General features: G+C 44.7%; 1 protein-coding gene across 1 annotated transcript; it reads right to left on the bottom strand.

The window, feature by feature from the left end:
* Positions 1-29,609: 29,609 nt before the first annotated feature.
* E2F7 (E2F transcription factor 7) lies at positions 29,610-59,626 on the bottom strand. Its single transcript, XM_074984016.1, has 13 exons — positions 59,459-59,626; positions 58,710-58,802; positions 51,691-51,969; positions 49,384-49,552; positions 45,741-46,028; positions 44,740-44,898; positions 41,481-41,618; positions 39,144-39,338; positions 38,545-38,629; positions 36,137-36,677; positions 34,141-34,426; positions 32,008-32,426; positions 29,610-29,786 (listed from the first exon to the last, which is right to left on the bottom strand). The coding sequence occupies exons 2-13, from the start codon at positions 58,800-58,802 to the stop codon at positions 29,610-29,612; spliced, it is 2,829 nt and encodes a 942-aa protein (XP_074840117.1). The 5' UTR covers positions 59,459-59,626.
* Positions 59,627-72,089: the final 12,463 nt, after the last annotated feature.

Genomic DNA, 72,089 nt, shown 5'->3' with positions numbered 1-72,089 from the left:
TCAATGGGCAGAATAAATGTTGTTATCTGCCCCCAGGCACGTGCGGATGTACACCGCAAACAGAAGCACAGGCTGCCCACTCTGGGTGGCTGTGGATGCTCTACTAATCAGCTGGGCAGCCCCTGAATCTCTTCTGGGCAGCTGCCCAAGTGCTCCGCTTACAGGGGAGCCCTGGTGGGAGGAAATAATATCACTGTGACTGCACTGGGGTGAGGCACAATCACTGTCTTTGACCTCCCAAGACCGAAGGCCGTGGTAGGCTAGCAGCTATTCATGTTTCTAAAGGCCAGGAGAGTTGAGAGCTGTGTACCTCACTCACCAGCCAGTGGAAATGGCTAAGCTCAGTGCCCAGTTCAGATCGTATTCTTGCCACACAGATAGTCATCACAGGCCTCTCATGGCATGTCTTGCAGGCCTTGAAACAGATGCTGAGCCTTGGGCGTAGCTGGGTTAGCACACGTCCACACCACCCTCTGTGCCTTAAGTGCACAAGGCACCTTAGCCTGCAACCTGTAAGACAATCATTTTGGTTATAGAAGAGATTTGGTAGCAGACATTTTTTTGGTTTGGGATCCAGCGCACCTCAGCACAGATTTTTGATGTGGACAGCTGGTCATAGTGAGATCTTGAACCAGGATAGTTTGTAGCATGTGCTGTTTTGCCACTGCTGTGTGCTTGTGGACAGTCAGACTATTAGTGAGGGAAACTGTGTGCCTGGTCTTGCTGCTAGTTTAACCTTTTGAGATAACAAGCAGCACTTCTGGGCAAAGCCTAAAGCTAGGCCTTCTATTAACACCTCTAGTGAATTATGCTTCACTACAGTTCTTTGAGCGTTATCAGTCCAGCTCCCCACTCTTGGGATTCAGTCTTTCCCTGCTGCAAGGCCCAGAACCGGCTGGAAAACTTGGACCATCAGTCTGACATAGACCTTTTTAATGGTGGTGTTCAAAACCTGTGATAATGGACACAGCACAGGAACCAGAATGCAATCAAACATACAGGCGTTCCTGGACAATGGTGAAAAGTAGTAAGAGTGTTGCTGGGAGTTGGTTAAAATGAGCCAGTACTGACTCTGCCGTAGTCAGAATACAAAATATCAGGTCCCTGCAGTTTTGTGAACTGGTTTATATAATAAAGGAGTTAATCTTTGTCTTCACTGATGAAATAAACTAATTAGCACTTTTTTAGAATAATGTTTAAACATCATCCATAGAGAGCCATTAATATGATTTCCCCGGCCAGCGTACACATGGGGTTAACACAGAAGTGATGTCGTCACAGCAGCTCATATTGCTAAATGGATGTGCTACTGTGTTTTGTATCTGCTGGAGCTATTTCAGCTCATATGTCTTCCTCCCTAGATATTCATTTCAATAATCAGGACCTGTGGTTAAGAATATTTGGATCACCTGGGTCAGAGCTATCTCCAGAATGAAAAGAAAAGACATCACTGAGGGTACGTCTATATTTATGGGAAGATCGGCCGTGCCAATGGTCAATCTTCCCAGATTCAATTTAGCGTGCCTAGCGGGAAGGTGGTAAATCAAACTGTCATGGTATCGCCATTGCCTCTGGCAGTCAGGAGGAGTGAGGGAAGTCGATGGGAGAGTTTCTCCCATTAAGCTCCTGCTGCGTGGATGGCCGCAAAAATTGATTTTAGATACATTGGCTCTAGCTACACTATTCTTGCAGCTGAATTTGTGTATCTAAAATCGATTTTTCCTCCTAGTGTAGACAAGGCCTGAGACAAATTTAGTAAGGAAAAATGTCACATGGTTGCAGCCAGTGGCAAACTAAATATCATGCAATAAAGGTCCAAGGCTGAGTTGCAGGCTTCTGATATATTTACATGGTTTAGTCCACAGAAGTTCTCTCCTTAACATAGCCACGTAGCCTCCTCCTAAAATCCACTTACAGGTTTCAGTCCTTATCACCCCCTTTCCCTCCATTTGAGTGTTTACCTTATCTCCTTTACTCTGTCAAACTAAGTTAATTGTTGGTAACTCCACAGACTTCATGGTAGTCCCATCAAGGATGAATTGAACCCATTTTTCGCATCATTCCCTTTAAAAACAAACGAGTATGCTTATTCAGACTTATGAAAAAAACTCTACAGGCACTCTGGATCATAGTCACATGTACACAGAGGCATCTTTGCACTGGCCTGTCAGTATAACAATGTCATAATTCACAGAAATTCATAGAAATTTAGGACTGCAAGGGATCTCAGTAGATCATCTAATCCAGTCACTTGCACTGAGTCAAGACTATTGTCTAGGTCCGCCCTGACAGGTGTTTGTCTTTCTCGCATGCTTGTAAAAACCTCTAGTGATAGAGATTCCATAGCCTCCTAAGGCAATATTCCAGTGCATCACTGCCTTACGGTTAGGAAGCTTTTTTTCCCCAATGTCTAATGCAGGCGTGTCCAACCCGCAGCCCGCGGGCCGTATGCGGCCCTGGAGAGCTAGTAATGCAGCCCCACAAGATCGTAAACTTTTAACATTATTATGTGATTTATGTACATTAACTATATTATATGTTTTATATGCGGCCCAAGACAATTCCTCGTCACTCAGTGTGGCCCAGGCAAGCGAAAAGGTTGGATACCCATGGTCTAAAGTAAATCTCCCTTGCTGCAATTAAATCCCATTACCTCTTTTTCTGTTCTCATCAACTAAGAAGAACAAGTAATCAGCCCTTTCTTTATGTACTTGAAAACTGATAATGTCCCCTTTCAGTTTTCCCTTCTCCCAACCAAACAAACAGGCTTTTTCAATCTTCCCTCAGAGGTTTGGTTTTCCAGACCATTAATCATTTTTCTTGCTCTTCTCTGGGCTTTCGCCAATTTGGCCACATCATTCCTGAATTGTGGTGCCCAGAATTGGACACACTGTTTCAGTTAAAGCCTTAGCAGCATAGGATCCAATGGAAGAATTACTTCTTGTGCCTAGTTTATAGCACTCCTGCCAATACGCCATAGAATAATGTTTGGGGTTTTTTATTTTTACAATAGTATTCCATTGCTGACTCACGTTTAATTTGCCATACCCTGCATGCCTTTTCAGCTGGGCTCCTTCCTAGGCAGTCATTTCCCACTTTGTATATGTGCACTTGATTATTCTTTCCCAAGCAAAGTATTTTGCAGTCATCTATATTGAATTTCATCCTGTTTATTTCAGACCATCTCTCCAGTTCATCAGCATCATTTTGAATTCTAAACCTGCCCTGCAAAGCACTTGCAACCCTTCTCAGCTTGGTATTATCCTCAAACTTTATAAATCAACTCTTTATGCCATTATCCAAAACATTTATGAAGTTATTGAATAGAAATAGACCCAGGACAGGTCCTTGTAGAACTGTACTCAATATCCCCCGCACCCCACAAGCTTGACTGTGAACCATTCGTAAGTATTGCGTGAGTATGATTTTTCCAATAAGTTGCCTACCCACTTTATAGCAGGTTCATGTAGCTTTCAGTTTCTAGTTTCTGTTTGACATGAAACGTTCTTGTCAAATGCATACTTATTGTTATTTATCACCTGAGGTGCTTCTAAGTGTTCACAGATTTATATTTGGATTATTTGCTCCATTATCTTCTCAGATACCAAAGTTAAATTAAGTTAATCATTTCCTGGGTTGTCCTCAATCTCCTTTTCATAGATGAGGACTATATTTTCTCTTTTCTAGTCCTCTGGGTTCTCTCCTGTCCTTCACAAGTTCTCCAAGGTAATCACTAATGTCTCAGATATCTCCTCAGTCAGCTCCTGAAGTAGTCTAGGATCTATAATCAGGCCCTGCTGACTTAAATACATCTAACTTGTCTAAGTAATTTCAGACTTGTATATGTTATATTCCAGTGATTGCATATGTCATTTACACCACTTTGAGGCCCCTTCACATTGTCAGGATGGTGTAAAGAGGTCTTGATATAAATAAGAATTTGTCTCTCAATTGTTATATAGCATAAATCTTATAACTTAATTTTTCCCCGAGTTTGGTAACACAGTCACTCCTGGCCTAAGACCATTTCATTCAACCTCACGCTAATCAAAGCTAGCAGCCTTGATGCTCTTTATATTTCATGCTCAGGGGACCAGCTCATTATAATCTGCGATGTCTTTGCGGTGGCAAAAATCGGTCCTGAAAATATCAGTCAGACATGGGACATCCCTATCCGAGCTGGGACTGTTATTGGGACTCCAGTAAGACTTGTGGTCACTTTTTGTCATACAGCCTCCCCTAAAGTCTGTAGGACTGTAGGGCTACGTCTACACGTGCCCCAAACTTCGAAATGGCCATGCAAATGGGCATTTCGAAGTTTACTAATGAAGCGCTGAAATGCATATTCAGCGCTTCATTAGCATGCGGGCGCCAGCGGCGCTTCAAAATTGACGAGCCTTGCCGCCGCGCGGCGCGTCCAGACGGGGTTCCTTTTCGAAAGGACGCCACCTTCTTCGAAGTCCCCTTATTCCCATGAGCTGATGGGAATAAGGGGACTTCGAAGTAGGCGGGGCCTTTTCAAAAAGGAGCCCCGTCTGGACGCGCCGCGCGGCGGCAAGGCGCATCAATTTCGAAGCGCTGCTGCCGCCCGCATGCTAATGAAGCACTGAATATGCATTTCAGCGCTTCATTAGTAAACTTCGAAATGGCCATTTGCATGGCCATTTCGAAGTTTGGGGCACGTGTAGACACGGCCAAGGAGTTACGTGGCTAAAGCCCCACGTACCCCTTTGAAAAGCTACCCTGAAATATCAAAATCAGACAGCTGAATTACTGACTTCTAAAAATAGAAGGTTATTAAGGAAATGCCAAATATCCACAAACACTATTTGAAGTTTAACTATTGCCACTAATTTCTGTGCTACTTTGGCACTCTGAATGGCCATTTTGCTGTTTCACACATTGCATAACCTTGAAATGTGCAGAGCCCAGAGACTTAGCACCGCCAATCCTTCTCACATAGAAATACTGGCTGTATATTGATTTATGAGTTGCTGCTGACAGAATTCATGACTTCATCCAAACCCGCAAAAGTAATATCTTGAAATGTCAGTGGAATCGATGGACTAATAAGTTGGAGAAATGATTATTAAAGTTCTTTATTTAGACAAGCAGAGGTACAAAGGCCTTCTGCAACAATCGATTCATTTAATTAAAATGAGGCAGAAAGGCTTCTGAGACCAGGCTGGCATAAATTATCTTGAGTCTATTAAAAAGTGCTAGTTGTGCCATATGAGAGTTCTTTGAAAAATGCACTGATTGGCGATGGGACAGACTAGATAATTAACAGAATGTTTCCATCTCCAGTTTCTCAGGTTCATTTTAAGGAATCACTCAGGCCATTTCCCCACACTCACGGATGCTTATTTAATGGCCATATGGTGTGAAAGACGTTTTGTAAATTTCTGAACGTAAGAGTGGCCATACTGGTGCAGACCAAAAAGCCCATCATCCCGTCTTCCAACAGTGGCTGATGCCAGCTGCTCTGGAGAGAATGGACAGACAAGGTAATCATCATGTGACCCATCCCTTGTTGCTTCTTCCCAGCTGCAGGCAAACAGAGGTTAGGGACACTATCCCAGGCCATCCTGCTCAATAGCTGTTGATGGACCTATCCTCAATAAATTTAGCTAGTTCTTTTTTGAACCCTGTTACAGTCTTGGCCTTCACAACATCCTCTGGCAAAGAGTTCCACAGGCTGATTGTGCGCTGTGTGAAAAAATACTTTGTATTGTTTCTTTTCTTTAGCATAGCTGTTTATCAAGGGCTAGTTTATGACTTGGACTACTGTATGTCCAAGGTAGTAGACACCACATACCTTCCAGAACAGGTGAGTGTGTACAGCAGGTGACAGGCAGAGTCTTTTCACTACCCTACAGCACACTAGCCACTGCAGAAGGTGAAAACCTGACAGAGGCCAGCAGTAAATTATCATCTTCTGGAGCAAGAGGGAGCAAAGAAGGAAGTGTGTCTTAGAGGTCTGCGCTATAGCAACTTCACTTGTTCCTATATTCTTTTCTTCTTTGCAAATTTGGAACGTGTTCGACACATCAGGCCACCTCCTCAGTTGATGTAAATGCTGTCTGTACTGGCTTTATGCTCTTTTACACCAGTTGAGGAAGTGAACCAATTGTATACTGACTGTGAACGACAAAGCTATTCAGGGATCAAAGAGAATCTCCTTACTGCAGTTCTGCTGCTAGGATTTACCTATCTCCTATCAACATCAACAAGTTTATGTGCTTCACAGGGGGGCTGAGAGATTTGCTGGGCCTGGGCAAGGTATGGCAGGGGGCAGCTGATTGTCTCTGGAAGGGGCAGGGCTTGAGTGGAAGAGGCATGGCCAGGGCAACCAGTCCTCAGCATCACCCAGAAAGCACCAGGCTGGCCCCCCACTCCTCACCCAGCCCTAAGAGCCACCCAGAGTGCATCACAGAGGGCTCTGGCACCAGTTAAAGGGTCCAGGGCTCTAGCTGCCACCATTCCTGAAGTAGTGCCACAGCAGCTGGGAACTCCAGGTTCTTTTAAATCACCATGCCCCGAGGCAGATGCCCCCTTTGTCTCCTCTCCCACCATCAGCAGCTCTGGTGCTTCATCACAGTGTAATCATCCAGAGGTCAGAGTGACTTGATCCAGGGAATTGTAGTGAGCACGTGTCATAGTCGAGTACCCAGTAAATGACTACGGGGCTTTATGATGTTGCACATTCCTTGCAGAACTGTTTCCAGTATCATCCCACAGTTGTTTCACCTTTTCCTGGGTTGGAATCAGGCGACTTAGCTTCTATTCTGACTCAGATGTAGGATGACGATTTGGCATGCTATGTTATTACTATCAGAGAGGTAGCCAAGTTAGTCTGTACCTTCAGAAACAAGGGCTATGTCTACACGTGCCCCAAACTTCGAAATGGCCATGCAAATGGCCATTTCGAAGTTTACTAATGAAGCGCTGAAATGCATATTCAGCGCTTCATTAGCATGCGGGCGGCAGCCTCGCTTCGAAATTGACACTCCTTGCCGCCGCGCGGCGCGTCCAGACGGGGCTCCTTTTCGAAAGGATGCCACCTACTTCGAAGTCCCCTTATTCCCATGAGCTCATTGGAATAAGGGGACTTCGAAGTAGGCGGCGTCCTTTCGAAAAGGAGCCCCGTCTGGACGCGCCGCACGGCGGCAAGGCGCGTCAATTTCGAAGCGCGGCTGCCGCCCGCATGCTAATGAAGCGCTGAATATGCATTTCAGCGCTTCATTAGTAAACTTCGAAATGGCCATTTGCATGGCCATTTCGAAGTTTGGGGCACGTATAGACACAGCCAAGAAGTCCTGTGGCACATTATAGACTAACAGATATTTTGGAGCACAAGCTTTCATGGGCAAAGACCAGCTTCAGATGACGAAAGTTTATTCTCCAAAATATGTGTTAGTCTGTAAGATGCCACAGGACTTCTTGTGTTATCACTGCTGGATCTCTCTTAACTACACCTACCCCCAGCTCATAGCACCAGAGTCACTGCACCACCTTGGTTTCAAAAGCATTTGTTTCTCAGACACTTCGACAAAATGCTTTAAACAGCACCTGTGTTGGTGAGTGAATTCAGGGCAAGTTATCAAGGGCAATGAGGGACATAGAACATTGAAACAGTGTCCAGGTATATGAGGTAATAATTAACACATGGCAGTGCTCTCAATCCATAATGCTCAAGCACTTTATAAGAATCTTCATGGACATATTTTGCAGATGTGGATACTAAGGCACAGAGTGGTGCCTTGCAACATTTTAAGTCACCCATGATTTTGGGAGCCTTCTTTTTTGGCTGCCCAATGTGAGCCACCCTAAACAGGCCTGACTTTCAGAGGTGGGTGCTCCAGGACACTCTGAAAATCTGGCCTCTAAATTTGTCTTATATTGGGCACCACAAAACTGAAGCACTCCAAATCACTAATCAGCTCAGAAAACTTGTCCTGAGTGTTTCTGTTGATGGCTGATCAGCCCAATTCTGGAGCCGCAGGTGTTATCACAGAAAGGGCAGGTGTTGGTAGCTGTTGGAGAGGTGCTGGGTAGTTTTTGCCACTCTTTCCTTCTTCTCCACCTCTTCTCACATGCACTACAGTGGAACCTCTCAAATTGTGCCACCCTCCCCCCACCGACTACAACTCTCCACTGGGGACAGTTCTGGGCAAGGATCTCCCAAGTGTTGACACCAATGCTGCACCTTTTCATGTGTGCCTTCAGCATGTCCTTATATCACCTCCTTTGCCCCCAGTGCTCCTCTGTCCTTCCTTCAACTCCAAAACCAGAATCCGTTTTGGGAGGCGCGGATCAGACATCTGAACCACGTGACCAGTCCAAAAAAGTTGTTGGTGAATGATAATGGCTTCAATGCTGGTCATGTTTGACTCTTCTGGAATTTGTGTGCCTATTCTCCCAAGAGATACGCAGCGTTGATGATATTATTCAAGTACTTTCAAATGATGCCTGTATGTTGTCCTGGTTTCACATGCATACAGTAACGTTGGAACAACCACTGCATCGTATACAAGGAGCTTTGTCTTGACACAGATGTCCCGGTTTTCAAAGACCCTTTCTCTCAGATGGGCAAAAGCAGAGCTTGCACAACTCAGACAATGCTAGATTTCTGCATCAATGTCGACTTTAGCTGAAAGATGATGCCCAAAGTATAGGAAATGCTCCATATTTTCCAGCAGATCTCCATTGACTTCAACAGAAGGTACATGAGATGGTCCTATTGGCAAGGGTTGGTGGAGCACCATGGTCTTTTTGACATTCAGTGTGAGCGTGAGATTCTCGTATACTTTGGTGAAGGTGCTTACTGTGATTTGAAGGGCTTCGGGAGAAAGCGCAGCAGCCATGTTGTCATTCATGTATGGGAGCTCCATGACTGAGGGCTCTAAGATAGGGACCAGGAACTGAACCACATACTTTTGCAAAGTGGTTAGCATTAGGCATAGTCTTAGTTCACACTGAGCTACCTAAACTGTACATTTATGTGGCTATGTACTTTGTATTGCCAAGATACAGGATATGTCCATATTTATGCTGAACAAATCTTACAAAAATGGCCATTTTCCTGTCCCCTTCCAGCTCCTCAGCTTGTTCCCTTGCCATTTTGACCCCCTTTCCATGTTTGTGTGTTTTACTGCTCTCCCCACAAGGGGGGAGGAGATTCAGTGGGATTCTCACATCTGCTCCTGTTTTGCTGCCCTTAAAAAGACAGAGGTAACCTGAGAGAAATTCCAAATCATTAAGGATAGTAAAGACAACAGAAAGGATATGATTGACCTGTCCACCAGACATTACCTCGGAGCTAAATTGGAAGCTCTGTCTGGGGATATGTGTACACTTAAAGGAAGATTGACTCACTGGTGGTCGATCTTCTGGGGTTAGATTTAGCATGCTAATGGGGATGCACTAACTCAAACAGTCATGGTGCCACCATCAACTCGAGTATTGCTGACAATCCCGAGGAGTAAGAAAAGTCAATGGGAGAGTCTTCTGTTGATCTCCTGCTGTGGGGACAGTAGCAAAAATCAATTTAGATAAATTGACTCCAGCTATGCAATTCTGATAGCTGGACTTGCATATCTAAAACTGATTTTACCTCCTAGTTTAGATCGGGCCTCAGTGCAAGAGCAAGAAAGGCTGCCCAGTATCCTAAGCCACGTTGGAGAACATCAGAGCCCCCCATAGCATCAGCCACCAGAGAGACATGTTTACATTCTTAAGAGAGTTTTACAAGATCTCTGAAGTTGCTGCTTCCCTATTGGGAGGGGGGAATGCACATCCCTATTTTTCTGCCATACACCATCCAGTAGTTCTCTAAGAATCAGAGCTGACAAGACGGAGGCTTTCATTTGTAATACATTGCATCTCTTCATTCACTGTTCTTGGATGCCAACAAATCTCTTATAATGAGAACACCGTAAAAGAGATAATTAGGGTCTGTTGCAGCCCAGATTGCCTTACCACCAAATGCTTTATGGTGTGGATGCAGAGTTTCCACTCATTACTAGATGCACAATTACCACAGCCCAGAAATGGCTTTCTTAATTATTCTATTGCATGAACTCCTGACTAAATCGACTATAAATAACACAGAGAACAGCCTGAACTCCTATTGCTCGAGGTAGACACGTAACATTATATGTTGGAGAATATCTGACGAATGTTTTGAAAGCAGGCTGAGACCAGCAAAACTGATCCCTATTCCATTAGTTTCCTTAAGAATGCAAAGGTGCTTTCATTTCTGTCCTCTGGGACCTTAAAATTTAGCAGGTGTTTTCGAAATAATCCATAGACATCAGCATATGCACAAGTGCAATTCATAACTGAAAGTTATCAATTAAAATAGGCACTTGGGGTATTGTAGGTATAGGTAATGTTTCTAAAGCCAGGACTAACTAGGCTTGAAAGTTGATTTCAGATATGCAGTTCTAGCTACAGCAATTGTGTAGCTAGAATCAACCTATCAAAAATCAATACGTGACTTCACTAAGGAAGCTCGAAGGGAAGAGAACAGGGGTCAACTCATGCATCTGATGAAGCGGGTCTTTGCCCACAAAAGCTTAGGCTCCAAAATATGTTAGTCTATAAGGTGCCACAGGACTTCTTGTTTTCAAAGATACAGACTAACACGGCTACCTCTCTGATTGGGGTTAACTGATGACCCCAAACAGATCAATTTTGCGTGTCTGTACCAGACACATGACATCAAATTCTGGAAGATTGACCACAATTGGTTGAATCTTCCCAGAAGTATAGACAAGCCCTACACATCTAACCTTTAATAGCCACATCTAAACTTTAATACATTTACTAAATCAATAGAAATGCTGATCCTGATACCAGTCTCAAAGCTCACCAATGTCAGCTCAGCCCTTGAGGTTAGTGTAATTTTCTGAGTGCCTCAGCTTGTGTCTGAAAGATAGATATCATGCCTATTTTTTGTGCCCACTAAATGCTTGGTGACAATATTCATAAGAATTGCTGTTCCTGGCCAAAACTTGCCTTGTACTCTCACTGTGAGAAGCCATTCCCCATGCACCAGTTGGCTGATGTCCTCCACCCCCAGAGGTGGTAACCTTTCAGTGATGCTGTATGTACCCACTGTATAAAATGATGAAATCATTGGAGTGGAAAGGTGCTACATAAATGTGAAATTATTATTTTGCTGGGTTCCTTTTAGACCTGCCTTTTTTTTTCAGTTTTCAAGTGTTACTTGAGGAAAGTAATCTCTTACTCTTCACCCAGTTATGATAAACTATTTCATCTAATATACCTTTGGCTAGGGAGAGGTATTAAACAGTCCATTCTGCCTGCAAGTCATGGTCTTGCTTTGGAATTTAGTGCCGAAGCCAGTAGCACTAATAATTACAACGTGTCTGTAGACAGTAGAAATCCCTGTAGATGTACGTGAACATGTAATCAATTTTCAAGGTACTATGTTAAAGAAGATTCAGTCCCATACACACTCTCTTCCTCATTATTGAGGCACAATTATTCCCTTTGACTCATTATCTGCCTGCTGGATTAAATAGCCATTTTAAGCTTCTCCTGCTATCTCAAAATCTAGTTCTGCACAATGCAAACCAATTTCCTTTTGATGCTGTGATTGAACTATGTGTGTCTGAGTGAATATGGCTACAGGAAAATCTTCACATACTAAATATGTCAATTTTGGTCTTTTAATTAGCCTCTTAAATTTGGATACTGCAACATGGAAATTATTACTCTGATCAATTTCTTCTTGGCAAAATCAAGTATGTAAAATAAAGTGAAAGCCCCTTAAAACAGCCCTTCAGTCCATGTAGTTTCCCCTTTGGCTAAACCTGGACTTCCCATTAAAATCACTGTGGCCGTGGTTACACTAGCCCCCACCTTTTGAAAGGGGAATGCTAATGAGCCACTTTGGCAGATGCTAATGAGGTGATGCCATGAATATGCAGTGCCTCATTAACATAATGACAGCTGTGCACATTTTGAAAGTGCTGCTTTCGAAATGCACATCACTCATGTAGATGGGGGCCTTTTCAAAGGACTCCCCCAGATTTCAAAAGCCCCTTCTTCCCAAACCCTTGTAAACAAAACTTGATGGGTAGTAGGTGAAGCAATCAGTTTTGTCTATTGTAAACGACATGTTGTTGTAAAATCACAATTTATGTTATAACCCAGTGTAAGAATTGTGGAGCCTCACCAATGCTTGAAGTTGTTGTGGGGGAACAGGACAGTCATCACTGCTGTGTAAGATATGGATTGCACAGCACTCCCTCCATCTAAGCTTCATGAGGTAGAAAGAGGGGTGTGTGTGTGTGAGAGAGAGAGAGTGAGAGAGAGAAGTTGAACCAGCTGGTGGGGAGGCTTTTGGCCATACAGCTGTAAGACTGGTTTGACTAATTCTTCCCACCCCTAGCCCCTGCACTGTTTAAAGAGAGATCTAAAGCTGGATCTACATTTATTTTGTGAGAACTTGCCTTGGTAGATACTGAGATGATGTGGCTAGACCCAGAGCTGAATGCCACTAGGAGCTGAAATCACTAGTAGCTGAAGCCACAGAGAGCTGGAATCACAAGGTTTTACCTACAGGAAAACCCACACGATGGCAGCCAATGGCTGGTGGAGTGCAGCAGACAGACAGCTGTCGGGAGCTAGTGGTTGGCAGCTGGTAAGAGAAGAAACAGGAGACTGGCAGGAGCGACTGGTGGGTGTTTGGTAGAAGAAGCAGGGTGGTTGGCAGGAGTGGCCAGCAGGTAGCCGGTGGGGCAACTGGCAGGAGCAAGTGGAATGCCAGACCAGCACAAAGGTGGTATTGCCTCAGGCTCAATATGGGAATGCATCAGGCTGATGTGTCAGGGCCTGCATGGACTGGAGAGAGTTGTAAGTGGGGTATTTGAAGGGGGGTACAGAGAAAGTTTGGGTGTGTGAATGGCACCCTTACAGTGTTGGACTGGTGAGCCTGAGAGGCAAAGGACACTGCTCAGGCCATTGGGGCTGGACAGTTACTTGAGGGTTGGTTTTGAGCTCTGGGTGTGGTATTTTCCCAAGCTTATGCCATGCGACTTTTCTGCCTCTTTCATTAAAAGTTTCTTTTCTACACTCAGACTCTGTGCTTGGGAGTGGGGAAGTATTCATTGCCTCTCTGAGGTGCCCAGGAATGTGTGAATTTCCCAGGCTACTGGGTGGGGGCTCGAGCTGGTTCTATGTGAGGTCGATGAAAAGGAACCCCTAGCTATTGAACCCAGTCCTGGCTGCTGCCAACTCCTTCCGGCAGAAGGATTACATAAATGAATAGCTGTAAAGAGTTAAACCCAGAGGGGAGGGGTCTATGTGGGGGGCAGCCAGGTAAGCCAAGAGGGGAAAAGAGGTTTTTTTTTTAAATGAAGCAGTTTCCTGCTGACAGAGAGTATCTTTGTTCTGGGCTGGAGCAGAAAGAAAGACCAAGATAATGGACCTTAAGCAGGATGAATAAATCCAGTAAATATCCGGCCATATCATAATCAGTGCATAGAAATGTAAGCAGAAAAGAAATGTTTATTTAGACGCAATCAGCTTTTTCTTATTTTGGGTTTGGTGTGGATCTGCTAAGCTGGTTGACGTACTCTGGAACTTCTAAGATGAACCCCAAGGATGTAATTCTCTGAGCCTCTATTGATAAATTTTAGTTGCTTTGATTACACCCAGCAACCAAATATGCTTATTTACGCTCTTGGTATTTTTCCATCTTTAGTTTTGTGAACAAATTACATTTCAAGGCAATAATTTGATCTCTGTGTCCTAGAGAGTCTCCGTGTGAATGCCTGCCTAAAGCAAAGGGTTAGCTATCAGATTACAGCTGTTTCCAAGCTATCTCCTAAGAAAAGGGTGAAGCTTGGGGTTACCTCTCGGGGAGATATCCAAATGCATCTGCCTAGGTTTTAAGGTAGGGGCTCCATCACTTGGTGGTGGCAGCGATTACCTCCCAGGGTCAGGGAATCTGTGATTTTGGGGAGCTTTTTTAAGCAGAGCCTAAAAAGGCAGGATATTTGTCAGGTTTTTGTGGGGAGTCTCAGAGTGGGGAACAGCCCTGACAGTGCACTGGAGTCCCATACTTCCCACTCCCGCCCCACCCTCCCAGCACTTTCAAAGCACCAGGACTCCACTGGTTGTCTCTCTGTCCCTACTGCTTTCCCTCCTTCCAGAGCTGGAACAGCTATGAACAGCTGCTCTGTAGGGCTGTGAAGGCTCTTCTAGCTGTGAGGATGCAGAAGCCTCTTGAATAGCCCCACTGCCATTGTTTTTGTTTGGCCTGAGAGAGGATCCTTTACATCTTCTGCAGAGCTCCATAGTCTCTATTTCATCTGTTTTGGCTGAGTACTCAGCACGTGCCTGAATGTAGCAAAAATAAATCCCATGATTGATCCTGAAATGGAGTCTCTGCTCTAATTTTGTACCGTGGGGAGGCTGCACTAGCTTTTGCCTCCTCAGTCTCTTCCAGGTAATCTTGTATCTGACGCATCTCATAGTATTTTGCAGGTGTCTGTTAGCATGAATGGCTTTCAGTTCATCTGATCTCAACCGCACACGTTTCAAGAGGAAACTTACATTAAAAATCAATGATACACTAATGGTCAACCAGGATGGTAAAATTATTCCAAGCTCCTCAGATGTGCACTGAAATAAGGCAGATTTTTATTATAGTGCAGTTTGGTTGGGACTGTCATGCTCTTGTAACTTTATCCGCTACTTACAGGGCCCAGTGTAATAGAAGGAAAGGTGCAGGTAAGACAGACAAGTTCAGCTTGCGTGCTATATATTAAAGAAATGAGAGTAATACTTGGCATTAACTGTACTCACGTTCCACAGATGAAGGTTTCTAAGCCCATCATTGTATTAAAGGCAGAGCACTTGTGAGATAGAAAGCTATTATTAGTTCCTTATTGTAACTATTTTTCAGATGGCTAAACATAGATTGAGCTTTTCACAGTATGTTGGGACCAGAGCTGGAATAAAACAAAATAGCCTGACACTCCTCACACTGTCACTGACATTGAAATTACGAGGGTTACAGCAACATAAAACTTGTGTAAGGAAGTGGAGAATTGGGACCTGAGCATGTTCACTAAGAGACCATGTCTATAGCCGAGGAGTCAGTGGCTGTGCTTTTTTCTAATTCTTCCTGTTGTTCTAGTGCCAGTGTGGCACCATCTGTGCTAGAGGCAACGGATACCCCGGCACAGTGTTTCTCAACCTTTTTTATAATGTACCCCTTTAAAAAAATTATAAGTACCCCCAGACTTCTCTCACCTACCTCTAAGGGTATGTGGACCACCGGTAGAGAAACATGTTAGGAATGTAATTGGCGGCCCTGAAACAAGTGCCATTCAACCTTGCCAGATTACTGTACCCTTTGCAGGAGTCAGATTTGTTTTGCATACCACCAAGTTACACCTCACTTAAAAACTACTTGCAAAAATATCCCACAAGAGTACTCCTGAAAACTTGCTGACTTTCTACCATCTTATTATCAAGTGAATGAATTGGAACAGAAATATTCTATTTACATTTCAGCGTAAGGCGTATGAAGCAGTAGCAGCAAGTCATTGTCTGAATGAACTTGTAGACTGTACTAGTATTTTTCTGTAGCCTGTTGTAAAACTAGGCAAGTATCTAGATAAGTTGATGTACCACCTGGAAGACCTCAGTATACCCCCAAAGGTACTTGTAGCCCGGTGGAGAAACACTGCCCTAGTGTAAGTCAGACACCTGTGCTTTTCCAGCCAGGGGCTGAGAGCTGCTCGGCTACTGAGAACACTTTCAGTGTGCCTGGGATCCAAGTGATGTCCTCCAGCTAAGGGAGGCCAGCCTTGATTCATCTCTCACACCAGTGTAAGCTGGAAGTGGTCCCAACAACATGAGCAAGTTGCACTGATGTAAATGAGAGGAAAATGAGTTCCTTTCACTAAGCCTGTAAATTCAAACCCTGCCCAGGACTTCAGTTTCTGGGTATATGCTATATTAGCCACTTTGCTGACCAGGGTGAAGACACTGTTACCTCAGCCCTGGAGGGAGAGTGACCTAGCTGCCTGCTAGAGCTGGGTGCCACAAACAGAGCAGTGCTGGGGAAAGTCAGGGGGAGCCAAGGAAGTGCTGGCCAAGCAAGCCCCAGGCTTCAAGGCCTGAGATAAGGCTGAGAGTACTAGAGTGGCAGAGATGCAGCCAGGGCAGCAGGTCAATGATGAGTGGCCATTTCAGACTGCAGTTTGCCCGTGCAGTAAGAGGATAGCTGATGACTGGCAGTGGGTTAATGAGGCAAGGTGAGTGTATTAAATATGTAGTAATCTGGAAGTATTACTTTATGAAGGCTTAAAAGTACATTTAAAACATAAAATAAGCTTATTAGGTGAGCTTTCGTGGGACAGACCCACTTCTTCAGACGATAGCCAGACCAGAACAGACTCAATATTTAAGACACAGAGAACCAAAAACAGTAAGCAAGGAGGACAAATCAGAAAAAAATAATCAAGGTGATTACTGGACAGACTTCTAACTCCCTTAGATAAAGGGTTAATGGGCACAAAACATACATCAAAACACTCCAGATCCACAAACCAGTTAGTCAACATTTTAATGGAATGGGGCATTCTATCAATGACCTAAAGGTATGTGTGTTACTGAAAAAGAACTTTCACACTGTTCTTCAAAGAGAAACAGCCGAGCTTGCTTTTATATTCAAATTCGACACATTAACACATGGTTTAAACTGGGACGGGAACTTTCTGAGTCACTATAGGGGCTCATCTGCATACTTGGCTTAATCTAATTCTTGACCCCCCCCACCCCTCCACTCTCTGATTTGCTCACCTTGATTATCTTTTTTCTGATTTGTCCTCCTTGCTTACTGTTTTTGGTTCTCTGTACCTTAAATATTGAGTCTGTTCTGGTCTGGATATGGTCTGAAGAAGTGGGTCTGTCCCACGAAAGCTCACCTAATAAACTATTTTGCTAGTCTTTAAAGTGCTACTTGACTGCTTTTTGTTTTGATAGTGTATAGACTAGCACGGTTTCCTCTCTGTTACTATTCAAAATAAGCTTAGAAGAACTGATAATGTGCAACAGAGAAACTCGGCATCATGTAGTCCATAATATACAATGTTGTGTTTAGCAGGACAACTAACTTACCCTTCTTACAAAGCTTTTGCAAATAAATCTCTGACAAACTTCAGGGTACATCAAATAACCTGTGACTGACTTCTTTTAATTCCCAAATGTAGTGCTTTTAGTGCTTCACAATCTGGCATGCAGAGGAAACATGCTCCGTTTTCCTTAGGGAGAAACTTTGGAAGAGTGTTTTCCCCTATCTCCCCAAATGCCACTTGCTACATTTACCTTCAGGGACTTGGCTGGGATGGGTGAGCAGAGAGAAGAGGGAGCTAGCGGGGAAGGGGCAGGGCCTGGGTTGTGCAGAAGTGGAGTAGAGGTGGGGCCTCAGGCTGGGGAACTTGCCTGCCCAGGCAGCAGCTTCACCCGCTGCCCATGATTTTAATATGCATGCAGATCAACCTCATATATATCCAACATGAAACTGAGCTGAGGATGGTATTCCCAAGAACAAGCCACAGTCATCAAGCTTCCATTTAATCAGCACTAAAACCAAGCTCAGCAGAACACACTCAATTGGAAAGAAAAGTCAAAATATGACCACGCATGACTGAGACAATAGTGGAGGTGACAGCTGTAGCCAAATACCCATTTACACAGCCTGTGCCAGGCTTTGAGAAACAGGGAGGAAGGTGACTTTATTGCTGGGCCACAGGAAGGTCAGGATTTACCCTGATATTTCTGCCTCCATTTCATCCTCACCCCTGGCATCAGCATTTTAAAAATTCCAGAGGTCCTCCCCTTCTGACTGGTACTTCACTGAAGGTGCAGTAGACCCTACTGGTTTTAAACAGTGAGACAGCAGGCTAAAGCTCCTGGCCCTTGGAATGGCTGATACATGGCTGAGGTGGTGGTGGAGGGCTGGGGAAGTGGCTCCTCTCATTCATTTTCTGGTCCCTGGGATGGGAATATAACCAGGACACCATGATGTCTGGCCAGTTCTCCATACTCAGACAGCCCCTTAGTGCCCATTACCAACCAACATAAGGTACTGTAAGTACGTTGCACCCCCAGGATCAAGCCAACAACCCCAGTATTGGGGCAGTGAGGGGAGGAAGCTCAAAGTGACTCAAAACCCACCTGTGCAAGGTGAAGTACAGACAAGGGATGCTTTGAAGGACCCAGCCGAGAGTTAACAAACCAGCAACTCAGTCTCACCCTGAAGAAAATGAGCATCAAAACTCTCATTGATACCCATTGGGCCCAGGATCACACCTGAGGGTTTTGGGGCCTGATCCAGTTCACATCAAATTCAATGGGACTCATCATTCCTCCAGCTTCAACAGGTTTTGCATCAGGCACATGGCCAATACATTAATAGGAAGGGGTCCTGCTCTGTGGTCCTCCAGGCCCTTGTGGACTCCCAGGGCTGCTTCCTGAACATTTGTGTGGGATGGTCCAGTTGGGCCCATGACACCAGGATCTTCAGTAACTCCTGGCTGGGCTACAGATTGTGGGAAGGGACCTATGTCCCTGTGTGGGACCTCCCTGTTGGGGACCCCACCATGCCCCCATGCGTTGTGGCTGATGATGTGTACCCCCTTCATCCGTGGCTCATGCGTCCCTACACGGGACAAACTGACCCCACCCAGGAGCGGTTTAATGAGTGCCTGAACCGGGCCTGAGGCCAGGTGGAGTGGGCCTTCGACCGGCTGAAAGGGAGCTTCTGCTGCCTCCTCAGAAGGCTGAAGGTCAGCCTGAGGAATGTGCCCACGGTGGTGGGTGTGTGCTGCACTCTCCACAATATTGTGACGAGCAAGCAGGAGCAATTTGCGTAGGGTTGGGCCACCGAGGCTGTGGCTGTGTACGAGCGGCCACCCTATACCCCGTGTCATCAGGTGAACCGGGATGGGATGCGGATGATGGAGGCCCTCAGAGCAGCCTTTGCCGAGGGGACCCAATGACCCTCCCCCAGGCACCCTCCACCACACGTGCCCCACCACTGCCCCCTATATGCATGCCACTCACCACTGCTCCCCACATGCATCTATCCTCCCTCCTTCACCTATCACATGGGACATGGAGGTGTTCATAAGTAAACTTGTTAACACACAACTGTCTGGGAACAATAACACAAACAGGGTGAAAACAGAAAGCAGTCAAGTAGCACTTTAAAGACGAGCAAAATAGTTTATTAGGTGAGCTTTCGTGGGACAGACCCACTTCTTCAGACCATAGCCAGACCAGAACAGACTCAATATTTAAGACACGGAGAACCAAAAACAGTAAGCAAGGAGGACAAATCAGCAAAAGATAATCAAGGTGAGCAAATCAGAGAGTGGAGGGGTGGTGGGGGGGAAGGTCAAGAATTAGTGAAGAAGTGGGTCTGTCCCATGAAAGCTCACCACCTAATAAACTATTTTGCTAGTCTTTAAAGTGTTACTTGACTGCTTTTTGTTTTGATAGTGTGTAGACTAGCACGGCTTCCTCTCTGTTACTGTTCAACAAACAGGGTGGGGTAGCACAGGGGTGAATAGAGGGGGAACTATGTACAGTGCATGGGAGGGGGTGGGGGGCACCGGAACTTGGGGGGGGTAGGGCCAATGAAACCTGGAGGGGGTGGACCTTAGTCTTCCGCAGGGGGTGGGGAGCCATGACCCATGACGGCTGCAGGAGGTCCTACCGCCCCAGAGCTGGGGGGGCCCTGGTGGGGCTGGGACTATGGGGAGGTAGGGGCATGGCGGGGGTGCAGTGAATGAAGCCTTGGCACCAGAGGTGTGCGGGGGGCAGCAAGGCATGGCCCGCTCTGGCCAGGATCAGCTGTGTCAGCTCCAGCAGGGTAGCTGGAGGGGCATTGAGTGGAAGCAGGGCAGTGAGGCTGGGGCGGCAAGGGTGTGGGCATGGGAGGTGGGTGGGGGATGGCATGGTGGGGAGGCAGTAGGCTGGGGGGGCACCGGGTGACAGACCAGATGAGGGCCCATATGGCCCAGGAGACCTCACCCCAGCCCTCACACCACAACCCCATGTCCGCCTCCCCCAGCCACTGCTGGAGCACAGCAGTCTGCTCCCGGATGGCCACCATCTGTGCAGCAGCCTCCTCCTCCTCCTCCCCATGGCAGTGGTGGTGTCGCCACCAGGCACGGATGCACACGGGTGGTGGATGTCCTGATGGCCCTTCCCCCTCAGCACTTGGAGGGGGCTCCCCTGGCTCTGGACAGGGTTCAGCTGGCCCTCAGGAAGAGGTGGTGTGGAGACAAAAGGGGAGTGGGGGAGGGAACCCATCAGCCCCGTGATCTGGCTCCAGGGGCCATGCCCTCCACCCCTGTGGTCAGCCCCCCGCCTTTGGACAGCCTGTGAGCCCTGGAGGATCCTGGGCACACGGGGGTCCCCACATGGGTGAGTTGTGCACTGGGTTGGGTCCGTCCCCCTCCCTGGGCTTGTGGGTCGTGGTGCTGTCCACGGCAGGGGTTGAGTGCCGAGCATGGGCCACGCTGTGGCTCACGGGTTGCAGCTGGCTGGACTCTGTCGGGATGGGGCTAGCAGCCATGTGGCCAACCCGCTGCTGGCAGTGCCGAGTTGGCCCCCCCGCCCCCTGCTCCCCCCTCCCCGCAGCTCGGGGTTTATGACTCACCAGTCAATTATCTGAGGGTCCCTCAAGGACTTCCGAGGTGGCCCAGGCGGAGGGGTCCCAGCTTGAGGAGCTGGAGTGGTTCTGGATTACCAGGGCTGCCTCCTCATCTGAGGATGATTCCAGTTCCTGGCCACAGGCTTTGGCTGTGGGTCCTGTCTACTCACCTGGCACGAGCTGGACCTCCACCTCGGGCACTGCCATGTCCACCTCAGCCTCCAGCTTGGCAGCGTCCCTTGGCCCCAGCAGCCAGCCCAGCACCTTGTAGTGGGGCAGCCAGTGGGTGCTGCCCCTGAGCTGCCAGCCCCAACCCAAATCTGGGTATATGCCTGGCACAGCTCTTTAACCTGGTCAGCTGAGTGGGAGCTGGGGTTGGCTCCAGCTCTTCAGCCCTGCCAACAGCTGGACGAAGCCTGGGCGTTCTGGCCTTCCTCCAGCTGTCCGGCACCTCCTCCACCCCGCCCCCCACAACAGCCCCAGCAGGTCTTTGATCTCCCCCTTGCTCCAGAAGGGGGCCCTCTTTTTAGGCCCTTAGCTGCCCTCCAGGGATCCCTCTGGTGGGTCAGATGCGGGCCCTTGGGGGCATGGGGGACTTGTGAGCTGGCCATGGAGCTGGTGGGGTGACTCATGTGCCTCTGTCGTCGCCGGGAGGGCATGCGGCTGCAAGCTCGTGCAGTTCCTGCAGCCGGCATGCTCTCAGCTTCCTGCACAGGGTTTGTAGGTTGCTGCATCTTTAAATGCAGCTGGATGTGCTGACCATAGAGCCCCGAAGGTGCTGGCAGAAGCATCTCCACACAGCTGGCTGGCGCCATGAAGGACACCTCTTTTGAAAGAGCGGCCGGCGGAGCATCTACACTTGCCCTCTTTCAAAAGAGGATTTTGTCAGGGTGGTCAAACAGTGGAATAAATTGCCAAGGGAGGTTGTGGAATCTCCATCGCTGGAGATATTTAAGAACAGGTGAGATAGACGTCTATCAGGGATGGTTTAGACAGTACTTGGTCCAGCCATTGGGGCAGGGGGCTGGACTCGATGGCCTCGCGAGGTCCCTTCCAGGCCTAGTGTTCTATGATTCTAAGAAAGAAGGGGCTCTTCTGGACATGGGAAGGGAAGAGCGATTTCAAAACGCGCACCGCGATCTTTGGAAATTATTTTCCAAAGAGCGCTTTTTGTCTGTAAACCCTCCACGGGCTCTTTTGAAAGGGGACCTCCTTTCAAAATCTATTTCTGAAGGACTTGCTAGTGTAGACGTGGCCCCATGATTCCGCCTCAGTTACTTATAGTGCAGGCTTTCCTACATGGCCCAGTGCCTTGGGTAATGGCCTCAGCTATCTTGCTCCATTAACATTGGTCTGCAATTTTGTGCCTTGTGCCCCCATTGATACCTGTCTGCACCCCCCTCCACGGCTCCAGGGCTCCAGCAGAGGGGGTGTCAGATGGGAGGGTGGGGCCAAGACTGGGGCTGCAGCAGGGGCAGGATTGGGATGGAGCATCGGGGGAGGGGGGGCGAGGCCTGAGGCTGTGGCCCCAGGTGCAGGCCTTGGGCCAGGAGTAGAGCTGGGTGGTGCTCCTCCTTACCCTCAATGGGGGCAGGCCCAGATCTCAGCCAGGCCTCTCCCCTCAAACACTCCTCTGCAGCTCGATGAGGGTGGGGTACACAACTCTCAGTCAGGAGACCGCTGCCACAAGGGAGTCAATTGCATCTCCCATTAGTCTGAATGAAAGGCTGTCTTTCACACAGCAGGCCAGACAGCTGCCACGGGCTCTGGGGCAATGGCGGGGGGCTCTGGGTCCTGGAAGGGGAGAGGCCAAAGGAAGAAGGGGCCAAGGGCAGTCAGCCCTCAGTGTTGCCCAGACAGTGGCACTGCCCTGCCCCTCCCCATACGCCCTTGCAGCTGCACACAGCCAGAGCAGTGCTGTTGTGGCACTTCAAAGGGGCCCGGAGCACCAGCCACAGCAGCCAAAATAGTGCTCCAGGCTCCTTTGAAATGCCAGGCCCCAGGGCAACTAGTCCCCTTTGCCCCCACCCCCATCAGTGGACCTGCTCACACACAAGCTTTAGCGGGAGCTGGGATGGCCTAGAGCTGAAAGCTGTAGACCGGGCAGCCATTCATAGCTTTCAGCATAACAGTAGTACATAACAGTCGGCTCAGCCCAGACAGCCGGCCCTCCAGCCTTTAGCCGCAAAGCTGCTGCTGTTTTGTTTTCCCTTCTCGTTAAATGCGCTCACTCAGGGGCTATTGACCCTTCCTGCACAAACTGTTTTTACTTGAGAAAGCAGAGTTAAAAGCACAGTGCAGAAGCTCAACGACTGCAATTTGTGGTACTGTGCTTTCATATGAAAAGAAAACCCAGCGCCTTGCAGTGGGCTGGATGAGAGGTTATGTTCCGCACACCTCAGTTATTCTTATTAAAATTTTTATCTTTTTCAGTTACAAAGAAATGAAAACTGGTAAGGACACAGGGAAAAAAAATCCACTGGAAGCACTAGCAGTGGTTTATGTATGCTATGAACAGTCAGTCTTAATTCACTGGTTTATTGTGCACTGCAAACATTTGTTCCCAACACAGGCTGTTAGGTCGTGTTCCCTTAAATGACTGAGTCCCAGTTTTGCCCTGACTGGACTCACTGGCAAAATTTTCTTTGGTGTTAATGATAACAAGATCAAGCTTCAGACAGAGCAATCAACATGGTCTATTGCAATTGAAAAAAAAAGAAAAACAACTAGTTATCGAGGGGAAAAAATGTGTTAACTGAATTAGCAAATGTAACAAGCTTTCCAAAAAGCTGCTCATTAAAACATATCTTGCTGAATGCTGATGACTGCTTGACTCATCAAGGAAGGATAGATGGCAACGCCTGACTGTGCCATCACACATTAAGCTTCTTTGTGGGTAACATGTCTGTGGTTGTTTTCGGTGAATCTCTGGGTGAACATTCATGTGTAATTGTTTGTATTGTTTGCCTACACATGCCTATTAAGCCTTGTTGTGATTCACTGATTTAACACAGAGAAACAATCCGCAACCTTCTCTGTTCATGTCGCCCTTTGTCAGAAAGAGGCAGATAGGACTACTGCCATGTTCTCCTGTTTTTAAAAAAGGCAGTGAGCGGCTAATAAGCATGCACAGCAATATGACTGCAGTTGCATGGCAACGAAAACAGACAGCAGAGCTTGAGTGCACTGCAAAGGAACATGAGAATGTGAGCACTAAATTCAGGTGCAGGGAGAGGATGCCCTGCTAGATTAATATGCCTGCTTCATTAGGATCTTTGAGAACCAGGTGCATGTGGGAATGGAGTTTCAATGTTAGTCCTAATTATTTAGGCTGGACTGTACGTTTTTAGTACATGAACAGTCCACCCCCCTTTGAAAATAATGGGCTATATGCAGGTGGTTGCTTTTTTTTTAAAAAAAGTGTGTAGTTTCACTATAGCTGTCACAGACACTAGTGCCATCTTGTGGCTGACCAGGGCAAGACTCGGATATGGCTGCTACAGGGAAAGGCTGGAACATAAAGAATTGTGAATGCACCATCCGAGATGTCACTGAAGGTTCATTCTCTATGTTCCAGATGAGCTGCGTATCGCTGTGCTGCATGCATTGACCGGGTGGGGAGGACAATCTGCTGCATGCATTAGAAAGCCGTAGCCCACTCACCCAGATGTATGAGCGTCACTACATGGCCTGGACTCAGTTGGAAGGAGCAGTCGATGGCCTTTGTGCCTTACCACTTCCTCCTTGAGGACTCGCTCCCCAGGGGCAAGTGGGACCTGCTACCTTGGAATACCCTTGCACACCGTCACTCAAGGGTGGGGGGACCTTCTGGGTAGGTCCTTTCTCCCAGGAGCCACTTGAAAACAGCAGGACTAATTTATATTGCAGAACTCTTATTTAGGGGCAGTGAGACACATGATGGAAAATCCCCACTTGAGACTCAGCACAGAGGACATTTTCACTCGTAAGGGGGCCCTGACATGCTGTTCTGGTTGTATAGTAACTGTACAGCTGGCAGTGAGAGAGGTGTGTGTGTGTGTGCGCACGCGCGGTGGGGCAGGGGAGGATTCCCTCAGCATGAGTACAGTATAGATTGCTGTCAGTCATCCTACACAGCCCCCTGCCCCATCCCTCAGCTATGCTAGGGGTCAGGGACAGTTGTGGAGAGATCAGGCGAATAATGCAGAGTTCTGAAGTGATTCTGGCGCTGCTCTAATGTACTAGGGCTTGTTTCTATCCTTGGAGCAGCCCAGAGTCCAGGTACGAAAGTGAAGGAAAACCTTTTAGAGGCCCAAAATCAGAGTCTGTAGAGCTGTAAGTTAGGGGGAAAAAAACCCCCAAAAGCTACCCTCCCCCTTGCCTTTTACTTGAGAATTGGGCTCATTTGGTACAGAAGAGAATAACCCAAGAGAGCTCCTGATGTCATAAGGTGCTTCTGTAAGAGCTAGGTAGTTCATCTATAGATTTCCAAACTCTTTATCAAGATCAGTTGGCTGGACTTATCATCCCCATTTTAGATACAGAGCAAGAGGCACAGAGAGGGGAAAGGATGTGCCTTGGGTCATCCAACAGGCCAATGACTCAGGTAGGAATACAGAGTCCCATAGAGTTTACGGCAGTGGCTACATGACAGGTTAAGTTGACATATGTTACTCAGAGGTGTGAATCAGCCATGGCAGAGCAACGTACTTGTGTGGACTAAGCTCCAGGCTATGTTGGCGTAAGAACTTCTCCTACCCAAATGGTTTACTGTCTCATGGGACACTGGACAGCTCTCACCCATCAGCTTGGAGCAGCTACGCTGGAGCTCTCATAGCAGAGCCCAACCCTTTTGAAAGCAGGGGATAGCACATCCTTGTTGGCACAGCAGCAGGAGAGGAGGTTGAATCCACACCTGGCCCTGTGAGAGATCAGGTTAGGGAACTTGTGTCTTTGCAAGTCAATTTTGGGGGGTGACATCAGGCAAGGCACTGTGGCTATGGCGACACTAGCAAGTTTTGCCAACAAAACCCGTTTTGTTGACAAAAAACGGTGGAATGTCCACACACAAAATGTGTTTTGTTGGCACTTCCGCCAACAACCTTCTGCCTCTCCCAGATGAGGAAGAGTGCCTTTTGTTGACAGGTCCTGTTGACAAAAAAGTTGTGTGGAAGCTCTAGGTGGCCATCTCTCAACAGACAGGGTGCCCAGGACAATGGGCAGCCCTGTCTGCTGTGCTTCTGGGTGCCCGTTTTGTCAAGAGAGCAGCCAGGCAGTCCAGCTGCCTTGTTGACAGAGCAGAGCACTCTCCTGATTGGCTTTTGTGTGTGGCTGCACTCTACTGTCAAAAATTGTGTTGGGAAATCTCTTCCGACAGTGACTTCTGTTGGCAGATTGCCATAGTGTAACCATAGCCTATGGCAGCAAAGTCACATAGGATGAGGAGAAATTTCTTAAGAGGCACAGCCCAGAATTTGCAGTGGAGGGAGGCTACGGTGGCCTCAGACCAACAGCTCCTTCACATGCCCTATGACGGAGTCTAGGAAGGACAGATTGTGTCTGTCTCTGTTTCTGCATGGGGACTTTTTGAGACCCTAAGCACCATTCTGGGGCTGTTACCAGTGTACTGGGGTCAAAGAAGGGGTGAGAATCTCACCCATGGTAAAGGAAGCCACTCTGAGGTGCTGCGTGTGGATATTAGTTACTGCATTTGGTGCTCAAATGCTGAAGCAAAGGGGATCTTGGATATATTTGAGAGTGATAAAGTGAAAAAGATCGCTTCTTCTACAATCTTTTTTTACGTTCTTTTTTATTTTGTAAAGTTTAAGATCTTCTAACAAGTATTAAAAAATGCAACATAACAACAGTGTGCTTATAGTACAGTTATATGAAGGCAGCTACTAAGAATGTTGCTAGATACAAGGAAAAGGAGGAAGTGATGTCTAAGAGTTACAAGCAGCAATAAAGTTAATAGCTATATAAAACTAGCAGTGCAATGATACAATCAGGAAGCAGCTTTACATTAAAAATACAGCTCTCTTAAATACAGAAATAGCACCTTTATAAAAGAAATTGAGAAATGTAAACCTGGTAGATAGATTCAAGTATATAAATTATACACACTCCCCCCGAACATGTGTATCAGAACATAAAGGTTTCACAAATTCTGCACATCGTGTATGTGCACTTTCCTCAGTGCAAATCAAATCCTGCTTTTCCTTAGCAGTTTTGCTGATTTGTTTGACTGAACGCAATGATAGAAGTGTAGATTGCCCTTGCCTCAACTACCAGAAATACCTCTAATCTAGTGCAGCAGGCTAACTGCTGCAAAGTCTTCTGCAGGTAACAGTGTGATGAGTTATTTTACACCCCACAGTCGTCCCATTCGTGCTTCTGTTTATCTCGGTGAGAGTTTTGCCCCTCACATAAAGGGGGACAACATCCAATCCCGTGGCAACCCTGGCACTTTCTCTCGGTGACAAAAGCAGAGCAGGCTTGATTCTGCTCTCACCATAATTGGTCTCGTGTCACTGACTTCAGTAGAGTTATGCCCGATTCACACTAGTGACAATGAGATCAGAATCAGTCCCAGTGTATCAATGAAAAGTCAACATGTGGAAGTAGTTGTTGGAAACTGAAGATTTTCTGTCCCTGTATTTTCAAGTATAGTTAGGTCAGTCATGAAACAGAACAGTCTTACGGACAAAATGAGATGGACTTTACAGATGATGATGTAACCGTGGAGTAAACGGGCTTAATATTGTAAATCAAATCCTTTCCCTGCCTCCCTGCTGTCATTTCACTATCACACTGCTCACAGATAAAGAAGAAAACAATTGTAGTTCAGAGGCATCACTAGTCACACAAATGGGAATGACACTGGTCTGTTTCAAGCCTGAACAGGTACTGCCTTGTGCTAGCTGAAGAAGAGTCACAGCATCAGTAGCTACAATTTATGCTTGGCAATATTAAATGTTAGCTAGAGACTTCACCTTGGAAAAGCAATTTGTAATTGGGTGTATAAGAAAAAATGATTCAAAATACAATCATATAAACTTGCAAAACTGTAGTGTAAAAATATAAAACTTTTAAATTCAAACAGTGGCAAGGGGTTCCCTTTCCCACACCTGAAATATTTTTATTTTACTGTCAAGTTGTTATTTTAAAAGAGGGATTAAAATACTCCCTCCTTCATAAGGCTGTTATTGGTCTACTTCTAACATAAGGCCACCATACTCCCACTTCCAGCTCCACTGAAACTCATTCTTAAATTCCATATTGTAAGGATACATTTCTTTATATCCCCATGCCCCCATCAAAATCCTTCTCTCCCAAGGCTAGCAAAGTAGCACATTAGACTGTCTGCTCTCAAGAGAGCAATATTAATAAGCACATAGTCTCACTACATGAAAGAAGAGCTGGTATTGCTACCCACAGAGATAATAAAAAACTCAAAGTAACATGATAATAATATTAAAAAAAGAAAAAAAATACAATTGCAGAGTAGGTTTGTGAAAACATCTCAAATCAGTAATAACCATTACATTATTTGCTAAGGTATTAATTGTGCTCAAGCACCATCTATCCACTGTTTGAGGACTCGGAATGCTAAGTGTGACATATTTCTTTCTTTATTCCTGATGATAAAGTAGGAATAAAGATAATTACCACCCCCTCTTCCCAAATTGATGACTTCGGTTCACCGATACCCTCTTCATACAAATTTAGCCACACAGGTGCCTAAATAAAAACCTTCAATTTCTGTGTATATTCAAATACACAATTTAAGGGCAACTGTCCTTGTTCCTTATCTCCAGCTATATTAAAACTTAGTTGAATAAATACAAATTTCTAATGACAGTTACCAAAATCCCCTACTGTCATTGGGGAATAGTCAGGCATATAAGTATTCCCTTTGGAAATCAGATCTAATCCTGTGACCAACTGCTCAGTGTTATTTGGTTTTAGACAGAGATTCTAAATAGTATATTTCAATTGGAGATTAAATTCTAGCACATACATTTTGAAGGTTCACTAAGCCCTACTAAATTTGTCAGACTATGTTATTTCAGAACCAGCTTCTGGACTATTTGTTAATTAACTTGTACGTTTTGCCCAGTAAAAGACACAAAACAAGGACTAATACAGTTCTTTAAAACAACAACTACCACCAAAAAGGTAAGATTCACAGTTATTTTGGTCTTAATATTTTTCATATGTATACATTCATCCATACTGTAAGGTTATTAGGCTTTTGTAAAACAAGTGCAGGGCAAACTGTACAACCACCAATCAGTATTCAAGTAGTCATACCCTGAGAAAATCTGTAACTGTGAGGCTGCAAACATTTTGCACTAAATCCTATTCCAACGAACAAAATAAATAACAAGAAGCTGCATTGCTGAGGCAGAACTGGACAGATTAAAAACCAGGCAGCAGTTGCTTTACAACTACAGGAGGTTCTCTTTTCTTTTTTTTTTATTAACCACAGATTTACTCAGGGTAAGCAGAGGACATGTAAAAAACACTCACCCTAGATAAGTGCTAGACAGCTTACTTTAAAAAATAAGAACAAGAAAAACCCCAAAGAAGATCCAGTAAGTCTGTTTGCATTTCCTCACAACAATATGGTATTTTTCAAATTAATACCAAAAATGCAGTTTGATGCTTATATTTCTGCACTGTGCACAAAGTTTGAATCCTAACTAGTATTAAATGAACAATTAATGAAGATATTTCAGTGATAGCGATGATTAATGAAGGAGAAAGTTAAAGAACTAGCGGGCAAATACACTGCAGGGAAATGTGCCAATAGGGATGACATTTTAACATGCTCCTCTTGTTCTGCAATACCTGTTTCTTTGTAATAATTTTGAAGTCATATTACCATATAACCACACCTTTTCAATAACCTGGTCTAGTCACTGCCACTACTTGAAATTTCTAGTCTTCTCTGAACAGAACTGGCATTTCTGATCTGGTTGCCTTCATTTTTTTTGGCTGCAACAGGATTTCCAAGGCTGCCGGGAGTTTTGAAAAATGTCTCATGATGTGCAGGACGAATGCTCTTCGGAGTAAGTGGGGTTGATGAAGCCTAGTTATAAGAATGAAACAAAGCAACTTATTATTCATAAGTGGAAAAACACAGACAAAAAACCCACACACATTTATTAGACATAGACATATGCATAAAGTTTTCGAACCAAGGGTCTAAAATTAGGCTCCTAAATCCATATTTACAAAAGTAGAAGATATTAGACAAATTCAGTTTTAAGTGTCTGCCCTACCTCACTGCCAAGTGCCCTATGTGGATTCTAGGTACCTACTGTTAAACATCTGGATTGAAAAGTTTAGCAAGAGCTTAATAATACAATGACTTTCCTTGAATATACCCCCTATCACTCTTTTCAGTGGCTCTATTGTGGTTGATTTTTGAATTTTCTATTACGGCATTTTCATAAATTTGCAAACATCTAAAATACAACGTATTGTTAATTTCTCAGTCATTACTAGTAGTGAAATAATTTTAAAAGAGTAAGGTTAAAACAAAAACAAGCAAGCGTAGTGGATAAGAGAAGCAGGCAGTGATGTACTACTGGTTGAACCTCTGTAGTCCGGCACATTTGGGACCCCATTTGTGCCAAAGGAAAGAATTTGCCACACTGACGCTCAATGTTGTCTAGCAGCATTACCAACACTTCCACTGCTTACTGGGCTTTTAGGAGACACTGAGGGTGGATTACAGCTAAATGAAGCACAGAACACCAAGATCCAGGACTGGTGCTATAAAAAACTTTATGGGACCACAGCAAACATGGTCACATCCATGATAAGTGGACATCCGGCTAAGTAAAATCATGCCTGACTGGAGATGTTGCCAGACAAGAGACTGCTGGACTACAGAGGTTTAACCTGTATAATAATGTCATGTGATGTCATTTGTGGTACTAAACACAGCTGATTTCCTCCATATTCTGACTTGGTATTAGTGATCTCTTTACCCAAGGAAAACCACATGCTGTATTATTTTTTAGCAATTAAGATCCTGTTCTTTATGGACTGTATATAATATTTTTGCTCAGCACTCCAATCGAATGTTACCACTAGGCGGCTATATTATTTAGTTGTTAAAGTTAAAAAAACAGCTGGGAGTGCAACCTGTAGGATTTATTTTTCATACTACTTTTCACAAAGGTTTCTTAGTCTGAGGTAAAAATTGAGAATCCTCCTCTGCTGTGCTGTACTGTGTAAAATAAATAAGACAATGCAGTGCAGCTTTTCAGTCATAGTGCTTATCCATAAGTTGTAGGAAAATTGCCAGTTGCAATTTTATTGCAGAAAACACATCTTTCAGCACATACTGCAATTCTGTATAGTTGCCACAAATCTGAATGACTGAGATTAATGTGACCTTGTGAGCTAGATGTCATGGTAGAGAGGTGACCAGGCCAAATTTGAACGTATGGTGTTGTAATCTGGTACACGGGGTTGAAACACCACTCAAATTTTATCCTTCTTCACTATCATACTTACATTTGAGAGCCAGTCAGGACACATCTCTCTTCTTTTCTGCTTTGTAATGTAGGTGGCATGCCTCTAACCACAACTTTAACAAACTGTGGCTGCAACTTTTGAATCAAACTCTTCCCATCCTCCCCAAAACATCCCAAAAACTTCCTTACAGCCCTACCAATCAGAGAATCGGAGCATGGGGAAAAAAGTACAGATTGATTTCTGAGAAAGAGTAAAAAATTTTTCTACTTCAGTATAGGGTGCTACCAAACTTGCAATACAAGTTTAATATTACACTTTAACCTGTCACGGTTTTTTGTTTTTCTAAGTATGTAACTGCAATGGTAGCCACTGTATCAGATTTTACCTCCTCTCCAGACAGATGCCCCCGCCCCCGCCCCCCCCGGCCAATTCACTTTCATTCTGTCTCAGCAACCTGGCACCAAGAAAAGGGTTGGCAAATTATGGCACAATGCTGGGCCAGAGGCATCCTCACCTTTTCATCTGGTCCTCAAGCTCCTGCCAGGGAGTGGAGTCAGGGGCTTTTCCACCCCTGCCCTGAGTCTGCAGTTCCAGTATTTTCTGGAAGCAGAGCCACACTACACAGGTGCAAGTTCCCCACATACTGTTTGTGGGATTGGAACCCAGTTCTCTCACTCAGTAGTATACCCTGTCCCCTTCTGCTCCCCTGTAGCTCCATCCTTGAGAGCCATAACCAGGTGTGGCCCTCCACCCAAAGGGTGTGCCCACCCCTATCCCAAGGATCACACTTTTATACAGCCTCCCCATAATTAATTCCTCACCTGCTGGAGTTTCAGAAGGGTGCCTGGATGCCCCATACAAACTGGAGACTCCAGTTTAACCATGCTGCAAGATCTTCCAAGCATAGGGCTCAGATGTAGAGCAGAAGACGGCTGCTGTGGATCCACGGATGGCATTTTGGAGGTCTCTGGAGTAACCATTGCTGTTGTGCCAATAAAAACGGGCGTTGTTGATGTGAGGCTGGGCAAACTGAAATTTGTGGGTGCAGTATTTGGAAGAGAGCCAGCAGCAGCAGAAAGTGGGTTGGTGAGGGTTGGAGAACAGATGAGAGGAAAGGGTGCCAAGGCTGTTGATGGCACTAGCACACAGGGAACACTAAGAGATGGTAACTGGCTTGCAGACAGACCAACAGCACCAGGGATTTGGTTTGCAGAAAGCAGGATGTTGAAACCACTTAATCCTAAACCAAAAAGACAGCAAATTAAGAAATTAATGCATTTTGCAAATTGAAACTTTAGCCATATACAGTTATTCAGTAAAAGGGAGAAGCAGAGATACAGTGAAGTTGTCTAGGAAACAGCAAGACATGAAGGTAACAAACTACATGTCAGAGATCTGTTCACTCTCTCTACATTTGTTATAACCTCCACCCTATATACCAGTGGTTTTCAAATGGTGTGCCTTGAACTGCCCAAGTGTGCTTTGCACTCTTGTCAATTTCCCTTTGCTGTGGCTCTTTGCAGAGCCAAGGGGGGTGGGGGAGGAAGGGGGAGGGGAAGAGGGAAACTGACAACCCCCCCTGCCAGCTGGAGCTCAAGCAGCAAGACTGCCTGAGTCCCAACTGGCATGGAGTTCCTGAGAGGAAAAGCTGACCCCATGGGATCCCATTTATGCCAAGAGGCAACTGAAATGCTGCTTCCTGGCCTGCATGAGTTGGCGGGGAGCCTGTCCCCACTCTCTGCTGTGCCAGGGAGGAAGAGGGTGGGCAGATGAGAGCTTGCTGGAACTAGGACGTGGTTTAAATGCCACCTCTTGGTTCCAGCAGACTGGTGGGGAGGGGAGCCTGCTTTCAGTGGTTACTCATTTACTCAACATCCCCAGCATGGCACTGAGCAAATTTTGAAAGTGTGTCTGTGTCACTGTAATAAGATGGTGTTTTCTGTGGGGAATTTGAAGCATTAATGCATTTGATCCTTGTTTAGCTTGTTGTACGCTCTACGTCACAATCCTCTTTAGTAAGATGGTAACCATAGTAAATGTAAGTACAGTAGACTCCTGAGTTACGCGAGGTTTGCACTCCTGGGCAACCTTGCATAACTTGACTTTCATGCAAGTTGTGTGTGCGTATGTGTGGCAAGGTGTAACTGGGAACCAGGAGGCAGCACTTATTGGGGGTTTACTGTAAATGTGATGTTTATGAACAATTGATTAAGCTGAAAAGAGTGGCTGTGCCATGCAACTGTTCATCTCATTGAAGTGTGCCATGTTACTGAAGAGGTTGGGAACCACTGCTATATACATAGCTTGGTATTCACTGCCCTGCTAACAGAAATAATTTATTGACCTCTTAAAAAAAAAAAGAGAAAAACCAACAACCATAAAAAACCCCTTCTATACAACTTTCAAGTACGGCTGCAAATTAATCACAAGTGATTCATTCAAACAAACAAATTGATTGAAAAATTGCCATTTTAATTGCATTGTTAAAATAATAAAATACCAATTAAATATTTTGGATGTTATTCTAAATTTTCAAATACATTTATTTCAATTACACCACAGAATACAAAGTGTATAGTGCTCACTTTAGTATTTTTCCATATATTTCATACAAGTGCAACAGTGCTACTTTTTGTAAGAGTGCAACTTACAAATGTACACTTTTGTTACATAACTGCACTCAAAAATAAAACAAATGTAAAACTTTAGAGCCCGCAAGTCCACCAAGTCCAAGTCTTATCTCTCGTTCAGCCAGTTGCTAAAACAAACAAGTACAAGCAGTTCCCAAAGACTTCAGTGGGATTTGCGGGTAAATGTGTTTTCTGAAATTCTGATTGCTTTTGTTTAGGTGCCCAAATCTGAATTTAAGAACCTCTCTTAGGATGCCTAAATGTTCAAATCTAGACCTCCTTGTTTAGTCCTAACATATTGCTGCATATCTATGAAGTCCTTACCTGCAGCTGGCTGCATGTAGAGATACTGTGGAAAGAAGGGCTGTTTGGTATTTTCTTGAGAGATGTGCTCTTTTGCCTGGGCAGGATCGTCAAGGTCTTTATTCCATGATTGCTTTACATGCTCCCGAGACTCTGAAGCTTTACATGTAACCTCTTCTACAGCCTCTCCAGCAGCAGCAGCAGCCGCCGCAGCAGCTCCTAAGTCAAGATGAAAAGCTCCAAGATGCACATTAGAGGCACCGCTGCTTCCCAAGGGATATGCTCCATCAGGTGGCTCAAAAGGCTTCTGAGCAAAAACAGAATTAGGAAGCAAAAATCCAAATTAAAATAGCACATGACCTCCCATCACTCACACGCCTTCCTTGACTGAAGGGTATTTAATCCATCCTCTCCCTACCCACTCTTCCTGCAGAGAGCCAGCACAGGGCCTAGGAAGTACTTACATCTTAGTTTGAGGGTTAGAGCAGCAGTCATGCAGTGCACAGGCCATGTACATAGGGATTAATTTCACCTTAAAATACTTAAGCATCTTAAATAGATGCTCTTGCAGGAATAGCCCTGGAGAAGGCTTTTTTCATTTTGAAAGTAAACCTTGACAAGGATTGAAGACCCCCTGTAGATGCCCCACACAATCCACATGCAAACACTGATGTGGGGCTAGGACATGCCCCTGACTTCAGCACCTGGTGCAGATGCTGTATGTGAACCTCCTCCCTTTGCAGGAAGTGGCTCATTGGCCATCAAAGTTCCATCCTCTCTCCACCCACTCATCCTGCTGAGAGCAGAAGTTTGACTGGGAAGATAAGGAGGGAGGTGAGACAGGAAAGAGGGGAACATGCACATCACCTCCCACGTGGCGCCGTAAAATGACCTATGCTCCCAGGATGAACTCTACTGAGGCAAGAGGAGCAGCCCCAGCGACAGGGATACATGGAGAAGAAACCTCATTGATTTCTTCCCCTCTTGCAGGTTTCTCTGTGGTAGGGCCATGGCTCTGTGGAACAGGTAACCTATGTCTCACTAGGAGGCCATCAGTCATTTTTCACCAGAGACACAGCACTATATCCCAGGAACACCAGTCCTGGAACCTTTCCCTGCAACAAAGCCCACTGCCAGCTTTGTCCACATATCTTCTCTGGAAATACCATCACTGGACCTAACCAGGTTACTCACAGAATCACGGGCTCTCTCTCTCATGCTCCTCTACTAACGTCATATACGCCATCATGTGCCAACAATGCCCAGATGCTTTGTATATTGGACAGACTTCTAACTCCCTTAGACAAAGGGTCAATGGGCACAAAACAGACATCAAAACACTCCAGATCCACAAACCAGTTAGTCAACATTTTAACGGAATGGGGCATTCTGTCAATGACCTCAAGGTATGTGTGTTACTGAAGAGACATTATTGCACCGTTTTAGAGAGAGAAGTGGATGAGCTGACTTTTATATTCAAATTTGGCACATTAACACATGGTTTAAATCGTGATGGGAACTTTCTAAGTCACTATAGGGGCTCGTCTGCATACTTGGCTCAATGTAATTCTTGATCTTCCCCCCCACTCTCTGATTTGCTCACCTTGATTATCTTTTTCTGATTTGTCCTCCTTGCTTACTGTTTTTGGTTCTCTGTGCCTTAAATATTGAGTCTGTTCTGGTCTGGCTATGGTCTGAAGAAGTGGGTCTGTCCCACGAAAGCTCACCTAATAAACCATTTTGCTAGTCTTTAGGGTGCTACTTGACTGCTTTTTGTTTTGATAGTGTATAGACTAGCACAGCTTCCTCTCTGTTACTATCTTTCAATTAAATGCTTCACCAAATGTATTTCTCTCCCTGATTATACTTGTGCAGGGAGGTGGCATTTCCCTCTCAAAATAGGTATCTGTAGTGAACATTCACCTGCAGAAGAGATTATTTCAAGTATCATAAGCAGGTTTCCTCTGATCTCAGCCTTCGTAACAAAGCTGGGTGTTAATTAAATGCACTTTCCTACCTTGGGTAGCACCAGTGAGAGGGGGACATCACTCTGTTCCGTGGTCTTCCTTTTAGCACCTGGCTCTGTGCAGGCTGAAGGCATGGGGGGAGACGCACACATCTGGGAATTACGCTTGTGACAGTTAACTGCAAATACAGACTCTTGTGGCTTCAGGGGTGAGGCTTGCCCTTCAGGGCTTCTGTTGTCCTTTTCTCCTGCAATAGGAAGGGTCTCTCTCTCGAGAGGTTCCCGAGGGCTGCCACACAGCATGAAGAGGGATGCAGAGGGGAAGCAAACAAAAGGCTGATTCGGGAGTAGAGCAGGTTTCCCATTTTCTATTTTGGAGGCTGCCAAAGTGGGAGTCTGCAAAACTTGGCCATTCATACCATTTGGCAGAGAGAGGTGTGACATGTCTGAGTGAGCAACAGGAAATCCTGGGTGATGTAAAGGGTTAAGGCAATAATCAGAGTCCCCTGGATCCGGAAGGACAGAGAAAGGAGAGATTATGGCTGGATTCCTCGATGAATGTGAGATTGTTTCAGTGGCACAAGTTTTACTCCTAAAAGATGTAAGGAAAAGTGTGTAGTTCAGAATGACATACCCATAAATCATCTTTAAAACAGTGAGGTTCTTTGGGGCTAAGTGTGGAAACTACCTGACAGAGTGAAGTAATTATCAAACACTTTACAATCACTTACTTGTCATGTCAACCACAGAGAAGCTGACTCAGATTCTTTTGCTGTGTTACCATTCAGTTCTTTAAGTGCTAACAGGGATATATGACATGTATCTACAAATTAAAGACTCCATTTCATGTATGTTATCAAAGGGTGTTTGGATTTGGCAGTGGAGTAAACCAGCTCCATAGCATGCTTGCTTTCTGTCTACAGAAGCATCTCTGTGGGCTCTAAGCTTTTCCCTTTTAGATGTGGAGGACGTGGTTGCTCTCATTAGCATAGTCTGGCTCCAAATTAGTGAGCTAAGGCAATATTAACTTGCAAGTAGGGTTGTTCAAAACCCTAAGAGATTGTTCTTTTTTTTTTGTTAGAAATATTTTGTTTCATTTTAACAGGAAGAATCCCACTATCACTTAGCTGTTAAAAACATTGCCTTTTTTCCACTGGAAAAGTGAAATGAAAAAGGGGGAAAACGAAGGATGATTTCTTCACTAGTGGAAAATGGAAATTGTTTTTTCCTTGAAAAATTTTAAGTCAACAATCTTAGTTTTGTTATTATCGAAACAGCATTTTTGATTGAAAAATTCTACATGCACAGATTGCACTTCCTCTTCTCCACAAAACTTTTCTATTCAGCAGTCAGTGCATGTGTGCATGCACTATTTTTAAGAATCCTACTGGCATAGGGCTGGGAACCAGTACAGAGGCATCAGGGCCCCAAGTCACAGTAGGAGCTGGGTGCCTAAATACCTTTGTGACTTTGGCCTGCGGGCTGATGACCCAGACCTCCTTGTAGCTCATCTTAGACTGGTGAAGGGAACTGAATCTCAGAACCCTCACAAAAAAAAAGAATAAATATTCATTCAGTTTTCTTGGTTCATTGAAATAGGCTTATGGTTAAGGCCATGATTTAATGACCTGTCCATGGCTATTACCATAAATACCCCTAACTAAATTTTGGATGGTGGAAAATGGTCAACAGAGAGAGGTGTCCTATGGGCCACTGGCATGGGCCCAGCCCTGCAGCTACCTGGGGCTGCCAAGTAGTGGCTACTCCCTCCCTGGGCCAGCTGCTCAAGGGGGTGAGGCTAGTCAGCTGCACCAGTTCACTGGGGCCATCCCAGGACTGCTGCTGGGGAGTTGCTGAGCAGAGACTCCAGCCACCCACAACACTGTGACTCCATTAGTCCCCACAGCCAGGCTGTCTGGGGGCACCCACGCAGTGGCTGATGCAGATGGCTGCAGAGACATCTAAGCAGCTGGGGCTGAGCTGCTTCAGCAGTGAACAGTGTGGTTGGCTGCGAGGCTGGCCCTGGAGACAGACACCCTGGGCTTATGCAGAAGTCATGGAGATCACTGAAATTCACAGCATCTGTGACTTCCTCAACCTCCACGACAGACATGGGCTCTCAGCTTCCAAAAAATATATTTCATTAAATTTTCAAAGGACTGCAGGGGATTTAGATGTATCTAGCCCATTAACTGTATAGAAAGATGTGCTTGAATCCCCTAGAATTCTTTGAAAAATCTCAATAGCTGTTTTATTTCTCTTTTAAAACATGATGCATATTAGTGTGACTCTTTTACACGCACATGGGAGAACAAAAGTCACCCAGTCAGCCAATTTCTGTCCTCCATGGGAAGTCACTAGAAACTGTGCCTCTACATCCCAAGGACAGAATTTGTCCTTAAATTAAAATGCACAGGGCAGGGAACTAAGCTGACTGCAAGTTTTAAGACCCAACTTACATTGTACCATTTTCCATCTTCTCTCTGCAGACAGCTGCTAGATTTATCGTTTTGGAGCAGTATCCATCTGAACCTACCATGCAAGCTAAAAGAACAACAGGAGATTGAATTACTTACACCGCTTTACTAAGCCCATTTTCATACTGATAATACAGAGAGTGGAATGCAGTTTTTCTACTTGGGAATGTTTTTATAACAGTCATCCTTCTGTTTGAGCAGCATCTCTGAGGTGCTAAGCACCCACAACTCCATGAAAGCATGAGAACCAGACAGCCTTGGGACAATTCAAAGGGAATGCTGGAAAGACCTGCAATTGCTTTGTAACTCTACAATCCTACAGTGTTAAAAGTGCTGTAAACTGGATTGTTACAGTGAACTTCATCTTACTAGGAACCATACAATAAAAATCTCTTCTCTTTCTATTTAAAGACTCTTACTCTGTCTGTGCCAGATTTCCACAGAAGAAATAATACTATGCGCTTCCAGTGTTTAGACAACAGAACAGTTACTGAAAAATAAGAACACTACTCCCAGGCTGAAAGTGACTGCTACTGGCAGACACAATGGGTTAGGAAAGAGCAACTGTTCTTGGTATTTACCTTGCGTCTCTCTATGTGGGCTGCTGGGTTCAGAGCTGACCTTCCTTCTGATCCCTTCACAAGGCTGAACAGTGTTAAATGAAGCGTGCCGGGCAAGCCTCTGTTTTCCATTAGCACAGGTTTGATGTTGGGCGCATGCTCCTCTTTTCAATTCTGGGGAAGCAGAAGATGTAGGAACATCAGTTCTTTGCTGATCTAAAGGAATGGGATTTTGTGAAGTTATCACCTGAAGGACACCTGTTGTCACTGTAGCTTCTGCCCCATCAGACTTTGCTATGAACACAGCAGAAGAAACCCTGCCTACTCTTTCAACCCCGTACTAGTTTAGCACCACAAAACTATGTTAAAGCTAGAGTGCCCTTACGTTGTTCAACTTTCCCCCAACTGCTCCAGGATTATATATAGCTCAGCATCCTGGGATGCACCACACTCTGCCAGGACCAGCTGTGAGCAGCAAAATGGGAAGAGGGGGCAAAAGTAGCATTAACATTAACCCTTACTTCCCCTTGGCCATAGGATTGGCCAGCCCTAAAATAAAGCCTCAGAATGGCTCTCTCCCAAGGACTCATCTGGGAGCCAAGAATCGCCAGGATGGTGGCACACCTTGGACATGCCCCTTTTTTTCCAAAACAACCATGTGGAGCAGATTCATGTGCTCTTATGAGCACAATGTGGCCAAACGGACGGGCTAGAATGTGTCCCTAAGGACCTGATTTTCCATTGTCTTGCACCTTAAACTAGGAAATTCACATACTACAATATTTATGGGTACAGCAAGAGAAAAAGCATTTAAAAATTTGGGAAAGAGCAGGGTGGATGTAAAAAATGATCTCTTAAAACAAAAACCATGTAGATAAATACAATTTTTGATTGAAATTTGATTTTATTGTTATTTAAATTATAAGCTTTTCCTGTTTAACAGTTTACAAAGAAAGCTGAAATGAATATAAAATAAGTTAAGTTAAGGTCTTAACTTATTAAAATTTCTTAAAACATTTGAGTGAAAATATGACATGCTGAAGCCATAAACCTCAGTCAAAAATAATGAAACACTGCTTTTTTATATAAAGAGAAAGAATCAAGGACAAATTCCTGTTAACTGTAGAGGTCTGGCTTTATAAAAATTTGGCAGGTCATGTACTGCGCATGAAGAGCTTATTTTGTTTGATAAAAATAAAATGTTATATGCTATATGCTGATGTGTGGTTAATTACATTCCAGTTACTATCATAATGCAGCTTGACACAAATGCTGAGTACAGAGTTAATTATTTAGCACTGGGGTTGGCAGCGAAAAATAGCAAGAATAGCCATTTTTTTCAAATTTGGTAAAAACTCAATAATTCAAGAGCCGCAATGCATATGAATACGAGAAAGTCCTTAATAAATAATGCCAAACCATGCTTTGGTTATTGATGATGATACTTTTTGTAACTCCTATTTTAAGAATAGCGCACATACAATAATTTGTAATGCGACATGTTTACTGCAGGTTGTTCACAAACTTTTTACATATTCTACTTCCTCACACTTTACATGGTGTGTTTGTACTGCTATCTTCCTGACTTTTGCTTCCGAAACCAATTCAGTTATGCCTATTTTACTTCAAGCTTAATTTCAGTTTTCTTTTTTAAAATGTGTGTTGCCCATCACAGCTGGAATGCCACAAGCTTCCTTTTCCTTTTCAAAATTAAGACTTTATTAACAACACAATCAAAACACAGGTAACAGCATCATATCCCACAATGCACTGCACATATTAAAGGGGTCGTTATTCAAGATTTCAAGATCCCATATCCTTTGCTAATTAGATACGAGCTGTTCATTTTGTTGGGTTTTACACGTTCACCATTTATCCAAAAATATCAGGAGGCTTTTTTTTTTTTTTTTTTTTTTTTACACTTTGCAATTCTAGTGTTGGGAGCCACAAAGAAGTCCTTAAGGAGCTGCATGTGGCTCTGGAGCTGCAGGCTGCAGAACTGATCGAGCAAAGAAGCAATATATCATTCGCCATTATACTAAAAATGTAAAATTCATAAAGACTCTGACAATATGAAGATGTATAATTGCATAAATAAAATGTATACTGTTTGTATACAATTACACAGATAGCAAAAAAGGCACAAAAATCTCATATAAAGGCTCTATTTAGTTGTAATTCAACATATTTCTATGGTCGAGAATGTACCTCTCTTTAGAAAACAGCTGAAATATTAAAACTGGTGATTTAAAATGAGGCTTTCTACTTAGTGATTTAAATCAAGTCACCCAAGAAGAGGGTACCTAAAAAACATATAGATAACCCCCCGCCCCCCAACCACCAAGCTACACAAATTACCACTATTTTCACTGAATTCCACAGGCCCAATCCATTTGAAGGCTGGTTTGCGACCCCTTTCTTCTGTGACATGTACTTTCTTTATGAGCCCTAGGCTGGTCAGAACGTTGGCAATATCATACAGTCTTCGTACCTTTGCTGAAAGGTAAACAAAAGTGTAAAGAAATATACTGTCAATATGCCTGTCTCCAAACTGTGGGGCATGCCCCCCCATGAGGTAGGAAGGGAGCATCACCCCAGACCCAATCTGTTCTCAGCCACAACTTTGGCCCCAGCCTCCACCCCACAGCTCCCATGTTCCCCCCCAGCCCTTGCCCCATCCACAGCTCCATTCCCAGTCTCTGGCTACCAGGGGCTGCAGCCAAGTTCCACTATAGGTAAGGAAGGGGCAAAATAGGAAATATTTGGGGACCACAGCTGTACATGCTAATGAATTTCTCCCATAATGACAAGGTAGATTTTGAGAATAGGTTAAAAAGAAGTATGTCAGTGTATGCACAAGTCACTTTGAAAAAGCATCCTCTCTTCCTTCTGTCCAATGGATGATTTCCCAGTAAGAGCAGAACAGCCTGAGAAGAATATTTCAGCCGTTCTTAAAAGCAGCAGCACAGGAGAAAACTCACATCGATCCATTGTTTACATAATTCCACAGCTCCAAAGAACTGAATGTTGATGTTGCTAGATGACAATACCTAAATTAAGCTGATGAACAATTCTTCTCTCCCCCCGCATAGCTGACTATTCAGGGCATGGGTCTCTATTACAAGTTATGTTTTACATGTTATATAGTTAAAAAACCCTGAGACTATGTCCACACTAAGCATAAAGAAGATTTTAAGGCACTTAGTTTGATTTTACAATGTGACTGTCTTCGCTGCAAAGACCACTAGGTCCATCTTAAGGGGTGCTAAGGTCGACTTGCTCGCCTCAACCCTCCAATGCAGTGTAACCCCAAATATGAATTTAAATGGTTGACTTAATGCTAGCATGGAAACACCATTACTTTAAATCGAGTTTATCGGCCTCAAGAGGTATCCCAGAATGGGTCCATTTTGGCTGCTTTCACCTCCAATGCTCTCCTGGTGTACAGGAAGTAGGAGACAGGAAGTCCAGAAATTTGAATTAATTTTCTTTCTGGCCAGCATGGCAATCACATCTAGCCATAAAAGACAGCCCCAGCATGGAGCCACCAGGAGATCCGGGATCTCATTTCAGCTGGCGGGCAAGGGCCCCCCCATAACCACACCACGTGGCGGTTTGGCTGTGGGGATCAGACAGCAGCACAGCAAACAGCAGCCCGTCCTGCCCTCTGCGGGGGAAGGCTTTGTCCCTAAACAGGGTTTAGCAGGAGAAGCTGAGAAACTTTTCTGTGCTTCACATTTGTACAGGGCAGCCCCCCATCCCCGCTCCCAAGATGCCACATGGCTGGAGGGCTAGCCCCCACCACGTCACGAGGCTAGTTGCCATCAAAGTGCTATGCTTCTGGCAGGCCAGTCCCTGCCCCACCACACCATGTGGCTGCTGGGGGACTGTACTTGCAGACAGTGGCATGTCCTGGCCTGCACAGGGTGAAGGCTTCCACCCTGCACAGGATTAGCAGAAGAAGCCGAGAAACTTTTTTTCTGCACTTTCCATTTGTACAGTGAAGCCCTCCCACCGCCCCAACACAGGCGCCGTGTGGCTGGCAGGCTAGTTAGTCCCTGTCTCATCACACCACGTAGCTAGCCCCTACCCCACCATGTGCTGGCTGTGCAGCGAGGACAATTCGTCCAGACAGCAACATGTTCTGTCCTGTGCAGGGTGTGAAGGCTTCTTCCCTGCAAGAAACTAGTTTTCTCCGCTTCACATTTTCTGGTTGGGGCTCACCAAGTGCCAGGGGGTTGGCCCCCCACATTAAATATTTGCAGGGGCTGGCCCCTCAAAGGGCAGCAGAGATTTTCAGGGCCGCCCCTCCCCCCACACCTAGGCATACAACTGATTAAACCATGTCAACAGTTACACAGCTGGTGCCTGCCAGCTGAGTTTTTCAGGGGCTGGTCCCTCAAACACAACTTGTGCCAGGAGTGAGCTGGCCCCAGCCATTGATATTTTCAGAAGCTGGGCCCTCAGAGGCAACACGCGCCAGTACTCTCCCTTCCCACAGCATGTGACTCAAGGGAGCCACGCTCCTAGCAGTGACCTGTTTGGTGTGTTTTCACCAGGAGAAAAATAGTTGAGTGACCTGTAGACATGGCACAAGCAGCTGGGTGCTCTCAGAACCCATTTGCTAAGGGTGCTTCAGCTTCTGAAGCCCACCACCTGCTTGGTTTTCTTTCCCCCAGGATTCCCTACTTTTCCTTCTTTCCTTGAGAATAATACAAGTCTTTCTCTAGTTGCATGGAGCCTGTTTTCCACTTGGGCATCCACATGGTACAGTCAGCTGGGTGTATTTTCACAGGGGGAAGAATAATTGAGCACCTGTTGACATGGTATAGTCAACTGGGTCCTCTCAGAACTCATTTGGGTACTTCACTTTCTGAAGCCCACCTGTTTCGGTGTATTTTTCCCCTGGGATTTCCTACTTTTCCATCTTTGCTGGAGAATAATATGATGTCTTTTCCTGTTGCATGGAGCCAGTTTGTTCCACTTGGGCATCATGGGCTTCAGCTTCTGAAGCTCACCTGTTTGGTATGTTTTCACCCTGGGAAAAGTAGTTGAGCGACCTCTTGACATGGTACAGTCAGGTTAAAAAGGGACAGAACTGGCTGGAGGTGTGGGGGTGGGGGTGCAATGCGGAAGAATCAAACAATTTCATCAGGGAAAGACTTCAGAAAGATGGACTGTTTGTTTTCATTCTGGAGGGGAATGAGGGCAATGCATTCCAGGGAGATGGCATCACACACCCACAATCACTTGTGGGGAATATTTTCCCCCTAAAGCTCCAGCAACAAAACCCAGAATGCCACCAGGCTGAGGAAACTGTGGAATACAGTCCCACAATGCACTGCAGCAACAGTCAAACTTTGTCAATTTAGTGGGGATGCACTAAGTCGATTTTCTGGGCAGGTGTGGAAACTCAACTTTGACTTTATAAAACCCAGTGTTACAAAGTAGACTTTAATAAATTTGACTTTATTTCATAGCATAGACGTAGCCTGAAGCAAAGATGATTCTATCCGTTCTGTCTGAGAATAGAAAAAACCTCAGCTGTCACCCTGAATGTGTCTCCATGTTGCCTACTGACTGGATGATTAATCCATTTCTGAACAGTGATACTTACTTTTAAATTTGCTGTGATCTGCTGCATCCTGGCTTTCTTCTATCAATATTTTTGCAGCTATGTCAAGAGTGACTATCTTGGTTTTGGAGACAAGGAACAGCATGACAAACTTTTGGCTCATAATCCGCAATGACTTGTCCTTTCTACTGTTCGCAGATGCTGCATTACAAACAAAATGCAAGTCTCATAGCGTATGCTATCTAAGACAAGAAAGCATTACGATGGTTTCTTATACACAAGAAGGGTAAAGTCTTTCCTGGTTAGAACAGAGAAATCTTTTTATAGACCTCAAATAATTATGTAAGGCAGACGGACAACAGCATTTCAGCAGTCTTCAAAGTGTAAAGAATTGGTTTTAAATGTAGCAGTGTCTGTGTTTGAGTCCTTGGTCCATTACATCAGTTTTGAGCCAGTATAACTTCAACACCATGGAGTTTATACCAACATTTGACCTGAGTAATAGTGTGGAGGAGCTAGTTCTCAGCTACAGAAAAGGACAAAGCACTTTTATTACCACCGGGGAGGGCGGCGGGGGGGGGGGGGGGGGGAAGAGACAGAAAAACAGACAGCCAACATACTGAAAAAAGTCCTTCACAAAAGGCTGTTATAGAAACTAGGGAGACAAGGTGGGCGAGATCAGATTTTTTTACTGGATCTACTTCTGTTGATGAAACAAACTTTTAAGCTTACACAGAGCTCTTCTTCAGGTCTGGGAAACTTACTCAGAGTGTCACAGATACACAGACATTGGAACAGAATGTTTAATATAACTAGGCCAGGCCACTGAGTGTGAGGGCAAAGAGTGGAACTGCTATCATTTGTGCTGTACCTGTATAGTGGATAAAGAGAGGAGCTCCCTCTCCAAAGTGGGCTGAATTCAACACCTTTCACAAACAGTATTGTGTGTTTTACATTACAAAATTAGTTAAACAAGAAAAAAGCCACACTGTACGTTGAAGACTATGACTGCATCTGTACATATCAGCCATTAGGCAGCTTACCAGAGGGGCAATCTGCTTCTGAAAATTCAAGTAACTGTCTGTCCTGGGAATCCGGAAAGGTCTCCTTCTTGCATTCTCCAAATTTATAATCATAGTCCTGCTCTTTATGCTGGAAGTAAGCCATCTGTTCTTCATACTTCTGGAGCTCTCCTATATCTTGAAGGTTTTTCAAAGTTTGACTCAGGCTGTGTCGTCCATGCCAACAATACTGATTCTTGGCCACACGGCTAACGAGGTGCAATGATTCCAGAACATTCACTATATCATAGATGCGCCTACGCTCAACTCCTGTTTTAAGGAAGAAAGACAGACTTAAAAGCATTCCCGCTTTTCCCGTTTTGTATAGGCATGCACTGAACATGTCTACTCACAGCAAGTTCCCTCTTTCATCACTTCCCTGGGTAAGTCACAGAGAGTTTGCACCTACAGAAATCAATGGGAATATAGTCACTGGGCCTGGTTCTTCACTGCCTTGCACTTGTGTAGTATTGTGTAAACTACAGGCAATGTCAAATACTTCACAAGATGTAAAGCAATAGAAAACGGGGACTATAGCCTTCAGTGGGACCAAGAGCAGGACTTTAAAATGGTGGCTGTAGGCATTGGCCAGAGATTAAACAGCCACTGAACCTCATTAACAGCTGGTCTAAATGACAAAGCTTTAAAGCTCATAGAAGTGCTACCAGCAGTGGAGCAGAACAAGCACTGATAATGGTTGGAAGTTTTGAAAAATTTCCCTAGTATAGACAGGGCCCTTGTATGTATGTTTACCCACCTGCAACATATAGATAATAACAGATGAAGTGCATGGAGATTCTCGAGTAACATGGGATACTACTATGCCAAGTGCTAGCCATGCGCAGACACATTTTACAAGAACAGTTCCTCTGAGCACCAGCACCATGCACCCTCCTCTATATGATTCACTGCATGGAATTCCAGGGCTAGCCGTTACACTGGTAGTATGTTGATGGGAAAGGAGATGATGGCTCACTGTCAGGATCATGTGTACAATTTTTCCTGGCCTCACGCTGTCCACAAACATGTACAAAGGAGCCCCAAACCAAGAAAGAGCAATATACATATGTTTAGTACATACTGTCACCCCACCCCAATCTTCAGTGTTCTCCCAAAAGATTCTACCTTAAAGCTGCTCAGAAGAAACAAGATTAAGTTGGCAGATCAGTGAGAATCTATGCATTCTGTGATTTTCTGAGATACATTTAAGTCTCCAGTTGCAGTATGAACCTGCATTTCTGAATATTCCTTTAACATTCTTATGGACTTCATTGGGAAGTTTGGATGAATAAGGAACACAGGACCAGATCCCTCACAATAAGACTAATTTATCAGGAGAGATGGAATGATATTAGACTCACAAGAATTTGCAGATAAGCAAGAATGGAGGAAACAGAGATACATCAAAGCTAAAGCCTGTCAGTTTGACCAATGCACTTCTATCACAGTGAGAAGCTATTCCTCAGTTAATTTAATGCTGGGAACATGGAGATAGTTTTGCATGTGTGTATTCTCTCACAGGATCAGCAAAGAAATGCAGTTTTAATATGTAGCCATAAACCACTGTTTCCTGTAAGCTGTGTGCTTGTGCAGACGCTCAGGAGAAATTCAAAAAAATCCCACTCACTCACTGATTAGGAGTGTGTTTACAGCTAGGTTTATGTTTCTGTTGGTAGTGCAATGAGGCATGTGCAAATGTGCAAATTAAAAAAAAAAATTCCACACACGGAGGGAAAAGATTAGAGGGAATACTGTTTGGGACCCTATTAATGAAGGCTGCCCAGCTACCATAGGTCCTGAGCAAAGACTGGGAAACACTGTAGACTGCTATGACCCACAAATGGATTTTTCATAGTCAGGAACTGTGTGAATACAGCTTTAACTAATGATGGCAAAATCTTAGTTATTATTTGCTACACAAAGATCAGCACTGGTATACAAAATGAAACCCAAAGGAGAAAACAAACTATAATTTTTAAATAAGACACAAATCCTACTAGGACCTTTAAGAAAACTCATTTGTTTTAAAGTCACCAATGAAATATTCCTCTAAAAAGGAAGAAAAAGTAATTTCATTTCTAGTTAGAAATGAAGGACTACATGTGTTCAGTTTCATGGAGGCCAGAGCAGTTGGATGTCATACTACCTTGGGATAACTCTAAAATAAGTTGAACCTTTCTCATTCGGCACTCTCTCATCTGGCAACACCCGTCATCTGGCATGATTTTAGTCAGCCAGACAACCACCTATCATGTGTGTGGCCAAGTTTCTCATGGTTCCATAAAGTTTGTTTCCACCCACCAGCCCTGGCTCTCAGTGTTCTGTGCTGTTTAGTTGTAATTTAGCCATAAATGTCTTCAAAGAGGCCAGGAAGCAGTAGAAGTGTTGGTAATGCTGCTAGACAATATTGACCTCCGGGGTGCACCAAATTCTCTCATTCGGCACCTGTCAAGTTCCAAACTAGAGGTTCAATCTGTACTTAAAACAACATTTTTTTTCAAAATACTTAATAGTTACCACCATAGAAATCAGTCTTTATCTATTTTAATCTTTTTTGCATTCTCTTCTGTTTCACTACATCTTTGAGGTGCCCAAAAAGGAACACAATACTTTAGGAGCCATCTCAACAGAGCCACATAGGAGGAAATCACATGCCTATGCTCTTTCCATCCTCCTTTCCAATATATAAACTTTGAATTGAATTGTCTGCAAGTTCTCATGTAATTTCCTATCTGTTTCCTGTGAAATAAATTTGTGACCTGACATTTTTCTCAGATGCAACACTTTGCATTTAGTCAGGCTGAATCTTATTTTGCTATTTCCTATCTCTATTATCTATAGTGTTACGGAGTCCCTTTTATTATTTTTTTTTGTCCTGGATGAGGTTCACAACAGTTCCCAGTTAAGTGTGACTTGCAAGTTTATTCAACTTGCCGTCCAATACTTGCAGATAACTAAAGGAGGATGCTAAAGACAACCAAACCAAACATTGATCCTTTAATCACTCTACTAGATGCTTCTACCCAATTCAAAACATTGCCATTAATCATTTTCCTTTCTGTAATCCTTCTGCCAGTTTTCAGTGTGCAAGACATTGTTCATGTCAAAGACAATTTGCTTATTTAGATTCTGGAAGAAATCATATCAGATGATTTATTAAAATCAAGACATAAAACCTACTGATTTCCCTCATGCACCAGGCTGTAGTTCTCGCCACAAATTTGGCTCAGTTGTTTTGCTTGATTTGTTCTTTATAAACTCGGCTGGTTATTGCTCAGAGTTCAATTAGCATGAAATTAAAAATCTAGGCATACATATTTAGCAGCAGGATTAGTTCATCATGGGACTACTCAGAATGATTTGCAACCTGATTTTTTTTTTAAATGATAGTGTTATGTAATAACGTAGCAACAGCAGCAGCAATTTTCTTAAATATTGAGCACCTGCAGCTCTTGCTTAATTTACTTAGAAAGGAACAATCAGCACCTGCAAAAATGAGACAAATGTATTCTGTAAACAGGTCACTTCTTTTACATGGGATTGACATTAAGAGCATTTATAGAGTAGACATATCTTAAGACTGAAGTTGTCCCTTTCTTGCAACATTAATGTCAGATATACATACCAAGACTAGAAGCCACTTCATCCAAAGATATGGTAGATTTTTCTGCTGACAAAGGGTAACTTGGGTAACGAGCTAGAAACTTCTTGCATAACAGTCCTAAGCTCTTCTGTTTTCTGCTGGGTCTCTGCTTTTCAAATTCATCCACTGTACCATCATCTACCAAATCATACTGGTGAAAAATAAACATTAGATCTTTTCTGTAGAACTTCAACAGACACAATAATAGAAAACCTGGAAATATTTCAGATTTTAACATTTAAGCTCAGACTATTATTTAATCAGAAAATACATATGCCCACAGGCCTTTATACAGCTAGAATTTAAGTCCCTTGACCACACTTTGGTTCATGAATTTGTTTTATTTAAAATCCAGATCCAATGGCCATCATTAGGAAAGCAGCATGCAGAAGACTGAACAGGCTGGCACGCTCTCATACGACATGTGTATGACAACTTTGAAGAGCAGCGACGCATATGCCTCATTGATGCTCGTGAGAGGAAGAACGCAACAGCAGCAGCCACGCCAACAGAGCCAGGACAATTCCCTTGCCCCCACTGTGAACGCCCCTGCCGTTCAAAGCTTGGACTCCTCAGCCACATGCAAGTTCACAACCAACGAGCCTGTGCAAGCTCAAGACGTCATTGTCGGACACGATAGGCTACCTACTACAAGGGCATCCCACAGTGAACAGGTATGGGAGAACACAACAGGTATAACTGTTCCCTCCAGCAGCACATGGTAAAACCCAGTTTGGAAGTAACGTTCTCTCTTCTGGACTATAAACAGGAGGAATTCTGCAAACACCTTTACATGTCACTGACCACAGAGATCTACAAACCATCAGAGGGCTCCTGAAACACCTCTGTGCAGAAACTCACCATCCCTCTATTTGTGTATATGGCTTTAAGACCTACAAGACTATGCCTGCATCAGGGAAAGTAAGATGATTGAAGATATGCAATTCTAGCTATGGCAATTGCATCACTCTAATCGACGTATCTGCAATCAACTTACCTGGCCGCACTCACGAAGAAAGTTGAGGAAGAAGCTCTAGGAGTTTCTAGAAAGGAAAGCTGAAGTTTCTCCCATTGACTTCCCTTATTCCTCACGTCTCCGAAGAAGTACAGGGATTGATGACAACCCCTGATATGGATGTGCAAAACTGACCTACCAGACACACTAAATTGAACCCTGGAAGATTGACCCTGAGCAGGTTGATCTTCCGGTCAAGTGTAGACATAGCAGAGGCATTTGACCCTAGTCCTGGGGGGATAAAAGGTAGCTTTCTCAGAATCTTGGGATTTTGGCAGACTGTTAACTAAATTAAATCCCATGGAAAAGAATGAATAGGCTCCCGTAGTATTCTTGAAAGCTGGAGAATCCAGGTGTAGATAAGAAAGTATGTTTGTTACAATAGCCCCGAATCAACGAAACTGACTGTAACTTCTACTTTGACTAGTAATTCTGAAAGTATTGATTCTCTTGTTAGAGTGAAGTTGGGTAAGTCAATTGCCTGTGAACTTTTTTTACTCTTAAGACTTGCAGTATCTCAATTATATCTTGTTGGAGCAGAAATAATGTACCCTCTTGCTTGGGGTACATTATGCTTGGGAATAAATGCCCTTTGCACTTTTCGAACCATTTAGGAACAGTTTTTACCCCATGTTTTTGTAATCTATTTGCCACAAAAAAGGCTTAGTTCATGAAGATAAATTTAAACAAAAGCTGAAATTTGGTCCAGCACCTTGCGCCAAGTATCATACTGAAAAGGTTCAGAATATTTGGGGCAGTCATGCACACAATAGCTGAATTAAACTCCATTTTAAACAACCTTTGCTGTACTATCTAATCAATAACTGCTTTTTTAAAATACCTGATGATGAAGTTACTTGCATATTGCTTTTTCAGAAGTAGCTCTGAGAGTGGTTTATTACCCACATTTTACAGATGAGCAAACTGATGCACAGAGGTGAAGAGACTTGCCCAAGTCACCCAGCAGGTTAACAGTAGAACTTGGGAACAGTAGAACAGTCCAGTCCTGTGTGCACGAGGTCATGCTGCTTTACCAAACCTAGCAATTGTTTCAGTTATCTTTTTGGAGATGAAGCCAACTAAATTTAAATGCAGTGTATTTCTGTACACACTACTTGTTGAGAGCTAAGTTACGACTGAGCCAACCAGAAGACGACTGAAGATGACATAGTGTATTTAAACAAGTAATAAAAGAGCCATTAATAGCTGGCATAGAGCAGATAGAAGATAGCATGCGTTAGTTATGTTCAAGCTTACTAGGTTAAGTTTCTTACCTGTACAGGATCAGGAAAATCACCATTCTGCTCACTGTTCTCAATTGGTCTGAAGAGCTCTTTCTTCTTTTCCCTGTCCCTCATGTCAGGGCTAGCAGCACTAATAAGCATCTTCAGGTTAGCGGTGGGGGTCCATGGATCTGACAGGGATCTGTCAACAAGCTTAACAGGTGTAATTGGATTTCTTTCTGGGGTGCAGCCCTTTTGCTTTGATAAATCAATTGGTTCATTTTTCATGGGAGTCTGTGGGGTCATTCTGGATTGATCAAATATGTTTTCCTATTAAAAAGAGAGAATTGCTTAGGGCCGAAGAGAAGCAACACAGTCCACAAGTCAGTGCCATTGTTCATATGGAGGTGCCATCGTGATCTGACAATCCCTTGGTTATATTTAGCACTGCTCTTATTAACATCCCATGAAGCAAAATGTACACCATACATCACTGTCAGTGTACAGTGCAGATAAGATACCACTATGAATTGCTTCAGATGAAGCCATTCAAACAAGTTGTGTGTCAGATGTCTATGTTCTGCCTTTTCATATAAGCCATCTGTGCCACACTGTTAACCAACTGGTCCAAATTATTAATCCAGTTTATTCCTCAAGGCTGTGCATCTTCCTGCTGAATTTGGACTGAAGCTTTAATAGTTCACTAGTTACACTGAACTTAGAAAAAAACAAAAACAAACCGACAGCATTCTATTTCGGAACCTCCATAATGGAAAGCCCTTTATTGGGATTCCACTGCATGCTACTCAGACCAGAAGCAAATTGTCAGCTAAAGCCTCTGCTGCTCAAAACAATGAAAACACATAACTAAAGAAGTGCTAACTATAGTCAAGCAAGCTGCTGTAATGATTTGTTCTCAGAGATAGGTAAGAACCAGGATTCCTGCCTTGCTCTCAGTTACATGGTCTGATGCTCATTTTTCACCTATGTTCTTATACGGGACTGAGGCAGTGACTTCATTTTTGTGCTTTCATCCTACCACAAAAGTTACGTTACAGACCAATTTCCAACTAACTTAGATAGACTGACTAAAGTAGGCATCAGTGTCACTACTTAATCACCAGAATAGGCTGCTTTTGAACAACAGATACTTTCTCACTCCCTTAGCTTAACAGGAAAAAGAGAACGAGAAAAATATGTCAATCATATGTAGTTTATCTTTGCTACAACAGAGTATTCCCAGTGAGTCACAGAACAAGCATAGTAAAGTCAATGGATCTACCCCAGGGGTCTCAAACCCAATTTACCATACAGCCAGTACCAGTCTGCAAATCCAGGCCAGTGGGCATCTATCCTCTGGCAGGACTCCAGGGTGGGGTGGTGGGGTCACTCTGCATTGTCCCCCACATATTCCTGCTGCTACCCTTAGGCACTTTAAAAGCCACCAGGGGCCTCCTCTGTTACCACCAGCAGTCCACTGGGACTAGAGTGGCTTCCTGCAGCTAGCTCCACACCCCTGTGGCCCAGAGGAGGTGAGGTGTGTGCAGAGCCATCACAGCTATAAGTGTGCACTGTAAAACTACAGGTTGAACCTCTCTAGTCTGGCACCTTCTGGACTTCAGTGGTGTCAAAAGAGAGAATTTGCCAGATGACAGGAGGTCAGTATGGCCTAGCAGCACTACTCAACACTTCCACTGCTTCCTGGCATTTAGGGGTCAATTACATCTAATTAACAGCATAGAACACTGAGAACCCAGACTGGTGGCTGTGTGCAAACTTTATGGGACCACACCCATGATAAGTGGTCATCCAGCTAACTAAAACCACTCTGGATTAGGGATGTTGCTGGATGAGCGAGTGCCAGACTGGAGGTTCAATTTGTATTGACTCATTTTGCGAAACTGACTAGATATCAATGATGTCAACTTCCCTGATTTGATCACAAGCCCTCTGATGATTGTGGCTTTTCCTCCCCGCTGGAAAGCCCCAGCCACATTATTAGAATTAAGCCAGAAACTGGGAACTTCACTACCTGATGCCTCCCTCACTGCTATCAACTGTGATTGCCCTGATTCAGTAGATTAGGCTTGTTTGCGGGTGCATAGTATTGGAAGGGAATCTCAGTCTTTTTTTTTTTTTTTAAAATAACAAAGACGCTAGAAAATGGGCCCCAAGTTTAGCAAAAGACCTCAAACACCAGAGGCTCAAAAAAAAAAAAAAAGCCAGATGCCCAAGTATACTGTTATCCATGACTTCAAGAAGCCATTCTCTTTTTTTTTTGGGGGGGGGGGGGGGGGGGGGTTAGGGAGCTGATTCATGAGCTTTGAATGTTTGGGGTTGGCAATACAGTACACACAAGTTGATAGTGAAACTTCCCCCTGTGTCAAGGAGCCCACATAGGGACCAGGATCCTATATAAAACAGAGTCCTCACCTTGAGTCCTGAAATGGAGTCCTTACCTTGACATCCCCATGTCCTCAGCCTGGGCTGCCTCCCGCCAATAAACACTTGCATTCTTGCACTGGGATCTCCCACCCTCAGTAAGTGAAAGTGAAACCAGCTGGCTCTGCCCCACTGGCTGCAGAAGAGTGTGAGCTCAGGGATCTCCCTGCCCAATATGGTTCACATTATGGCAGAGCCAGCATGGCTTCCCAGACCGAGCAATGCTCTCTGCAGCTGGGACTATGTGGATGCTGGGGGACGGGGTGCTGCTGGGAGCAGTGTGTGAGGGTGAATCCCTGACTGCTGCTCATTTCTCCCCCACCATTCCCCAGGCCAGCAGCCACATAGGCCTGATTAAATAACGTTTTCAGACTATTTCATGGGAAGGGACAGGCTGGGAGTTTGAACCCCTTGATCTAATCTGTTCACTGAACCTGCTGGGTACCAATGGATTTTTCTGTCACTGGTCTGACCACTGATTTTTGACTGGTGGCACTTGGAGAAAGCAGTCAGTGGAAAAGTCCTATCAAAATTTTTTTAGCTCTGAGAAATCACAAGATATCAGGCATTAAATTATTCTGATTACCATTTAGTAACTCTTCTCTGATGTTTTACATCAGGCGTGTCCAACCTGCGGCACACGGGCTGCATGCGGCCCTGGACAGCTAGTAATGCGGCCCCACAAGATTGTAAACTTTTAACATTATTATGTTATTTATACACATTAACTATATTATATATTTTGTACGCGGCCCAAGACTATCTTCACTCGATGTGGCCCAGGCAAGCCAAAAGGTTGGACACCCATGCTTTATAACTCCCTAAAGACAAATGTTTTTGTACGAATTTTACCTAAAACTATTGCTCTGTTCAATTCTCAGTGAGTCAAGAATTATAGATAATTTAAGATGACACAATCATGGAATTTTGTTTAAACCATGGCACAAGTTTACTCCGTTTAATTGGAATACAGAAAATGGATTTAAAAGTTAAAAAATTAGTGAGATGCTACTCTTCCTTATAGAAAGCTGGTGATCCAAAGAGCAGGGAAAGACACTATGCTGTGAACATTCAGAAGGATTACATAAAATATTAAAATGCCCAAATAGATTATCCACAAGGATGCAAAGGAAGATAGTTTTTATTTTAGATAAGAGTTGTAACTTAATACAGTCTGACAAAAATGGTTTAAGATATGGACCATGATGCTTCCTCCTATACACATTCAGTACAGTAATCCCTCGCATACCCTGAATTTCATGTAAGTCGAGGAGGGCTTGGGGGATGGGTTAGGGCCCTAGGAGTGGGGAAGGTGTTGCCCAAGGCTACTGCTTTCCTGGGGCTTTGCGTGGTGAGTGCCCGTGGCTGCTGCTTCCCTGGGGCTTGGTGCAGCCAGCAGAAGAGCCAACCCCACACAGCTCCTTGTGCTGTATTTGGGACAGGGAGATAAGGTCACCTTACTGGAGCCCCACGCACGGGTGGGGTGATCTGGGGCTGCAGGGGGTGGGGTAGGGTGTTTGGAGCCCTGCACGTGCTGAGCCAGCTGCATGGGGGAGAGGGTAGATGGGGCCAGGACGGGTTGAAGGTGTCAGATGGGGTTGGGGCCCAGAGGTGCAGGGGGCTTGGGGCATTGGGGTTGGAGGGGAGCCCCAGTTGTGTAGCTGGAGCCCCCCCCCCCCCCGGAGACAGTGAGCTGGGGTGCACAGGGGTGGTGAGCTAGGGCCATGGGGGTGGGGGAGTTGGTGGGGGGTTTGAATGGTGTGAGGTTTAAACAGGGGTGAATTGGCATGGCTGTCAAGTGGTGCCACTCTGGGAAGCAGGGACAGGGAGGTTTAGCCTGCCTGGCTGCCCACAGGGACAGGCAGCTATGCGAGTTAAAAGCCTTCCCCCACCTTCCCAGAGAGGTGCCTAGTACCACTCTAGGAAGCAGGGGGAAGGGGCTCTTAGCCTGCCTGGCAGCCTACAGCTGCGGGAAGTTAGGCAGGCTGACAGCCCAGCAGCTTCACATTGTGTGAAACTTGCATTAATGTGAGTTTCGCCCAACATGAAGCCGCATAAAACGAGGGTTTATTGTACAGTTAATTCACTTGATACGTTCTTGCAATTTCAGATTTGGCAAGGAGTCAGCATAATCTAAAAAGGGAAAAAGCACACTTTTATGCAAAGCTGTTTCTCTATTATGCTTGGTGCTAACCGAGTTATAACAAAAGCAGATACCTACAACGATCAACCATGTTATTTGAAATAACATGCAATCCCATAACGCCTTCAAGACTAGCAAATTTGAAAGTAATTCCACCGAGTTCCCATTCATTCACTACATACACAAACATTACACTAAGCAGTGCTAAGTAATAGTGAAAGCTGCAGAACAGTATCTTCTAATTACCCTTAAAAATATTTATCCCACTGACTGCCTCTCCTGTCCCAGCTTATCTTAAAAGCCCTTCCTTCTTTCTACCAGTCCCATATCCTGCTTGGGCGGTCTTAAGATCCCAGATTTGCCCTGTTACCCATAGGCATGCAAAGTATGTCTAAAGAGTGGAAAAGAAGAGATTTGGAGATGCCTCTTGCTTCAAGGAGAGAATGTGCGTTGAAAGTGCAAGGGGAACGTGGGACAGGTTGACAGCAATTTTGGTTATATAAATAGGAATTTTAAAAAAATCTTCAAAGGAATAGAAGATGGAGAAGTTTCACAGTGCTGTGTATTTCATTAGTGTACTAGTTCATAAGAAGACTGTACAACAGGGGTCAGCAACCTTTCCAAGTGGGACTGCTGAAATTTGACCTTTTGATCTCTATGTAGGGTCCGAGTGCTGATGATACTTTTTAAAATCACTAATAGTCCTACTTACAACCACTATACCTTAATTTATTAATGAACAGCTTTACAGTTTAGGTGGTGGCTGGTAGCATTAGCTGGTCTTTTTGCTAGTCCACAAACAGCATGGCTTCGGCTGCATGGGGGAGGAGGAGTGGGGCTGAACTCCTGCCTTGCATGCTGATGAAAATTGGCTCATGTGCCACTCTTGACACAAATGCCAGGGGCTGATGACCCTTGCTGTAGCATATAGCTATTGCTCACTTTTAACATGGAGGTGGAAAATTTGGGTAGATGTCCACTAAACTTCACCCACTGGGGATCTACTGGCAATTTCTGAATTCACTGTGGTTACACTGAGGCATTATTCCTGTTTTTTTCAGTTATTTTGATGGCTATTGTACAATTTTACACTTGTTTTACTGGAGTTTCCTTTGTAAAATTAAGTCTCATTATGAGACCTCACTGTCAGTTTCTAAATCTCTGAAAGACAGGAAGTCTGCTAGCTCTGTGCATATAATATAGAATGTTCCATCAAGAGTTAAGAGTGCCAAAGTGAAGCAGTTAAGTTGTCAGCTAAGACACTGAATCAGTCTATTTAAAGGCTACCCACTGCAGTGATGCAGCTGTCCTATCAGTCTGGACAGAAACAGCAGTATTGGTAATCCTGAAAGCTTTTTGAAAAGATGCAGACCCAAAGATTTTAAGCTTTAATGCACATAACTAGTTCTGAGTGTACATACATGCATTCTAGGTCTATCACATCTAGTAAGTCAGTAGAAATCTTGCAGAAATGCCTCTGAAGATGTACTTTCTATTTAATCAGGTGTACATCATTTAAATATACCCTTTCGAGGGCATCTGCCTCATTACTCATCTTATACATATTTCAAAATTATTTTGGCTGGGTCTTATACTGCTTCATTTAAGCCTATGCTTTCTGCCTCCTTTCCTAAACATATGTGACTGTATCTCAGTGTACTACCCAATATGGCTTCACACATAGGATATTTTTTTAATCCTCTGCCCAGATGGCAAAGGTCTTGTTAACAGCCTCTTTAATTAATCCTCACTAAATTCCTGACTACCTCCTTGAGGGGGCGGGGGGGAAAAAGGGAGGAAGGCCTTTCATTAAATTTAAAAGCCCAGATGTCCTCTTTCCTACTCTGAAATTATTAACTTGAGAACCTAGCAGGAGCAACTGAGTTGGGAAAGAAGGCAGCTAAGATGGCAGGGAGAGGGAAGACCATTACAATGTTAAATTTTAGTCCTACTGTTTATGAGGGCAAACTTAATACCTTGGATCTTACCTCTAAAGCCAGAGAAAACTAGACACTGTAAAGAACAGAGAGAAAGCTGTGCTAGTCTATATACTATCAAAACAAAAAAGCAGTCCAGTAGCACTTTAAAGACTAACAAAATAATTTATTAGGTGGTGAGCTTTCGTGGGACAGACCCACTTCTTCAGATCATAGCCAGACCAGAAAAGACTCCAGTCTGTCCCAGGAAAGCTTATCACATAATAAATTATTTTGTTAGTCTTTAAAGTGCTACTGGACTGCTTTTTTGTTTTGTAAATAACAGTTTTATATTCATAAAGAGCCACAGACCAGTAAGTTATATCCAGCTGTAACAAGCACCAGTACACTTCTGCAATGGGCCAAAACCGTTTTCAGAACCTACTACAGTCCATACACTTGGACAAATGCAGTTCAAGGTAGAAAACAGTTTGCAACAAAATTCCAAGTCACCTATTGGCGCTGCAACACTGACCATAAATTTTATTGAAAACCACTGATTTACTTGCCTTTTGAGCATTTTCCCCATCTTCATCTGCCACCTCGATTCTTGTGTTTCTGGGGCTGATCAAGTCTTTTAGTGTTAGGCAACTTCCCTCCATCTGTAAGTTATACAGTTGCACCAATTGAGTTCCATATAATTTCATAAAAAAAAAAAACCCCTCCACCCAGACTTCCAGGGCAAATCTACAGTTCCCCTCCCATCTCCAAAAGGTGAACCTGCAGCTGCCTCCTGTGACCCTCCCAAGCCCACAGCCTCAGCGCCGGGGATTCAGCCTTTGGGGCAGACGTGCTGTGAAAATCAAGCCTGCTGCTGTGCCTGGGGAGGGAAGGCGGATGAGGGAGCGGGCGCAGCGCTGGGAGAGCCGGGGGCGACTGAGTCAGCCGCGCTCGGGGGCTCCTGCGGGGCAGTTAGTTTTGGCGCAAAGAGCCCAGAGAGTAAACGCGGCTTTGAATGAGCGGGGCAGCGGGGCGGCCGGCCAGCCGCCGGCGGGGAGAGCTCGGCGGGCCCCTCTGCAGCAGGTTGGCGGGGCACGAGGCGGGGTTGGTCTGGCTACCCCCGGCATTACCCCCCCTCCAGTCCACAGGCATAAGGGGGGGTTTTGTACCTGCTGACGCGGCTGGAGGATCGACCCAGCGCCGCCACCCTCCAGCCCCCTGCCCGGCGCGACAGGGGGAAAGCGGGGCAAGGCACGGAGGCGGCTGGGGATGGAGGGGTGGGGAGCGGCCCCCCGCCCCAGGGCGCGTCGGCGCTTACCTCTGGGGCGCAGGCCTCCCCGGCTCCCGCGCCGCCCTCCGCACACTCCGCAGCAGCCGTGAGGCGGGGGGGCGCATCGGGGCAGCGACAGCCGAGGAGAGACGCCCGGGGCCGCCCCGCGCCGCGCCGCCGCTGCCCGGCCGGAGGTGCCACTCGGCGCTAAAGCTTCTATTCTGGCGCCCTGCGACACATTTTTACAAGCCGGCCAATCAGGCGCGGCGGGCGGGGGTGCTCCCGCGGCGGGCCCCGCCAATCAGCGGCGCCGCCCGCACGCCGGAGATCTTGGCGCTAGAGTCGGCGCGTTCTGTCTCTGGCGGCGGCTTCGCGCTCCCTCCTTCCTCGCCTCGCCCCCGCCCACCTCGGTACCTGGGATGCTGCGGGGCGGCCGGGCGGGGAGCAGATGGGGCTGGGAGGGGGGAGGGGTGCAGCCGCTCTGCAGGATTGTGCAGCCGCTGCCCCGGCCGCGGGAATGCAAGTCGCTAGGGACGCGCCCCCTGCCCTGCCGCTGCCATCGTGCGGGGCTGGGAGGCAGGGCCCGGCTTCAGCCCCTTCCCCCCCAGCTCAGCAGCCGCCTAAGCGGCTTGGGAAGCAAAACCGTTCCAGTGTGACCGGGTGATCTTATCACAAGTCGGCTGCACAACGGCATGGCGGAGTGCCAGGAGAGCAAGGTTGCAGAGGAGACAAAGCACAGGGAGGTGGTTACTGTAGCCCTTGGGGGAATAGATTTAAAATTCGAAGGGATCTTCATAAGTTGGGGAGTTGTGTGGGTCCCACACAATAATTCAACAGAGGCAGAAGTCAGGTGCTGCACTTAGGGAAGAGAAACCGCCTGCAGGAATACAAAAGGGGGATAACTGGTTTGGCAGCTGGGAAAAGGTCTGGGTGCTGAAGTGGATCACAGCCTCAGTGGGAGTCAGCAGTCAATACCCTGGGAAAAAAACAAACAAAACACTCCTCCGCCCCCAAAAATGTAATTTTGGGTTGTGTTAAGAGGCATCACATGCAAGTCACATAAAGGGACACTACCACTTTATTTGGTGCTGGTTAGGCCTCATCTGGAGTCATTGGTCACCAATGTATGGAAAAGATGTAGAGAAACTAGAAAGGATCCAGAGGCAAGCAGCAAAGATGATCAAAGAGATGGAATACAAGGAACACAAGCAAACGGTGAAACAACTGGATGGGTTTAGTTTGGAAATGAGATTAGAGAGAGAGAGAAAAAAGGGAAAAGATGGTATAGGACAGTGGTGTTCGAATACCTGAAAAGGTGTAATGAAAAAGATGGAGAAAGGCTGTTTTGTGTTGCAAAGGAGGGAAGGACAAGAGACAAGGAGTCAAACAAGGCATTGCATATTTAGATTCAATGTGAGGAAAAACTGCCTAAGAACAGTAGGACAGTGGAACAGATTTCCCAGGGAAATCATAGAAGCGCCTTACCTGGAGGTTTTCAAAAGGATAGCTATCTGATTTGGATGCTTTAGTCTTATCAAATCCAGCCTCTTGGCAGAGGTTAGAAAAGATGACCGTTGTGATTCCTTCTCATCCTGTGATTCTAAGTGTTTTGGGGCAGGGGGGACCCCAAACTGCTTGATTTCAAACACCCCCAAACTTGGAGTATGTGAGGGACTGGATCCAGATTGTGTAGAAGCCTCCACTCTCTAAAAAAAGGCCAGGTAACTGCATACGATAACTGTGTGTTTAGCAAGAGGAGAGGGTTAGGTGGTTGACATAATCATAGGGTTAGCAGGGATTGCAAGGGTCATCCATTCTAACCTCTATGCAGTCCAATCAACAGATACATGCAAGTGAAGAGGGGAATTTACAACACAGTAGTTAGAACTTTAAACATGAGGTGATTCCTCACAATCTCACTCAGGCTGCTTGAAAGATTAAATACTAAAATATGCATATGCTTCTATGAAGGCAAAGAATTGGACACAAATCCTTCATGAAAACAAGGAGTCCTGCAGCACTTTAAAAACTAACAAATTTAGTTGGAAATAAGCTTTCATTGGCCAAAAAAACACTCTGACAGATGCATTCATGAATGCTTATCCCCAAATAAATCCGTTAGTCTTTAAGGTGCCACAGGGCTCCTTAATGCTTTTGTGGATACACACTAACACAGCTATCCCTCCAATCTTTTATAGAGTTCTGGGTCATTACCTTGAAGCAGGAGTGATGTGTGTGAGGCACCGTGTTCCAGGGTCACATGCACTACCAGTGCCCACCCACCCCTTGCTCTCACTGGGAGAGGCAGGCAGGGTGGAGCAGGGCAGGAAGGTGGCAGAGCTTGGTGGGAGGAGGTCGTCACTGCTCAGGAGTGATTCCTGCCACCTTCGTTCAAGACACAGATGCCATTGTTCAATTGGCCTCTCAAAAAAAGACCAGTGAAATGATTTGAACTGGAAAAAAGTTGCTCTGATAAGATACTGCATTTTGTTCCCAGAGATAAAATTCTAACAGTTCACGTGCTGCCATGAATTGGTCACAGCGTACAGTAAACCCTCAAAATATGCGCCTTCAAGTTGCCCATAACTTTAATGAGAGTTAAGCACAGGGCTGGTCAGTTTCATGGCTCCTGCAAGCCCAGGGGAGTTGGGAACCAGACAGCAGCCTGGTTTCCCTCCAACCAACTTGTGCAAAAATTTTAGTTACGTGGGGGTTGCAGGAACGCAGATGAGAGCTGTCTCTCTGATATCTGTAGAAGGCAATGGCAACATATGCCTGTAACTTTAAGCACAACTTGAAGCTGCTCTGTGGCTGTCAGCCTGCCTAGCTGCCTGCAGCTGTGGGCAGGCTAAAAACCTCCCTGTCATCCCCACAGTGGCACAACTGTCAGGCTGACAGCCGCATGGCTGGAGGAAGGCAGGAAGAAGCAGCCAGGAGCTGACCAGCCCTGGTGGGTTGGTCAGTTTCCTGGGTCCCGCAAGCTTCAGGGAGCTGGAAACCAAAAAGCAGCCTGGCTCCTGGGTCCCCTCTGCTTGCAGAGATGGGAAATTGACCAGGGCAGCATCCCTGGTCAGTTTCCTGGCTCCAAGGAGTGGAGGCTGCTGTCTAGTTCCCAGCTCCCCACTGCTTGCAGAATCCAGAAAATTGACCAGCTCATGGCTGGTCAGTTTCCCGGGTCTTGCCCCTGCACCCCAAGCAGTGGGGAGCTGGGAACCAGGCTGCCACTTGGTTCCCATCTCCCGGGTTCCCATGTCCAGCACATGGCTGGTCAGTTTCTGGGGTCCTGCAAGTGGTGGGAAGAGGGGAACCAGGCTGTCCCCTGGTTCCTGCTCTCCACCACTCTGGGAGCCAGGAAACTGACCAGCCCTGATGGGTTGGTCAGTTTCATGGCTCCTGCAAGCCCAGGGGAGCTGGGAACCAGAGGGCAGTCTGGTTTCCCTCCAACCAACTAGTGCGAAAATTTTAGTTACATGGGGGTTGCACGAACGCAACCCCCGTGTAGCTTGAGGGTTTACTGTATTATGCCTGTTGAAGGAAACTGGGATAACAGCAAATTTTAATCATTGGCTATAGTGAGCGCATATGAGAGCTGTCTCTCTGATATCAGTAGAAGGCAATGGCAACATATTGTCCAAAGGTCAGCCTGATGGTATCCGAAATGCATAAAGATACACCAGGGAGAACTGCAGCAACTAATAATAAGGATTGTTAATAGTCTTGTAAAATGGGGGTTCTCAGACTGTGAATTGTATCAGAGAAGTAGCTGAGTTAGTCTGTATCCGCAAAAACAATGAAAAGTCCTGTGGCACCTTATAGACTAACTTTGGATCAGGACCCAAAAGGAGTTGTGACTCCATTTTAATGTGGTCACCATGGGTGACTTTATATTTGCTAGAGCCCAGGGGTTTCAGCCTTGAGAGGTGAGGCTCAGGTCACAGTCCCACTGCCTGGGACTGAAGCCCTTGGGTTTTGGCTTTGGCCTCTCTGCCCAGGGCTGTGAGGCTTGGGCAGACTCAGGCTTTGGTCACCAATACTGATGTCATATAGTACTTTGTTGTAACAATGGATCATGGTACAATGAAGTTTGAAAACAGCTGTTCTAGGGTGTAGAGGCTTACTGCCAACTATAAGTCCAAAGGGAAAATGACAAAATAATTGATGTCTGTTGCATGGTTAACTTTAAAATATTCAGTATAAGCGTCTCCTAAACAGGAGATTGTTTAGAGCAGTCATGAAGAAGTCTTCTGCATGCTGCTGGGGGCTTTCCCTTCACTCCCTCCTGTGGTTCTCGATACACAGATAGAAAGAAGACGACAGGAAGTTTGAAGTGCAGGCAATGCAATGTGTACTGGAGTTTGTTTCAAGCAAGTATATCCATAGCTCTGACTCCACAAGCCTTTACCTGTGTCTGGGTGTTCCTATTCCCATCTCCTCCCCTTAGCAGTCTAAATAATACCAGCCGTACATACCCCAATCCTGCCACCCTTAATCCTGGGCAGAGCAGGGAATTTTCTCCCTGGCCAGCACCCAGGTTGCTCCTTGCTTGTCAGATGGTAAGTTCCCCAGGCTCGTTGTGGGGCAGTGGGTGCTCTGCTGGCCTGGCACCCATGGAGAGCGGTGAACAGAGGCGGATTCACCTCAACTGACTCCCATTCACTAGGGCCATTTGCTTTAGGAGAAGGCAGCAGACACCCCCACCCAGCTGCTCCCTGGCTTTGCGTGCTCAGACCACCCTATTTCCAGCTGCCTTTATGTTCAGGGTCAGGCTCCACAACAGGGAGGTGGCCTCTTCTCCTTGGTGACATGTGAATCCACCCGTAACCCCCAGTCTCAGAACAGAGACTCGATTCCACAGAACATTTCAGCCACATGCTCAACTTCCATCACCTGCTTATGTACCCTTGACCACAGGGATACTGATGGAAGTTCAGCATGTTTAAGTGATTTGCTGACTTGGGTCCTGATCATTAACCCATCATTTGTCATAGTGCCCTATCAAAGAATGTGAGAGAGCCAATTATCCTCTTCTACTGACAGGGAAACTGAGGCACAGGGAGACCAAGTCTGAGGTTATCAAAGATGCCTACAGGAGCTTGGTGTCCAGCTCCCATTACATTTCAAACGGCATTAGGTGCCTAAATATCTTTGAAGATGGGGACCCTAGCTCCCAAAGTCTTCTTTGAACCTCTGCCCTCAACCCCAACACTCCCCAGTGACTGGCCAGTGGATGAGGGAGTCAGTGTCAGGGGCAGGATGCAGTTGCAGGTCAGATTTTAGGAGCTGTTTCCTCTTGACCTTATTGCCTGTTCTGAACTTTCATGCACTTCTAGCGCCAAACGCCAAACAACTGTTCTGAGGCAGTTCCAAAAATGCCAGGCTTTGTAATGAGGAAGAGGTTTTGTGAAGGATGTAAAATGGTTGTTTAAGGCAGCAGGAAGCCAGGGAGCTATGCCTGCAGATTAACAATAGATCCGCTAATGCTACCAACCACTGCCTAAACAATAACACTCTGAATCTTTATTTATTTATTAATGACGATGTTATAAGTGGGACTATTAAGCTATGTCTATACAGCAGAGTTGTTCCAACCCGCATTTTGAGAATTCTTGTAATTCAATTGCAACATTGTTACTGATTTTGATTTCTATGCTCAGTGTGCATTTAAGATAATTAGCCTTTTGCTGTCTTAGCTACAAGCATACTTTATGCACCATTCCTGTGGTGTTTTTCCTGGTTTGTTTGGGTTCTTCATTCTCACATCTGATTAAAATCACTAATTCTGATAAATAACTTGCAAAAATATTACTCTTTTGTCATTATACGGTATTTATTGCTGAGATGTGAGCTTTGAATTTAACTGTATTTCACAAGTCCAGTGCTTCGGAAATAGGATGATGAGTGTTATGGAGTGGTACAGATGATAGCCTTAATTTACTCATTCTTACAAAAAATGGTACCCTGCTCTATTCTATTATCCTTTCACGGTGGCTTACTGAGAAAGTTCCCAAGTCACTACAGTTTTTTGAACTGAATTAAACACAAACACCTGTCTTTAAAAAAGACTCTGGAATTCTTTAATTGCTCTTCATGTGGCTTATGGGAAAATGAATGCTAATTTGTGATCCTCAACATGAGGTAATTTCTTATTAAAACATATAAATTATTAGTAATGTGGATTTCATACCAGAAGTAGCTGTTGCAATTATGTGCTTAGGAAAGAAAAGCTTTATTCTACCCAACAGGTAAACTAGTATAGCTCTGAGCCACTGTCTCTGCCAATGGTAGGCAATCTGCCACCTGGATGAGGCCCATCTCGATTCTATCTGTGAATTGCACAAGCCTCTCTGCCCCATCTCGTCGTGCCCTTTGCCCCACATTTCCCTACTCCCTTCCCGGGGTGAGAAATGAGGATTGGGTGCAAATCAGCTGATTCACAGTGCTCTGGAAGTGCTGGGAGGGAGTGGGAGGAGAAGGGCAGGGGAGCGCTCAGGGGAGGAGGCAGGGAAGAGGCCTGGCAGGGGGCAGAGGAAAGAGAGGGAGTGGGATGGGGCCTGGAGCAGAGGGAGAGGAGATCCTGGCAAAATGAGCAATGACACGCGTGTAAAGCAAGGGCATGTGTGAGGTACATGTTGATTGCACTCAACATTGTGAGAGCTGTGCACTCCCTCCACTCCTTCATGTTAATTTTGTTGGCAATTTAATTTGTCCCTAACAATGGACTGCTTTGCATTAAAAAGGCATGACAAAGAAGGAGAATCAAGTGCAATGTATTTAATCTTATCCTTGGGGTCCTGGTTAGTGTACATGTGTGATTTCAATATTACGTCCTGCTGAGATGAAGGAGGACCACTCACACTGCTCATTCACTAGCCTTCTAGTCCTGTGGCACCTTATAGACTAACAGATATTTTGAAGCATAAAGCTTTCGTGGGCAAAGACCCACTTCATCAGATGCATCTGACAAAGCGGGTCTTTGCCCATGAAAGCTTATGCTCCAAAATATGTTAGTCTATCAGGTGCCACAGGACTTCTTGTTGTTTTTAAAGATACAGACTAACATGGCTACCTCTCTGATACTAGCCTTCTAGTGCATCTGATGAAGTGTGTCTTTGCCCATGAAAGCTTCCACCCATAAATATCTTAGCCTTTAAGGTGCCACAGGACTCCTCACTATTTTTGTGCGTACAGACTAACACAGCTACCCCTCTGATCCTTGTCATTAGCCTTAGTTGTCCATCACTGGTCTATGCAGTAGCTCATCAAGCACACTCACCTGAAAGAAATGGGAAACAAGAATCTTGTACTACACATCGCGATAATCAGGTATGTTTTTGGCAGGCTACTGGAGAAAATGATGCTCAAGGTATGAGGACCCTTTTTGATAAGCTGCACTTCCATATAAGGCTGATAAAAATATATGTGCTATTTAATAATCTCATTATTTATCCTGCCACGGTAAACTATAAACAGTTCTTAGACTATAGGTTTTATTGGTCAGTCATATACAGCTTCACATTAACTACTAATTTAGCAAAAGTGTGTGTATTTGTAAGAGTAATTGCTTTTTTAAATTGAATGCAACTGCAGTGGCTGTAGTTTCAGCACTATGATTAGGGATGTTAATGGTTAACTGGATTAGTTTTACCATAAGCAGGTGGATGCTCCAATGCTGTGGGGCCTGTTGGAAGCAGGAGGTTCCTTAGCACAGCCAGAGCAGCTCTCGTCCATGGCAGTCCCAGCTCAGTAGTGCTGTAGGTGGGGGCACTCCAGCCTGGTTGGAGCAGCCCTGGTCCACAATGGCTCCAAGAGCACTTCAGGCAGAGGGCACTCCAGCCCAGCTGGGCTGGAGTGGTGCCCACACCTGCTCCCCCATTTAACTGGTTAACCAATTAAACTTAATGATTAACTGCTTAACTAATTGTTAGTCTTTACAGTGCTACACTTCTGCTGCCTTGTTTTGTTGGAGTACACACTAACACGGCTACTTCTAAAGGGTTTTACATCCCTACTTCTGTTGCTTATGGTCTTGATGATGCTTATGTGCCTGATGCACAAATGGCGTGGTAAAACTCTATGGCCCGTGTTATGCAGGAGGTCACATTAGAAGATCATAATGATCCTTTCTGATGTTAATATCTATGAATCTATAAACAGAAGCAGAGGCACCCATAGACTGGTATGAGACCTGTGAGCCAGAGCCAGATTACAGACACATAGTGTAGCCTATTTAAAATGCTACTCTGTTTTCTAACATCTTCAATGGAACCGGGGCTTTTAATAGACCCTTGGCTCATTGCTTCTCTTGGTGCATGCAATGGGGAGTATGGGAGAGAGTTGTGTGTATGTCAGCTGGAGAGGGAGGAAGAAAGGCGGCCTTTGGCTATGCAGTTATGTATTTCGGTTGGTTGGAATCATAGGGCTTATGGTGGAACAGTGCCCACTATTCCAGTCCCAGAAAAGTGGTCCATTTAGTTTGAATACAGTCCTTAACCTAAATAGGAAACATTGGTGACAAGAATATTGAGTAGTAACTCTCTCTTCCAGCGATACAAAAATTCAAAATTTCAAGACAAGCCAGTTGGAAGGCCTCAAGCAACTTTCAAACTGTAGTAAGTTTACTTCTAAGTCTGTATTGCCTAACATGCACCGTTGCAATAATTTTGAAATAAACTAATTACGTTACTGTCTGGACTTCTATATGGAATACTTCCACAAATGTGCACAGGCTGACTTTGTGCACAAACAACACCACATGACACTTAACTTCAGCCGTGCCAAACGCAATGCTATCAACAGCCTCAAAAATAACTCTGACGTGACAATCCAACAGGCTGACAAAGGGGATGCTGTCATCATCAAAAGTAAGTCAGGCTATGAATAGGAGGCGGCAAAGCAACTCTCCAATAACACATTCTATAGGCTTCTTTCCTCTGATCCCACTGAGGAATACAAAAAGAAACAACACCATCTGCTAAAGAAACTCCCTGCTTCAACTTGGGAAGCAAATTCACACTGACACATTTACTGAGCCCTGGCCAGGCGTATTCTATCTGCTACCCAAGATCCATAAATCTGGAAACACCAGATGTCCTATCATTTCAGGTATCGACACCCCTATACCAGGACTGTCCTGCTGTATGGATTCTCTCCTCAAACTCTATGCTACTAGCACTTCTAGCTGTCTCTGAGACACCACTGACTTCCTTAGGAAACTACAGAACATATGTAATCTTCCTGAAAACACCATCCTTGCTGCCATGGATGTAGAAGCTCTCTACACCAATATTCTACATGAGGATGGACTACAAGCCATCAGGAATTTCATCCCAGATGATGTCATAGCACATCTGGTGGCTGAGCAATGTGACTTTGTCCTCACTCAAAACTATTTCCACTTTGGGGACAATTGATATCTATCTCCTAGTCAGCGGCACTGTTATGGGCATCCATATGGCCCCACAGTATGCCAAGATTTTTATGGCAGACTTACGACAACATCTCCTCAGTTCCCATCCTGTTACTCCTCCTTTACTTATGCTGTATCAATATCTTCGTCATACGGACCCATGGTAAGGAAACGAAGAATTCCACAGGGATTTCTTCAGCAATTTGCGCCCCACTATCAATCTCAGCTTTGATCATTCTACACAAGAGATCCATTTTCTGGACACTAGAGTACAAATCAATGATGGTCAAATTAATACCACTGTAGAGCGGAAACCCACCGACCGGTATTCTTACATACCTCCAGCTTCCATCCAGGACACATCACGTGATCCATTTTTTTCAGCCAAGTCCTAAGATACAACCATATCCAGTCCTACTGAAAGAGACAAAAAACTACAAGATCTTTACCAAGGATTCATAAAACTTAATTACCCACTGGGAGAAGTAAAGAAACAGATTGACAGGACCAGACATAAACCCAGAAGCCAGCTATTTCATGATAGCCCTAGCAAGGTAAGCAACAGAATACAACTTGTCATCACCTATAGCCCTCAGCTTAAACCTCTCCAGCACATCATTGACAGTCTACAACCTTTACTGGAACATGATCTTTCACTCTCACAGGCCCTGGGTTATAGGCCTGTTCTGTCCTACAGACAGCCACCCAACCTCAAGAAAATGCTCACTAGCAGCCACACACCATAGCACAGAAATACTAACCCTGAAACCAATCCCTGCAACAAACCCTGTTGCCAGCTCTGTCCACATATCTATAGTAGACACCATCATTGGATGCAACTACATCAGCCACATCATCAGGGGTCATACGCCCACTTAATTCATATCTTCCACAGCTCCTGTTAATGACAGCTAACTCCCCACTGCCCTCTCTTTTTCCCCCTTTGTTCTTTCCCCTGACTATATACATATATAGCATATATATATATAAACTCTGCATTCTTATATTTGCTCCACATCTGATGAAGCAGGTCTTACCCACGAAAGCCCACTACCTACTACATGAAATTGTTACCCTGTAGGGTGCTACAGGACTCCTAGGTTTTTTGTTTTTGTTTTGTTTTTGTTTTTGCGAAACTATGGACTCACACAGCTATCCCTCTGAGAAGATATATTTTACTGAAAGTTATCACTTTACTGAAAGTAACTCAAACTCTCCAGGAAGTCATGATTTGTACCACTGGTTAACACGTAAATTAACAAGAGCTAGAACCCAGAGAAACAACATTTCCTTTTCCAGATACTCCAACTGATTCAATCTTGCTGTTCTCAAGAAGAAATTGACTATTGTTTCTGTGAACATGCATATAAAAAGGCTTCTCTTTATTACTTACCTCTTACTTAATATACACAATGCATGTCAAATATTCCAGTACACCACACAGGATAGGCTTGTAAAAGTCATCTGCTAAATTTAAACAACACTGACTCATTTCTGCAGTGTTGAGTTTAATCTAAATTAGCAACATTTTGTAAGATTATTTACATTTCTTGATGACTGAAGAGCACATACTACAGCATATGTAACTTTTCTATTTTTATTGTGAAACTTATATTATCCCTTCTATTATCCCTTGTTCTTTAGAGCCATGTCACATATGTCACTGGATAATAGAATGTAGATATGTTAATCTAATGCAATTTAATTTAAGTTTTCCTGTTGCAGATGCTGAAAATATATTTTCTTCTTTGCAGGATAAGGCTAAATTTGACAGTGTTATTATACAGCATATAGGTGCACAATACAAATGCTGTACTCTGGCAGAGGAGACAAATCATTCTGTTACAAATGAAATACTTAAACACACAATTTTATATTAATGCATTAATACTTTTGTAGTGCCTTCCACCTGAAGAGTACAAATAACTTTGTAAATGTTAATACATTTAAACCCCATAAGAGTTTTTGAGGGAGGTAAACATTATCCTTTAATCATTTCTGTCCCAAAAGGCATACAGTCTTTGCTGCTTTCAAGGTTATAAATTTGCATACATGGCTATGGAATTCCACTAAAATAATAATGCACAAATATTCCTATATAACATTCATACATAGTGTACTGACTCTAAATGCAATTAATATTTTATACTATAATGTTCAAAACTGCCTTTTTAGCTTAGCTGCTACTTTTTCATTGTGCATAAAAGGCTGATTTTCTCTATGGCCCAACCAGTTGGAAAGTTCAGCTTTTTAAATTGTAGATTTTTTTTTTTGAGCCAAGTATTTTCAACTTAAAAGTGGGACAAAATTTTGAGAACAAGGATATAAAATGTCAGCTGAAAGGGGGATATTTTCCCCCTGAAAGTTATATGCATAAAAAGTTTATAATGAAAGTCTCAATGTAAACTTAACAGCATGTGTGACCAAGATAAATCTGTAATGATCAGACAGTAAAATACTTACAGGGAAGCCTATCTAACTTTTCAATAACCACAAATACTATCTTATTTGAGGAATACAATCACAATAAATCCAGGCAAGAATAGGAACAGCTACGTGTACTCAAGAGTACTCCACAGTTTTATATCACCCTTATCTCTGTCCTATTTCCATTTAATTCTGGCAATGAAAATTTCACCTCTCCTTAGTTTTGCCATTCTGTTCCCTATTCTTGGAAAAATTTCTTAGATTTTTCAGGCCAGAAGTGACCATGGAATCATAGACCACATTTCAGGAAAGATGAGGATAAATTGGAAAAAGTCCAGAGAAGAGCAATAAAAATGATTAAAGTTCTAGGAAACAGGACCTCTGAGGGAAGACAGAAAGCTCTGGGTTGTTTAGTCTGGAAAAGAGAAGACTGAAAGGTGGCATGATAAGAGCTTTCAAGTACTGAAAGCATTGTTATGAGGAAGAAGGAGAAAAATTATTTTCTTCAACCTCTGATGATAGGGCAAGAAGCAAGGGCTCAAACTGCAACACGGGATGTTTAGACTGGACATCAGGAAAACCTTCCTGTCAGAGTGGTTAAGCATTGGAATAAATTATCTAGGGAGGTTGTGGAATCTCCATCATTGGAGATTTTTAAGTGCAGGTTAGACAAATACCTGTGACGGATGGCCTAGCTGGATCTGATGACCTCTCAAGGTTTCTTCCAGTTCTGTGGTTATATAGTCTGGCCCACAGGTGCTGAGATCCCCTCTAGATCAGGGTGTGTAACCCCCACTGCATCCTTTCCTCCAATCCCTCACCTGTGCCCTGCCGCTTCCCACACCC

This window comes from Carettochelys insculpta, chromosome 1 (genome assembly GCF_033958435.1).
Source record: "Carettochelys insculpta isolate YL-2023 chromosome 1, ASM3395843v1, whole genome shotgun sequence".
Taxonomy (NCBI): Eukaryota; Metazoa; Chordata; order Testudines; family Carettochelyidae; genus Carettochelys; species Carettochelys insculpta.
Note: the sequence above shows the minus strand (reverse complement) of the source record. Positions and strands in the feature narration are given on the sequence as shown.

Excerpts from the sequence above, each read along its gene's own strand:
- E2F7 (XM_074984016.1), bottom strand. The coding sequence starts at position 58,802 with ATGGAGGGAAGTTGCCTAACACTAAAAGACTTGATCAGCCCCAGAAAC. Across the intron at positions 49,553-51,690 it reads ATTTTCCTGATCCTGTACAG|TATGATTTGGTAGATGATGG; the intron begins GTAAGAAACTTA and ends ATTTTTCACCAG. Across the intron at positions 36,678-38,544 it reads AAGATGGAAAATGGTACAAT|GAGTAAAACTTGTGCCACTG; the intron begins GTAAGTTGGGTC and ends TACATCTTTTAG.